Raw genomic sequence first — 72,089 nt, forward strand, 5'->3', positions numbered from 1 at the left:
TAAAATACATGAAGATTAACCATTACTAGATCTTGATTGAAGACAGTGGAGAGGAGAGAGAGAGAGAACATTAACCATTATTAGATCTTGACTCCGACGACGTTCCGAACTCCGGCGCCACCAACCACCCACCCTCCACCACCTTCTACAACCACCCACTGTCGCCGCTATCAACCACCAACACCCCAGAATGAACCAGTCACCACCTTCCACCAACCACCAGATCTGCAACCACCATCGTCTTCTGCAACTGAATCACGCTTCGATCTGCAACCACCATCGTCTTCTGCAACTGAATCTGGAATTAGTATTTCTTGAAATCTTGAAGGTAGATATTTTAATTCTGAAATTAGACCATCTTCTTCTTGTTCTTCTTCTTCTTCACGTTTGTGATAATTGTGAGTAGAGAGTGGGGGAGAGAAAGAGGGGTATGATTTTGAAATCTCTTATTTGATTTGACAGTACAACATGGCAGGTGGGTTTTTGATTTCCAATGCTCAAAAAGTCTTTTTTACTACCCAAAATGCCCTTTATGTATTAATTTAAATCTAATATATACACCAAAAAAGGAGAGCCATTGATCTATTAAAGTGAAACCAAATCAAGGGTGAATCTAGGGTTTACAAGGTTTCTTAAAAAAGACGGGGTTTCTTATAGAGCCCACCCCTATATATATATATATATATATATATATATATATATATATATATATATATATATATATATATATATATATATATATATATATATATATAAAGAGCCAGCAAGAAGCTGAAACAAAACCCACCAAAACAACATCCGGATAAGTGGCTAACTAACAATGTTCTTTGGTCACACAAACTCATAAGAGGCCATAGGTTTTCGCTTTTACCCACATCATTAAAGACGTAGTGTGACAGTAAAATTTGGTCACATATTTTAACTGTGGCTACATTTTTTATTAGAAGTGTGGCCAAAGGTTTCGAAAAGATGTATTTTGGTCACCTAAATAAAAGAAATCAAATAAATATCGTGGCCCTAGGTCACATTTGGCCACTCTTTTCTAGTTATTGCTAATAATGTCACGTATTTTTCTAAAATGTGGCTAAAGGTAATTGACTGTTATACAAAAGTCACATTAATAATAAAATATGTGGTTAAAACTGTTTTAAAATTTTATAAATGACCTTTAAACACACACTTAGTCGAATATAAGGCAGGCCGGTTTGGAGAAATCTGTGGCCGTAGGCATTTTCACGTAGTGTAGTGGATACAGATCGAACAAATTCAAATTATTTAGAAAATCTTAGAATTAGTATTAGTAATTATTGTGGGGTATGAACCTTTACCACCAGTTGAGAGGAGAATTCACTAATACAACTAGGTCAAAGGACTCGTGTCATGTCTTAGAATTATTAATAGGATAATGCCAAATTATTTTTCAATACATGACAACAATAATTGAATTCTATATTCCATATTTTAGACATCCACATGACCATATTTATGGAAAGCAATAGATCGATAAATCTTTTTGTCTTTGAAGGTAGCATGCAAATGCCATAAAATGTAAAGATAAACCTAAATGTCTAAGACAAAGCTAAGTCAACTTTCTACTCTTTAACTTTAATCCAAACCCTTCATGCAGTTGTATCCTCGTTCATATGTCTATAACAAACCAAACGTTCATGAACTGCTCGATAAGAATTCTCTTTATGTTCATATATTTAATACTAGGGTAGAACCTCGTGTATAAAACGGGTTGCATAAATATATGTTATATTTATATACTAACTAGAAAAACTTGTAAAACAAAAGAAATAAAAAAGAAAAAAATAATAAATCCGAACGGAAGTTAAATGTAAAATGTTGAACCACGCGTGCCAAACGTAAAACATATAAAACAATAACTAAGTCGATCTAGGACCTGCGTATTACGACGGCGTCGTTAAATAGAAAAAATAGACCTAAAATGTTGAACCATACACGCACATTGTGACGTGTTAACTCACAAAATTTAGACTGAAACATAAAACTAAAAATTGTAAAAGATAAAAGTATAAGGGACCAATGTTGAAAGTAAAAAAGTGTTAACGGTTAATTGTAAAAGTTGAAAAAGTACTGAGGTTAAAAGTAAAAAATAAAGATAAAAAAACTTTGCATTGCATCATGAGTGCAACCCGTGATGACAAATGTATAACCCTTGATGCATTGCAAAGTTGGTAATTAATATTAATTAGTATTAAGCACCTCCGCGTTGCGGCGGGGCCATCAACACTGAACTTGCAGCATGTTTATGCGAATAACTTAGACCGAAACGTAAAACATAGAAAAGAATAACTAAGTTGACCTAGGACCACGCGCGTTGCAGCGAACCTATCAAACTGGAAAAAATAGACAACGTAAAAATGTTGAACCGCACACACATTGCGCCGTGTTAACTCGCAGAATTTAAAACGGAATGTAAAACGAAAAATTTGCGTAAGATGAAAAGTATAAGGGACTAAAGTTGAAAGTAAAAAAAATTGTGAGGTTAAATTGCGAAAGACGAAAACTTTTGGGTTAAAAGTAAAAAAATCAAAAAGGTTTGGGTTAAAAGTGAAAAATCAAGATTTTTTTTTTTTTTGAAAATCCCCCTAAGCATTGGGTACAACCACTCTTTACATACAAATGTTGAAAATTTATAGTATTGAAATAAGTGTATTTGTGCGGGTTAAATAAATACAATATGATCGGTTAACAAATACAATCGTCAAGATATGTATTTAAAAAATGAACTTTGATATGCTATTTACTTATTATAAAATTTTATTTTGTTTTTATATCATTTATTATTTGGTTAGAAACATATGTGTTACACGGAAGTGAACAAATGAAATATTAGGGGGTTATTAATAACCAAAAAAATGAAAGTAATAGTTGAGAAAATGATATTAAATAAATAAGAGAAATCTAATTTAAATAAGAATATAAATTTATGTAATTTATCCTAATTATGGTTTTACAAAGAAAATTAAAAAAAAAAACATCATCCTTCTTCTGCGGCCAAACTCAAATAATATATCATTACTATTTCAAAGTTGAAAAAAAATATTTATTCTTATGGAAATTATATTTTTTTATTATTATTTAATTGTAGGGAGAAATTAAAAAAATAAATCTAATTGTATATTGTATATTAATAATAGATAAACTTAATGAACAGTAGATTTGTTTTATTGATTTTTTTTATTTTTAGGAGTTATTTAGTTGTTTTTTACATGTGTTATGTGGTTAGGGATGTCAATCAAACCTGAACCTACTGGGTAAACCCGAAACCCGTCATATTTGAGACGGTTTTGGGGTCGGTTAATCGGGTTGGGACGGGTTTTGTAATAGTTTTATTTTTTTCGCGGGTTTGGTATTTAGTGATATACCCGTTTACCCGACCCAATCACCCGATAAAGTGTACCGTTTTGCCCGATTGTATACCCGATATAATTCCTTTTATATTATTAATTTTGCCGGATTGTATACCCGATATAATTCCTTTTATATTATTAAATATGTATATATACGATACATCCATTTTTTACACATATAGGTATTCTATTCCGTATACATTGTAGTTATTTGATATATATTTTTATAATGACAATACAAAATGTAACCGGTTAGTAGTTACCCGATAGATACCCAATGGATTTTGAGATGAGTATACCCAACGAGTAATCTTTTTAAATTAACGGGTTTACCCGAAACCCGTGAGTATACCCGATACCCGATGGGTATTTACCCGCTAGAAACCCGACGAGTTTTGGGATGAGTTTGGGACAAGCTTATCTAACCGGGTTTGGGTTTGTGATTATCTAAACCCGTCCCATTGCCATACCTATATGTGGTTCTTTTATATATCTTATGTAACTTGCGTTTGTTTTTTTATCGATGTAATTCACGTACCAGTATTTTTTGATCATATCAATATTTTTTTCTCTATGGGTTGCTGTAACGTGTGTAGGTGACGTAACAAAACAAACCCATACCGATCAAATTCCCGCCGTGTTGGTATATTTTTGGTCATATCATGATTTTTTTTTCTCTATTGGTTGCTGTAACGAGTGTCAGTACCGTAATTAAACGAACTGATACCCACCCACCGCGCAACGCGCGGATTTAATAACACTAGTTTAAATAAAAATACAAATTTATGTAATTTATCCTAATTATGGTTTTACAAAGAAACTAAAAAAAATAAAAACTTCATCTATCTTGTAGCAAATCTAAATGATTTATTATTATTATTATTATTATTATTATTATTATTATTATTATTATTATTATTATTATTATTATTATTATTATTATTATTATTATTATTTCAAAGTTGAAAACAAATCTTTATTCTTATCGAAATCGTATTGTTTAATATTATTGTTATCAATTAGAGAAAGGATCTTATACAAGACACTTTTTTCATACGAAGCCTACAAGACAAGGATTTGATGACAAGTGGTATTGGCTTGAAGGGTAATTTAGTCCTTTCTAACTTGAAACAACTTCCTCCATTGATTTTCAAACGTCTATAATTTTTTCATAGGTAAATATTTTTTTTTTAAATTACACCGTATTAACTAACATTTTATTCTCTTTAATTCGAGCAGCATATTGTTATAGTTTTCTTAAAAAAATTACAGGATTTTGAATACACATTAGTCCATTACGTGATTATGTAATTTTGAATACCCAGTACATAACTACGTGATTTTGAATACCCATTACGTGATTACACATTCAACGTAAACATTACGCGATTACACTTTGAATATAAAAATCCATTACTTGATTACACATTCAATATGATTTATTATAACTAATGTTATTGCAATTATGCTTATAACGTAATCACTCATTTTGTTTCACATAAAATACTATAATGAAATCACGTAATCACGAAATGAGTTTCAAAATCATGTAGTCTCTTAGTAATACATAATCAACTATTGTTACGTAATTACGTATCACTTAGTGTGGTTTCACATTCTATAATGAAATCACGTAATCACGTAATTGGTATTCAAAATCATGTAATTTTTTTAAAGAAAACTATAGCAATAGACTGCTCGAATTAAGAGAATGAAATGCTCGTTAATACAGTGTATTTTTTTAAAATAATAACGTATTAAAAAGTTATAGCCATTTGAAAGTCAAGGGGGGAAAGCGTTCAAATGAGAAGGACCATAATACCCTTTCTCTATTTGTTTCTTCAATTGTGTTAACCTTATATTTTCGAAAATGCCACCACTGCCTACTTTTAAGCCATTGATCTTAGGAGATCAATGGTTGAGCTTGTCTTCGACACTTTGTACAAAACTTCTCTCTTGTACATGATCTCTTATCTTATTATTAACATGTAAGAAAAAATAAAAATATAACGTGAGAATGCACCAGAAAGTGACACGTGTCCAAAAATGATTTTCATTTATTAGTATAATAATATTAGAAAGTTGAAGACAACTATTAAGCGAACAACTTGTGGTATACATACGATTTCTTTATTGACCTCCACGAACTATGCAAAGCATCATAATAGTAATTTACTTAACTAGGTTTATCACCATCGCCGCATTGCGACGAACTTGTTTTGTTATTCAGTCTGTGTTTACATGTGTTTTGAAATCACTACAAGCGCATTGCGTACGGAACCGCTGACAACAACAAAAAGAAAACGTAGAAAAAACACTAAAAGTTAAACGAAAGAAAATCATCTAAAAAAGTTATATGGTAATGATATTGTTCGTATAAAACCCATAGTCAAAGAAAAACAAATGGTACTGAGTACCAGTACCGAATTTCTCAAACCGAAAGATATTAAGTACCAATTCGGGACCGACTTATAGCGCTCCTTGTTTGGTCCGTCAGTGATCCAAATATTCCATTAAAAACATCAAAATGACACATAAAAAAGGAAAAAAAAAACTTGCCACATGGCTAATTTTGAATGGTGTTGACACTATTCCTAAGGATTGAATTTTAATATATAGGTGATAGGTAACTAGTTTTCAACCACCCCGCGTTGCGGGGTTAAGGATGAGGGCGTAAAAGTGTGCTACTAACATTTAGGGGAGGGGGGACCATGCTAAGTGGCATGGCAACAACAAAAACCGGGAAAAACATAAAAGAAAAACACGAAAGTAAATCACCAATTAACTCACATGATGTAAATGTAAATAAACTCGCCTTTATACCGACACATATTAAATAGTGGATATGTAAAAAAGTGTGTAGAAAATGAGAGGACAAAAATGAGAATTTTGAAACTTAAAAAGAGAAGTAACATAAACTTTAGCTAAAAGAAAAAAAGATCTTGAGGATCATCAAACAAAAGTTGGTCACCAAAATTCCAGTGTTGATAAAGTATCAATGGCAGAATTGCAATAAATATCAAATTATAGTCCATTCTTTAGACTGTAGCAAAGAAGATACATGAATTCTTATATGTAGTAATATTTGAAAGTGTATAATTATGTGTTCTTTCTATATGGTCTCATTCATTTTTTGAAATTTCTAGGGTAAAAGTGATTGGATAACTAGTTTGTAGTTACAACAAAAATGGTAAGATATAATATTTAGACATCTATTTATATTTTGTGAAATCGTAATAAACAATTTATTAAGTGTTTGACAAGTTTAGTTATTAAATAATTTGAAGTTTCTAACATAAAAGACATTGGATAACTAGTTAGATAACTAGATAGTAGTTATAACAAAAAAAAAAAAAAAGGTATGGTAAGCTATGATATTTAGACATCTATTTTATTTTGTGAAATCCTAATAAACAATTTATTGAGTATTTGACAAGTTTAGTTATTACATAAGTATGAAATAATACGGTATTTATGTGAAAATAAATAGTTCACTTTACAGTTTACACATGATCACCATCAGTTTCCTCAGCAGCTTCTTGTAGTTCCAATGCAAACTCTAGTCCCCAAACCACCTCTTCCATTGCAGGTCGCTCGCTCCCTATCTCATGCAAGCAACTACTTGCCACCTCTCCGAACTTCCTCAAACACCGAGGAGCGATCTCACCGCTTAGATTTGGATCAATGATTTCTTCTAAGGTTCCCTTTCGATGGCAACTCTTGCCCCATTCTGCCAAATTCACTTGCTCGTCTCTCACTCGTTGAACGATAGCAGGTCTTGCACATAACACCTCTAAAAGAACCACTCCAAATGAGTACACATCAGACTTCTCTGTCAGTTGTTTGGTCCGGCAATATTCAGGATCGATGTACCCAAAACTTCCCTTCACCAGCGTGCTAACATGTGTTTTTGATGGATCTTTTGAACCTAGCTTTGACAAACCGAACTTAGAAACCCAATTCTCATCCAGTAAGATATTTGTGGACTTGACATCCCGATGAATTATCGCACGCTTTTCCATAGAGTGGAGATAATTCAAGCCTTTGGCTGCGCCAATGCAAATATCAAGACGTCTTTTCCATGACAGTGGAGGTTTGCTCGTGTTGTAGAGATGTTCTCGTAGAGTCCCGTGGGCCATGTAATCATAGACAAGTAACATCTCTCCATCCTCTACACAATATCCAATCATGGACACTAGATGGACATGACCTATTTTATACAATAGCGATATTTCTGTTAAGAATTCATGAGGACCCTGGCTAGATGAAGGGTTGAGGCGTTTGATTGCTACGATTGTTGTAGCGTTGTCCATGTACCCTTTGTACACCTTACCGAAACCTCCACTACCAATGCTACAATTGTCATTGAATTCATCTGTAGCCATTTTGACTTCTTGTAGTGTAAAACGACGGCAGCGAAGTATTGTATCACTAGAAGTTTGACCCCATGATGACTTATTGGTTGTGGTGCTATGGTGTTTTACTCGCCTTTGTCGTCGAAATACTAAAAGAATTAAAATAGACAGTAGCAAGACTAAACATCCTCCAACAACTCCAAAAATTGTGGAAAATGGCGGATTCTTCTTCTCCCCTTTTGTGGCCGACAAAACGCTTGGCTGTAGGTGATCAGGACTAAGTTCCGGGTTTGGGCTTGAAAGACTACCGTTCACACTCAGCTTGAATGCTTCCAAACCGTTTAAATAAGCATCAAGGTATAGTTCAGAGCTGGGGTCAGGATGCATTGCAAGCCACAAATCTTGCTTGCTTTGGTGGCCACCATTACTGTTGACAAATACCATGTAATCCTTGAATACAGGATACCCACTACCTTGAGTCCAGCAGAATACATCAGCATACTGCTCAGCTGTTTGATTGTTGATAAAAATTCTAAAACGCACATCACCTTTCTTTGTGTATTGTGGTATGATGTTGCAAAAATGGAGGCGGAGCATGTAATAAAACCCAGAATCAACAGGAAGTATCCAAGTCAGATTGTACCTGTCAGACTGATTGCCCATACTCCTCTGGCTTTGATAAACTAACTCAGGTGCGGTATAATTGGGCGTCTCCAATGTATACATGATTGGACTATGATAAGTAGGCCTTAACCCAATTGCAGCTCCAAATATGTAGACTTCATCTTGATCCCATGACGTGTACATACCAGTATCATCGTTACCAGGTATTCCTCCTCCACCCATGTTTAGCCTGTAAACATTCTCAAGCGCCGTGTCCATATTAATAAAGGGTCCTGTATACCCATTAACGTATTTCGGCATCTTGGCTTTAAAATACAAATGTTCAGGCATTGAAACAATTTCAATACCATTGATGAAGGCGTATGCGTTGGGTGAGGGTGTAAAAGTAACATTTAAGATTTGTGCATCTTTTACATAGATGAGGAATTCTTTGACAACATGAGACTTTGCCATAAAGGAGGCAGCCAGGAAAGCGCTGAAGTTGGTTAATGTTAGACGATTAATTATAAGATTAGATTATTCTATTATTATTATTATTATTATTAGTCAAGTTAATTTACTATCCTAAGTTTTATTTTTGACAGTTATGGCCATGATTTCTGTATACATATATATACGATTGTAACATGACATTATGTGCTATCAATTCATTTTTATGAACCAGAATATCATCATTCTTCGAAACCCGAAAACCGGAAATCCAACATAGTGGTATGAGAGCCACATCGATCCAAATTCACATCCGCGAAATCACAAGTTACGATCAAAACATGAATCAAGTTCAGGGAATTCAAACTCAAATTCCTAAACTTACTGGACAAAATTATTATCACTGGCATATTCAGATTAAAGTCTTGTTCGAATCACAAGAATTATGGAATATTGTTGATGAAGGAATACAAGAATTGGGAGCGAATCCCACTGAAGAAGCAAAGACGGCACATAAGGATGCAAGCAAGAAGGACAGAAAGGCTCTACATATCATCTTTCAGTCGGTAAATGATACCATATTCGAAAGAATTGCATTAGCGAAATCATCATACGAAGCCTGGAATATTCTACATAAATCTTACCGAGGAGAAAACCGGGTAAAAACTATTAAACTTCAAACTCTTCGTTGTGAATTCGATGCATTAAAAATGAAAGAAGGGGAATCGATTGAAGAATATTTCAATAGAGTAATCCTTATTGTTAATCAATTACGAATGAATGAAGAGAAAATCAGTGAACAACGGATCGTAGAAAAGATATTACGTAGTTTGACTCGAAATTTCGAGTCTGTGGTGATAACAGTGGAGGAAACAAAGGATCTGGAAAATGTTACAACCGAAGAATTGATGGGCATACTTCAATCTCATGAATTGAGATTGAAACGTTATGAAGATAATCCAACAGAACATGCATTTCAAGTACAGAATTCGAGTCAAGATCGATTTAAATCCTCAAGAAACGAAGGAGGAGGAGGGAAGGGCCGTAATAAATACAGGGGCTGGAACATGAACACGATCCGTTGTTATAACTGTCAACGGTTAGGGCACACGGCCAGATTATGTCAACGTAAAGAAGAAAGTGAGAGGACAGACAGCGCGTTGATTCATCAAGACGAAGAGATCAACGAACAAGAAGATACAATGTTTATGATTTTCAATATGGAAGAGTCAGTAAATGAAGACTGTTGGTATCTGGACAGCGGTTGCAGTAATCATATGACGGGAAACAGAAGTTTATTCATCAATCTGGATGAATCCGTGAAGAAAGAAGTACGGACAGGAGACGATAAAAGGCTGGAAGTACATGGCTGCGGTGAAGTATCTATACAAATCAAAGATCAGGTTCGTAAAATACCCAATGTATTTTACGTAGAAGGTTTGAAACACAACCTATTAAGCGTGGGGCAACTTATAAAGAAAGGATATAATGTTTTGTTTCATGACAATAAGTGTATTATCAAAGATACAAGTAAAGAGGTCATCGGAGATATCAAAATGACTAGCAATAAGATGTTTCCCCTTCGTCCGAATAGCGACTTAAATTTTGCAATGACAATGACAGTGAAAGATATGTCATCACTTTGGCATAAAAGGTATGGTCATGTTAACATGGACACGCTAATAAGTATGGGAAATAAGTAATTAGTACTCCGCTTACCTAAGATTATGAAAAATGAGAGAATTTGTGAAGGGTGCATATCAGGAAAACAGGCAAGAAAACCATTTTCAAAGAAGATCACATGGCAAGCTGACAAGCCCTTACAATTAGTACACTCAGACATATGCGGACCCATGAGGACTGAATCGATCGGAGGATGCAGGTATTTTATTACCTTTATAGATGATTTTTCAAGGAAAACGTGGGTGTTCTTTCTTAAGTATAAATCAGAAGCACTACACTATTTCAAAATATTCAGGGCCTTGAATGAAAAGCAATCAGATCACTTAATTAAGACACTGAGAACTGATCGAGGAGGAGAGTATTGTAGCAAGATGTTTCAAGATTATCTGAAGCAAAATGGAATACGTCATCAACTCACAAATAGTTATTCACCACAGCAGAATGGGGTAGCAGAGAGAAAAAATAGGACATTGATGGAGTTAAGTAGGAGCATGATGTATGTCAAGCACTTACCAAATTGTTACTGGGCTGAAGCAGTAGCATGTGCAACCTACATCCTAAATAGAACAATCACGAAGACAAGACCCAACATAACTCCTTATGAAGCATGGAATGGAAACAAACCCAATGTGGAACATTTAAAGGTATTCGGCTGTCTAGCCTATGTACACATACCCAAGCAACATAGAGACAAGTTAAACGAGAAAACTGAAAAGATGGTGTTTGTTGGGTATAGTGAACATAGTAAGGGATACAAACTCTATAATCCACAAACCAATAAGATCATCATCAGTCGTGATGTTACTTTCGATGAGAACAGGAGATGGGATATTAATTCTGAAATGAGTGATGTTCCCTTGGTTGTAACTGACTCCGATGATAGCGAGACACGAGAGGACAGTGAAACAAACAAGATACAAGGAACAACAACAGCCAGCGATCAGCCGGAACATAGTGCTGCAATACCTCAAGAAGAAGAAGAACTGAGTCAAGAAGCACAACAGTATGGTGATGTCTCTGCAGCCGAGCATTTACAACAGCATGAACATGAATTAACTTCTTCAGATTCTGAGAATGAAACCATCCGAACGAGAAGTCTAAATAACATATATCAAAATACACGAGAGCTTACAAATGCTGAAACTTTACAAAAGTATAACGAAAGGCAGGTGGTGAACTTTGTACTTTATACTAGCACCGATCCTACATCATCTGAAGAAGCTGAGAAAGACTCGAGATGGAGGGAAGCAATGGATAAAGAGATGGAATCAATCCATAAAAATCAGACTTGGGAACTCGTAGATCCTCCAAAACATCAAAAACCAATTGGTGTTAAATGGATTTACAAATCTAAGTATGATGAAAAAAGCAATGTTGATAAATACAAAGCCAGACTGGTAGTAAAGGGATACAAACAGAAGTATGGGATTGACTATCAAGAAGTATTTGCCCCTGCGATCAGATTCGAAACAGTCAGACTAGTATTAGCACTCGCGGCTCACTATGAATGGCATCTTCATCAAATGGATGTTAAAACAGCATTTTTAAATGGAAAATTGGAGGAACAAGTGTTTATAGAGCAACCTCAAGGTTACATTAAAAAAGGAGAAGAAAAGAAGGTATGTTTTCTCAAGCGAGCCCTATATGGTTTGAAACAAGCCCCTAGGACATGGTACAGTCGAATAGATACATATCTTGTTCAAAATAGATTTAAGAAGTGCATATATGAACACACACTTTACGTTAAGGACACTAGTGAGGGAAAGATCATAATATGTCTTTATGTAGACGACTTTGATCATAGCAAGTAGCTCGATGGAATTGATCTTAGAATTCAAAATGTCGATGAAAAGGGAATTTGAGATGACAGACATGGGTCGTCCACACTACTTCCTAGGAAAGGAAGTATCATATAACAATGGGAATATCACTCTCACTCAAAAGAAATACATGAGAAATTTATTGGATAAGTACAACATGACACTGTGTAATACAGTGTCTACTCCAATGGAATATGGATTAAAGCTATCCAAGGATGATCCAGAAGATTTTGTAAATGAGGGAGTGTATCGCAGCCTAGTAGGAAGCTTAATGTATCTCACCAATACTATACCAGATATTATGTTTGCAGTAAGCAAAATAAGTAGGTTTATGGAATGCCCAAAGAAAAGTCACTGGGAAGCAGCAAAAAGAATTTTGAAATACATCAAAGGAACTCAAGATCAAGGAGTTACTTATTCTAAAGGAAAAGGAAAACATCTAGTAGGGTTTAGTGATAGTGATTATGCAGGAAATGTTGATGATAGCAAATGTACTTCGGGATATATATATTTCACTTAGGCTCTGGTCCTGTATCTTGGCAATCAAAGAAACAAAAGGTAGTGGCACTGTCCTCAACTGAGGCTGAATACATAGCATTATCTATGACAGGATGTCAGGCTCTTTGGATCAAAGGGATACTAAATGATATACAGGGTAAAGAAGAATACTCGGTTTCAATATTCTGTGATAATAAATCAACTATCTGTCTAGCCAGAGATCCAGTGTATCATGGTAAAAGTAAACATATACGAGTCAAATATCATTTTATCAGGGACTTAATCAAGAAAAGGAAAGTAGAAGTTGTGTATTGCACAACGAAAGATCAGATGGCAGATATTATGACAAAGGCACTTCAACCAAAGGATTTTATACGCTTGAAGCAGCTGCTGCGCATGAACCAAGAATAATCCAATTTACGGGAGGGTGTTAGACGATTAATTATAAGATTAGATTATTCTATTATTATTATTATTATTATTAGTCAAGTTAATTTACTATCCTAAGTTTTATTTTTGACAGTTATGGCCATGATTTCTGTATACATATATATACGATTGTAACATGACTTTTCGACCACTTTGGTTAGTCAAAGTTCCGTTTTGGAACACTCCAAACTTTGGTCAAACATGTGTTTCTATTGTTCATTTTATACGATGTAATCTTTCAACCTCGAGTTTTACCTTCGATTTCTATTTTCACGCGCACAACATATCGAACCTTTTCGATACATTTATATATGCATTATTTTCATATAATTTAAATTCATATTCCTTGTAACAACTAGTGGAGACGTATCATCGAGATTGGAGTGATTTCCTTACCTTGACGATTAACTCCACTCCCTTTAAAAAAAAAAAAAAAAACGACCTCACCAACGAGCTAGGGGTGATTCCTTTACCTAGGTGATCGTTTCCAAAACGCCTCTTCAAAATATCTTATTATGCAAACTTGATCATACTTTATACCCAAATTGCTTAATGTTATTCAAAATACCCACTCATACCGATTTTAAAACACATTGTTTTATCAAACGTACTTCTTATTCTACAATCTATTTTCACTCAACTCTTATACGCGAAATTCATAATCATGTCTTAAAACGTTTTAATTGCTCGAACTTCAAAAACTACCTATCAATTTAATCGGTTCAATGAAACTCTTGCCCATGAACTTCATATTCGACTTAATCACTAAAACATGCTCACCTTCTACTTTTAATCAAAATCCAACCAACCCTTCTCAAATACTTATAAGATCTTATAGAAGTTATATGATTGTTTTACCAAATACCCTTTTCAACATCAACAAATCACTTGTTACTTTTTTTTTATTTACTAAGTCCTTTTTTGCTAAATTTCTCTTCTAAGGATCCTAGTTTTCACAAGAACCTCCTAAATTCATAATTTCTTATTTGATGAAACGAACTTACTTTTTAACGAAAACCTTTTTCCTACACCAATTTACAAAACACGCGGGCAAGAAGTCTTCATGGGAACCGACAATCTTTGACTTACATGAACTTTTTTTTTTAAACAAAAGTAGCATTTCAATCATTACAAAAATACATTATGCTTAACCAATTAGCACTTTATATCCTCTCACATATACAACTATATTCTACCCTTCCAATCAAGGTCAACCTAATTTTGATTCGATAAACTCAATGTTTCATTTAAACAACTATACATGCATATCATCGTACACATTTTGGTCGATACCTCGCGATAACATCATTTATATCATTCGTATTTACATACTCGACCTTTTGAATGTTTTATACACTTAGATCCGTGGTGTCCCAACAAACACTATATACGCAATATTTATTTTTCATACCTACACCTATGTTCATACGTTTTATGCTTGTACTTATACGCATACTACTTATACGTTTTACGCTTCTACTTGTACACATACTACTTACACGTTTTATGTTTATGCTCATACATACATGCGTATTCATACTTAAACTTATGCTCATACTTTTATCCTTACTCATGATTCATACATTCGTACCTATACGCGAGCGTAACCCGAGGGATTCGCTTGCGTGGGTCCCACACATACTTAAACATGGACTTGCTTATATACTATATCCTTGTACGTGCACATTCTAAATTTTTATGTATACCCCGATTCATACGCAACTAGTACAAGCTATGCGGATCATGCGACGATCAAAATAATCACGGGTGCACACGGGATTATAGTGATAGGCGTATGAGAACCATAGAGTGTGCTACTGCGTATGGTAATACACGGAACGTGACATGACACCGAAGACGAAACGGATGTAACATGGTCAAAACATGGTGGATACGCCGCTGGTACTTCCTATATATAAGTGTTTTCACCATGTTACCAAACTTTCGTAAAACGTGCCATGAGAAATTCAGTGTTTTGCAGACCTTTTTGAACCTTTTATATGCTATGTGAAAAAAAAAAACTATATGCTTGCATTCATGAAAACAGCTTTCTTTAAGCAAAACATTATGATCAAGTCTCGTCTTTTCTTAATCTATTCTTTCTTTTGAACCTATAGAAGTCTTTCTCTTAGATTTCGAGGACGAAATCTCCAAAAGTAGGGGAGACTGTAACATCCGTCAAAATCGACCCGTTTAAAAAAAAAATCGAATCCTAACCTTGAACAAACGAAAATTTTCGTGAAATAAACAACCGTTGAACGATTTTTATTCCAAATTCAATTCTTTTATAAATACGATTTCTTATTTAATTATTGGTTTAATTAATTTGTTAATTAGTATTGTTATGATAATAAAACCATTATGATAATAATATTAATTAGCTATTAAACTTAGTTAGGCTCATCAAAGGTTTCAAAGACGCTTGTAAACGAGGTTATTAAAGTTAGTTTATTTGAGGAAATATAACTTAAACAAAATTACTCTACCTAATCTATTAACCTCTCATAGTTAAGTGACAACTTGTGCATTTATAAGAAAATAAAACAAGATTAATTTTTGTTTTGTTTCAATTCCATCCTCTTTTACCGCCAACCCAACTGTAACCTAACCTCTAAGTTTTAAGTTGGCATTAATTTAATTTCCTTTTGAAAACCAACCATGACGCCTAACTACTTTTGACAGCAATGCAGACATAAAGTTTCAATAAAATGCCGTTCCCGATTTCTCGATCACGCGTGCTCTCTATTTTAAAAACAATCATGAACTGGAACCTTATTATAACCTTCATACAGTTCCCATAACCATATATGTATATACCATCGCACACTTTGTGCGTCATCGGCACGTCACTGGAGTTTGGAGCACCCGAAACGACTTGAAAACTTCGTGCGATCACATATAAACAGGCGCGGAGTTTATTCTTCCCGTTACCCCACCCGCGAGGACATCGGAGGGCCGCCGGAACGTGAAGAGGACACCGGAGCCAACCGGGTTTCACGTCGAAGTTGAACTCACCATCGCCCCACTGTTCGGTATACTTTCTTGCTCATTTCGTTTTTCGTTTAACCTTCTATTACTTTCACTCGACATCGTACACGATTTAAACAACAAAATATTTTGAGTTCATAATCAACAGTTTACGTATATTCTTTTCTCCTTTGTATGTATTCCTATCCTCCTTTCATTTTAATGTTCATACTGTTTACATCCAAGTCAATAGAATGAAAACAAAATGTTGTGTTTTTGTTTATGTCGTTGTTCTTGATCTGTTGTATTATGGAAGAGGTGACAATGTAGCAAGTATTCAAGTTCAAAGGAAATAAAAAAAAATCCAATTCCACACTAAATAATATTATAGTTCAGTGGTGGGTTCGAGTCCCGTTTTCGTTTTTTGACGCTGCAACTTAAATCCTTTTTATAAAACCTGATTATGTAACATCGTAGGCGTCTCAAGTTCGATCCCGGTTCGGCCGGTTTTGATCATTTTTTTATGTATTCAGTTTATAATTTCTGTTTTACATATATAGTAAAGCCTTATTCAAAGTGAATAATTATTAATTAATAAGTTCCCTTTCGTTTCCTTTAAAAACTTAATCAACGCAAGTATCATTTTCATTTCATTCTTTTATAATAAAAATCTCTAACCTAAATAAATTGTCAATTTTATTTCCTTTTTATAACAATAAAAGTTGATAGTGACATAAGATATAATATACAAAGTTATTAATCCATAAACGATAAATATTAGAATCATTTACTTTAAACCAATAAATAATGAGTTCGTTATGTGATCTTAAATATCTAGGATAATCGCTCTTGTTCGTTCTCTTGGATTTTTCCCTATCTTTACTCGTGCGATAATTCAAGGAATTCTCTTACGCAACCAATGTGAGTATACTCGTATTCCCCCTTTTTACTTTTACCACTTTTGGGGTGTAACATGTTTATCTATCAACTTACACATGAACATTTTGCTTAAACACATGAACATTCCTATAACATGCTTGTATACGTGATGGCTTGATGCTTTAAACTTGGATTTATCTTATGTGTTGAATTTATCATTAACTTCGTACGAGCCAAACCGTGACATATGTAGCGCTATAGGATTAACGACCCGCCCCTTTATCTCGGTAATGTCATGAGCATATTGCGTTTCCTTGGTTTGATATGTTAGACACATACCATATTTAAATGTTCATCTTGAATCACATGCTTGCTATGAGGAATTGTTTAAAACTTATCTTTTGCTATGTATGTATCAAACTTGTATACTCGCCTTTGCTTTTGCATTGAATTATTTTAAACATATTACAGGTTGATGAGGATGATGCAAAGAAAAGAAGTAGCGTTGATGCCTAGATACACATATAGACATTAGGGTTTAATATGTTGTATCAATTTTGTTATGTTGTTATGTTATTTTTGTTAAACTTGGTTTATTTGAAATGTTGACAATTTATCTTATGAAATGAAATCGGATTATTTAAATACTTGTCACAATTATTATCGTTATGATGTCTGGAGCAATCTTCACACTTCGTCTCATCCCGATGTTTCCGCCATTGGTTGGGGTGTGACAGATTGGTATAAGAGCCATAACTATAGGGAATTAGGAAAAGTAGGAATGCTTTAACCTAGTCTATAGTTTTAGAGCTTTATTCTCATGGTTTGCTTGAAACTACTTGACATGCTATACTTGTTTTATTATGTATTAATACTTGTTTTATGTGCTAATACGTGTTTCATTGTTCGATTATTTATGTGCTACTCTTAACTTGTTTTTCGATGTGTTAATATTTGTTTTATTGTCCCACTCTTTATGTGCTATTCTTGGTATGCTTTCTGATGTGTTATACTTGTTTGTTCATTCCTTTAACATACGCTCTTCCTTATACATTTTACTCGACTATTCTAAATTCACAAACCCTCGTAATACACAAACGAGACGACTTCACCAAAATAGGCGTGAAACCCACAATTTGGTGAACAACTCTCAAACCATCTACTTTTCTTTTTACATGAAATTCACCATTATGTTAGGAGTGAAATCCTCACCTTGATGGAGAAATTCAAATTTCAAATTCTAGTGGACCCTCGTTAAAGTGTCGAAATTAACTTTTGACCGGACGAGTACCAACCACACTTGGGATACTAAATCGCCAAGTTAGGGGTGAAACCCGCACCTTGTCGAGTAGTTCCACTCCTTGATATTTTTTTTTCATAAATCCCGCCAAGTCTCGAAATTTCAATTGATTTGGGACATGTAGTAACCGGAAGGGTAAATACCGTTAACCGACTTGTCGGCGAGAGTATTTTACCTATTAGGCCAAAGCATGCTCCTCAAATTCAAAAGACTTTTCGACCACTTTGGTTGGTCAAAGTTCCGTTTTGGAACACTCCAAACTTTGGTCAAACATGTGTTTCTATTGTTCATTTTATACGATGTAATCTTTCAACCTCGAGTTTTACCTTCGATTTCTCTTTTCACGCGCACAACATATCGAACCTTTTCGATACATTTATATATGCATTATTTTCATATAATTTAAATTCATATTCCTTGTAACAACTAGTGGAGACGTATCATCGAGATTGGAGTGATTTCCTTACCTTGACGATTAACTCCACTCCCTTTTTTTTTTTTTTTTTTAAAAAAATGACCTCACCAACGAGCTAGGGGTGATTCCTTTACCTAGGTGATCGTTTCCAAAACGCCTCTTCAAAATATCTTATTATGCAAACTCGATCATACTTTATACCCAAATTGCTTAATGTTATTCAAAATACCCAATCATACCGATTTTAAAACACATTGTTTTATCAAACGTACTTCTTATTCTACAATCTATTTTCACTCAATTCTTATACGCGGAATTCATAATCATGTCTTAAAACGTTTTAATTGCTCGAACTTCAAAACCTTACGAAGTGCTACCTATCAATTTAATCGGTTCAATGAAACTCTTGCCCATGAACTTCATATTCGACTTAATCACTAAAACATGCTCACCTTCTACTTTTAATCAAAATCCAACCAACCCTTCTCAAATACTTATAAGATCTTATAGAAGTTATATGATTGTTTTACCAAATACCCTTTTCAACATCAACAAATCACTTGTTACTTTTTTTTTATTTACTAAGTCCTTTTTTGCTAAATTTCTCTTCTAAGGATCCTAGTTTTCACAAGAACCTCCTAAATTCATAATTTCTTATTTGATGAAACGAACTTACTTTTTAACGAAAACCTTCTTCCTACACCAATTTACAAAACACGCGGGCAAGAAGTCTTCATGGGAACCGACAATCTTTGACTTACATGAACTTTTTTTTTAAACAAAAGTAGCATTTCAATCATTACAAAAATACATTATGCTTAACCAATTAGCACTTTATATCCTCTCACATATACAACTATATTCTACCCTTCCAATCAAGGTCAACCTAATTTTGATTCGATAAACTCAATGTTTCATTTAAACAACTATACATGCATATCATCGTACACATTTTGGTCGATACCTCGCGATAACATCATTTATATCATTCGTATTTACATACTCGACCTTTTGAATGTTTTATACACTTAGATCCGTGGTGTCCCAACAAACACTATATACGCAATATTTATTTTTCATACCTACACCTATGTTCATACGTTTTATGCTTGTACTTATACGCATACTACTTATACGTTTTACGCTTCTACTTGTACACATACTACTTACACGTTTTATGTTTATGCTCATACATACATGCGTATTCATACTTAAACTTATGCTCATACTTTCATCCTTACTCATAATTCATACATTCGTACCTATACGCGAGCGTAACCCAAGGGATTCGCTTGCGTGGGTCCCACACATACTTAAACATGGACTTGCTTATATACTATATCCTTGTACGTGCACATTCTAAATTTTTTTGTATACCCCGATTCATACGCAACTAGTACAAGCTATGCGGATCATGCGACGATCAAAATAATCACGGGTGCACACGGGATTATAGTGATAGGCGTATGAGAACCATAGAGTGTGCTACTGCGTATGGTAATACACAGAACGTGACATGACACCGAAGACGAAACGGATGTAACATGGTCAAAACATGGTGGATACGCCGCTGGTACTTCCTATATATAAGTGTTTTCACCATGTTACCAAACTTTCGTAAAACGTGCCATGAGAAATTCAGTGTTTTGCAGACCTTTTTGAACCTTTTATATGCTATGTGAAAAAAAAAAACTATATGCTTGCATTCATGAAAACAGCTTTCTTTAAGCAAAACATTATGATCAAGTCTCGTCTATTCTTTATCTATTCTTTCTTTTGAACCTTTAGAAGTCTTTCTCTTAGATTTCGAGGACGAAATCTCCAAAAGTAGGGGAGACTGTAACATCCTTCAAAATCGACCCGTTTAAAAAAAAAAATCGAATCCTAACCTTGAACAAACGAAAATTTTCGTGAAATAAACAACCGTTGAACGATTTTTATTCCAAATTCAATTCTTTTATAAATACGATTTCTTATTTAATTATTGGTTTAATTAATTTGTTAATTAGTATTGTTATGATAATAAAACCATTATTATAATAATATTAATTAGCTATTAAACTTAGTTAGGCTCATCAAAGGTTTCAAAGACGCTTGTAAACGAGGTTATTAAAGTTAGTTTATTTGAGGAAATATAACTTAAACAAAATTACTCTACCTAATCTATTAACCTCTCATAGTTAAGTGACAACTTGTGCATTTATTAGAAAATAAAACAAGATTAATTTTTGTTTTGTTTCAATTCCATCCTCTTTTACCGCCAACCCAGCTGTAACCTAACCTCTAAGTTTTAAGTTGGCATTAATTTAATTTCCTTTTGAAAACCGACCATGCCGCCTAACTACTTTTGACAGCAATGCAGACATAAAGTTTCAATAAAATCTCGTTCCCGATTTCTCGATCACGCGTGCTCTCTATTTTAAAAACAATCATGAACTGGAACCTTATTATAACCTTCATACAGTTCACATAACCATATATGTATATACCATCGCACACTCTGTGCGTCATCGGCACGTCACTGGAGTTTGGAGCACCCGAAACGACTTGAAAACTTCGTGCGATCACATATAAACAGGCGCGGAGTTTATTCTTCCCGTTACCCCACCCGCGAGGACATCAGAGGGCCGCCGGAACGTGAAGACGACACCGGAGCCAACCGGGTTTCACGTCGAAGTTGAACTCACCATCGCCCCGCTGTTCGGTATACTTTCTTGCTCATTTCGTTTTTCGTTTAACCTTCTATTACTTTCACTCGACATCATACACGATTTAAACAACAAAATATTTTGAGTTCATAATCAACAGTTTACGTATATTCTTTTCTCCTTTGTATGTATTCCTATCCTCCTTTCATTTTAATGTTCATATTGTTTACATCCAAGTCAATAGAATGAAAACAAAATGTTGTGTTTTTGTTTATGTCGTTGTTCTTGTTCTGTTGTATTATGGATGAAGGTGACAATGTAGCAAGTATTCAAGTTCAAAGGAAACAAAAAAATCCAATTCCACACTAAATAATATTATAGTTCAGTGGTGGGTTCGAGTCTCGTTTTCGTTTTTGACGCTGCAACTTAAATCCTTTTTATAAAACCTGATTATGTAACATCGTAGGCGTCTCAAGTTCGATCCCGGTTCGGCCGGTTTTGATCATTTTTTTATGTATTTAGTTTATAATTTCCGTTTTACATATATAGTAAAGCCTTACTCAAAGTGAATAATTATTAATTAATAAGTTCCCTTTCGTTTCCTTTAAAAACTTAATCAACGCAAGTATCATTTTCATTTCATTCTTTTATAATAAAAATCTCTAACCTAAATAAATTGTCAATTTTATTTTCTTTTTATAACAATAAAAGTTGATAGTGACATAAGATAAAATATACAAAGTTATTAATCCATAAACGATAAATATTAGAATCATTTACTTTAAACCAATAAATAATGAGTTCGTTATGTGATCTTAAATATCTAGGATAATCGATCTTGTTCGTTCTCTTGGATTTTTCCCTATCTTTACTCGTGCGATAATTCAAGGAATTCTCTTACGCAACCAATGTGAGTATACTCGTATTCCCCCTTTTTACTTTACCACTTTTGGGGTGTAACATGTTTATCTATCGACTTACACATGAACATTTTGCTTAAACACATGAACATTCCTATAACATGCTTGTATACGTGATGGCTTGATGCTTTAAACTTGGATTTATCTTATGTGTTGAATTTATCATTAACTTCGTACGAGCCAAACCGGGACATATGTAGCGCTATAGGATTAACGACCCGCCCCTTTATCTCGGTAATGTCATGAGCATATTGCGTTTCTTTGGTTTGATATGGTAGACACATACCATATTTAAATGTTCATCTTGAATCACATGCTTGCTATGAGGAATTGTTTAAAACTTATCTTTTGCTATGTATGTATCAAACTTGTATACTCGCCTTTGCTTTTGCATTGAATTATTTTAAACATGTTACAGGTTGATGAGGATGATGCAAAGAAAAGAAGTAGCGTTGATGCCTAGATACACATATAGACGTTAGGGTTTAATATGTTGTATCAATTTTGTTATGTTGTTATGTTATTTTTGTTAAACTTGTTGTATTTGAAATGTTGATAATTTATCTTATGAAATGAAATCGGATTATTTAAATACTTGTCACAATTATTAGCGTTATGATGTCTCGAGCAATCTTCACACTTCGTCTCTTCCCGATGTTTCCGCCATTGGTTGGGGTGTGACAGTTACAACCGAAGAATTGATGGGCATACTTCAATCTCATGAATTGAGATTGAAACGTTATGAAGATAATCCAACAGAACATACGTTTCAAGTACAGAATTCGAGTCAAGATCGATTTAAATCCTCAAGAAACGAAGGAGGAGGAGGGAAGGGCCGTAATAAATACAGGGGCTGGAACATGAACACGATTCGTTGTTATAACTGTCAACGGTTAGGGCACACGGCCAGATTCTGTCAACGTAAAGAAGAAAGTGAGAGGACAGACAGCGCGTTGATTCATCAAGACGAAGAGATCAACGAACAAGAAGATACAATGTTTATGATTTTCAATATGGAAGAGTCAGTAAATGAAGACTGTTGGTATCTGGACAGCGGTTGCAGTAATCATATGACGGGAAACAGAAGTTTATTCATCAATCTAGATGAATCCGTGAAGAAAGAAGTACGGACAGGAGACGATAAAAGGCTGGAAGTACATGGCTGCGGTGAAGTATCTATACAAATCAAAGATCAGGTTCGTAAAATACCCAATGTATTTTACGTAGAAGGTTTGAAACACAACCTATTAAGCGTGGGGCAACTTATAAAGAAAGGATATAATGTTCTGTTTCATGACAATAAGTGTATTATCAAAGATACAAGTAAAGAGGTCATCGGAGATATCAAGATGACTAGCAATAAGATGTTTCCCCTTCGTCCGAATAGCGACTTAAATTTTGCAATGACAATGACAGTGAAAGATATGTCATCACTTTGGCATAAAAGGTATGGTCATGTTAACATGGACACGCTAATAAGTATGGGAAACAAGGAATTAGTACTCGGCTTACCTAAGATTATGAAAAATGAGAGAATTTGTGAAGGGTGCATATCAGGAAAACAGGCAAGAAAACCATTTTCAAAGAAGATCACATGGCAAGCTGACAAGCCCTTACAATTAGTACACTCAGACATATGCGGACCCATGAGGACTGAATCGATCGGAGGATGCAGGTATTTTATTACCTTTATAGATGATTTTTCAAGGAAAACGTGGGTGTTCTTTCTTAAGTATAAATCAGAAGCACTACACTATTTCAAAATATTCAAGGCCTTGAATGAAAAGCAATCAGATCACTTAATTAAGACACCGAGAACTGATCGAGGAGGAGAGTATTGTAGCAAGATGTTTCAAGATTATCTGAAGCAAAATGGAATACGTCATCAACTCACAAATAGTTATTCACCACAGCAGAATGGAGTAGCAGAGAGAAAAAATAGGACATTGATGGAGTTAAGTAGGAGCATGATGTATGTCAAGCACTTACCAAATTGTGCAACCTACATCCTAAGTAGGAGCATGATGTATGTCAAGCACTTACCAAAGTAGGAGCAGTAGCATGTGCAACCTACATCCTAAATAGAACAATCACGAAGACAAGACCCAACATAACTCCTTATGAAGCATGGAATGGAAACAAACCCAATGTGGAACATTTAAAGGTATTCGGCTGTCTAGCCTATGTACACATACCCAAGCAACATAGAGACAAGTTAAACGAGAAAACTGAAAAAAATGGTGTTTGTTGGGTATAGTGAACATAGTAAGGGATACAAACTCTATAATCCACAAACCAATAAGATCATCATCAGTCGTGATGTTACTTTCGATGAGAACAGGAGATGGGATATTAATTCTGAAATGAGTGATGTTCCCTTGGTTGTAACTGACTCCGATGATAGCGAGACACGAGAGGACAGTGAAACAAACAAGATACAAGGAACAACAACAGCTAGCGATCAGCCGGAACATAGTGCTGCAATACCTCAAGAATAAGAAGAACTGAGTCAAGAAGCACAACAGTATGGTGATGTCTCTGTAGCCGAGCATTTACAACAGCATGAACATGAATTAACTTCTTCATATTCTCAGAATGAAACTATCCAAACTAGAAGTCTAAATAACATATATCAAAATACACGAGAGCTTACAAATGCTGAAACTTTACAAAAGTATAACGAAAGGCAGGTGGTGAACTTTGTACTTTATACTAGCACCGATCCTACATCATATGAAGAAGCTGAGAAAGACTCGAGATGGAGGGAAGCAACGGATAAAGAGATGGAATCAATCCATAAAAATCAGACTTGGGAACTCGTAGATCCTCCAAAACATCAAAAACCAATTGGTGTTAAAAGGATTTACAAAACTAAGTATGATGAAAAAGGCAATGTTGATAAATACAAAGCCAGGCTGGTGGTAAAGGGATACAAACAGAAGTATGGGATTGACTATCAAGAAGTATTTGCCCCTGCGATCAGATTCGAAACAGTCCGACTAGTATTAGCACTCGCGGCTCACTATGAATGGCATCTTCATCAAATGGATGTTAAAACAGCATTTTTAAATGGAAAATTGGAGGAACAAGTGTTTATAGAGCAACCTCAAGGTTACATTAAAAAAAGAGAAGAAAAGAAGGTATGTTTTCTCAAGCGAGCCCTATATGGTTTGAAACAAGCCCCTAGGGCATGGTACAGTCGAATAGATACATATCTTGTTCAAAATAGATTTAAGAAGTGCATATATGAACACACACTTTACGTTAAGGACACTAGTGAGGGAAAGATCATAATATGTCTTTATGTAGACGACTTTGATCATAGCAAGTAGCTCGATGGAATTGATCTTAGAATTCAAAATGTCGATGAAAAGGGAATTTGAGATGACAGACATGGGTCGTCTACACTACTTCCTAGGAAAGGACGTATCATATAACAATGGGAATATCACTCTCTCTCAAAAGAAATACATGAGAAATTTATTGGATAAGTACAACATGACACTGTGTAATACAGTGTCTACTCCAATGGAATATGGATTAAAGCTATCCAAGGATGATCCAGAAGATTTTGTAAATGAGGGAGTGTATCGCAGCCTAGTAGGAAGCTTAATGTATCTCACCAATACTAGACCAGATATTATGTTTGCAGTAAGCAAAATAAGTAGGTTTATGGAATGCCCAAAGAAAAGTCACTGGGAAGCAGCAAAAAGAATTTTGAAATACATCAAAGGAACTCAAGATCAAGGAGTTACTTATTCTAAAGGAAAAGGAAAACATCTAGTAGGGTTTAGTGATAGTGATTATGCAGGAAATGTTGATGATAGCAAAAGTACTTCGGGATATATATATTTCACTTAGGCTCTGGTCCTGTATCTTGGCAATCAAAGAAACAAAAGGTAGTGGCACTGTCCTCAACTGAGGCTGAATACATAGCATTATCTATGACAGGATGTCAGGCTCTTTGGATCAAAGGGATACTAAATGATATACAGGGTAAAGAAGAATACTCGGTTTCAATATTCTGTGATAATAAATCAACTATCTGTCTAGCCAGAGATCCAGTGTATCATGGTAAAAGTAAACATATACGAGTCAAATATCATTTTATCAGGGACTTAATCAAGAAAAGGGAAGTAGAAGTTGTGTATTGCACAACGAAAGATCAGATGGCAGATATTATGACAAAGGCACTTCAACCAAAGGATTTTATACGCTTGAAGCAGCTGCTGCGCATGAACCAAGAATAATCCAATTTACGGGAGGGTGTTAGACGATTAATTATAAGATTAGATTATTCTATTATTATTATTATTATTAGTCAAGTTAATTTACTATCCTAAGTTTTATTTTTGACAGTTATGGCCATGATTTCTGTATACATATATATACGATTGTAACATGACATTATGTGCTATCAATTCATTTTTATGAACCAGAATATCATCATTCTTCGAAACCCTAAAACCGGAAATCCAACAGTTAAAAGAGAGTATCCGTTGGATGATACGGAGAAGAAAGATTGTTCGGTGTGGAGACCGGAATAAGTGGCAGGATAGAAATGTAAACGGAGATATTTGGGGCCTTAGGAGGAGACAGGAAATGTGTCGGTAAATGAACAAGTGTTAAAAATTCGAGCAGTGGAATAAGGGACTTGGGGGACAGAAGGATCAAGGTTGTCGGGGATGGATGAGAAGGAGGTGGTGGTGATGTTGGAAGGCACAAATTTGGAATGTTCGTCACCGTCCCAGTGTCTGTTCATAATTTGAATATGTAGGTGCGGATGAACCACAGCTGAGGAAGACCTGATCGGTGGGTATGTATGGTTGTGAGGTTGTGGTAGAGAAGAGGAGCACAAAAAAGAATGGTAAATTGAAGGCTAACATGATGGTCGAATAATCTGATTGATTGAATCCTTGTAGAAGCGTATGGACTGTAACAGATTTATAGTATACTAGTAACTCATTGCTTATTTAATACTTAAGAGTAGACTTGGAAAGTTATTCCAGGTCTTCCTCTTTTTGGAAAAAGACGTGTTATTCTACATACGTTGTGCAGTGGAAATGTACCAAAATATGACATGCATCAATTGATGTGCACACGAGAAAAGCCATTTTAATTTGTCAATAATTCATAGAGGATAATCAAATGTATGGCTATAAATTATAGTATAAACATCCAAAACTGAAACATTTGTCAATAATTCATAGAGGATAATCAAATGTATGGCTATAAATTATAATATAAACATCCAAAACTGAAACATACACTTTCATATTCAAGAAATATCATTTTAAGTACCACAATTTTACATCAGTATATTTATAAAGTGGTTTCTAAAGTTTTGACAAGGAAGTAAGAATTTTTTTTTTAAATATTAAAATTAGCTTAGACATCTAATTTTCATGCATAAATCACAAGTTTTACATAGGGTGTATATATTCACACACCTTAATCCCTATTTCCACACTTTTTAAGACGCCTCGTATAGACCTAGATGGGGCGTTTAGGGTCTTTAAGACGCCTCGTCTAGGCCTAGACGAGGAGTCTAGGGTTTTTGTCTGCGACCAGATACTGAACCTCGTAGCAGGTCAAATCAATCACATCAGATGGGGCGTCTAGGTCTAGACGATGGAGCAATACAATAGATGAAGAGGTCTTGAGACTGATTTGACTATCTTTTAGTCATGTGACTTAAAGTAATATGGGGCGTCTAGGGCCATACGAGGCATACATATTGGAAATAAATAGGGATATGCAGAGCATTCTTCAACCATCCATCGTTCTGCTTCTTTACACCGAGCTTCTTCTTTGCCTTCTTCTTTTAATCACTTGTGAGGTGCTGAAATGTCATCATACTGGGATGGCAACTATTTCTTTGGGTAGTATTCTGGCGAGTCATGGGTGCCCGAAACCGTTCCGGTAACAGTTATTAGCTTAAATTACTTATTTTAATTATTTACTAATGATGTACCGTGTTTTTTGGAGGAGACTGGCGTTCCCGATTCTAACGAGCAAGAAGAGGTTGTGTCTAGAGTACAAGGAAAACAAAACAGACTGTTTCTAGATTTGAACACACATCCTTTTATTGATGAAACATCCCCTGTAGATGACTCATACCATGCTGATGAACAATGTTATCCGGCCCAACAAGGGCAGATACGGGTGTGAGTATTCTTACGTGCAACAACACTATCCTAATAGATACGGAGGAGATGGTGGTCATCAGCAATTCATTTCCTGAGCAATCCTTACGTTCAACAAAACTATCCGGACGTTGGAGGATTTGGTGGTGAGGTACCCCCATCCCGGGCAATCCGTACTTCACAAAGCAGGTATCAAATTTATTTAGTTACGTTAGACAGATTAATAAATATAAAAGTTGACCTAACCTTGTCGATATTACAGTTTTTCAACTCTCTAGATGAATTAAAGAAATGGGCACAAGAAATGGCAAACGTGGATGGTTTTGTTATTGTGACTCGTCGATCAAAGAAAATTGGAGGAAGGGCCGTGAGGGTATGGCTTGAATGTGACCATGGTGGTGAGCACCATACAGCAGCAAAGGTTAGAAAAGCCGGAAGCAAAAAAAAAAAAAAAACCGGTTGCCCGTTTTACCTGTTAGTGGTGCGAGACCATCCGTATGAAATCTGGGAGATAAAAGGGGGAAAGACTGAACATAACCACAAACTTTGTGAGGACCTGTCGGCCCACGCGTTTATGCGAAGGTTTACTCCAAACGAATACAGACTAATCGAGCAGCTAACAGCTCAAAACATGGAGTCGTGCAAAATTTTTCAAACGATAAGGAAGCAGGACCCCGAAAGGTTTCATGTTTAGAAAGACGTACAAAACGCAGTATAGAAGATTAGAGCCGAACAAAGAGACGGATCGACTCCCATGCAGTCACTAGAAAATATCCTGTTTAAAAACGAATTTATTTACGAGAAACAAGAGGAACCCGGAACAGAGGTCGTAACAGAGATCTTCTTTGTTCATCCCTACTTGAGTGATATGTGGCGTGCATTCCAGCACGTCTTGCTGATCGATTCGACGTACAAGACAAACGTATAAAACATGCCATTTGTCTAGATTATTGGTATGATGCCTGCCTACCAACCATTCGTTTTGTATCGCGCATGCCATTATCTGTAAAGAATGGAGTGATAACTTTGTATGGGTGCTTGAGAGGATCAAGTCAATGTTGGATGAATGTATGGAGCCACGGGTGATTGTAACGGATAGAGATCTGGCCCTAATGAGCGTGTGTGCTAAAGTATTTCCAAACGCCTCTAGATATCTTTGCAGGTTTCACATGCAACAGAATATTTGTAAGCACTACAAGAATGCCTTCACAGAGGAAGATTCGCAAAAATTTATGTCAAAAAGAGGAGTTTTTGAGAAAGCATCGAAAAAAGAATGAGCCACCACAGAAACCCGTTGTTTGACTACGTGGAAATGTTTCCCATACAGCACTTGACTTAGAGCTACTTAGGAAACTAGACGTCTTGTAGCACTTTCATTCATCATGTGGTTGCCAGATGTGGTACAATTGTGGGTTGTCATGTGCTTGTAGGCTGGAAAAGTACGTACGTCCATGTAATAATTGTTAAACATACAACATTTGTGTGATATATGTCCGTTAATCATGTCGCTTAAATAGTGCATTGTTTTAACCGTGCAGAGCGTCCGATTCAACTCGAATACATAGACGTCTTCTAGTGGAAGCTTAACTTTCAACAAAGTAAATAGATAGATGATGATGTTGACATGGTAGAAGAGCTCAATACTGTTAGACAACAATTAGAGTCACACCCCCCGTGCTCAGAAAAAAAGCTTGGTGTCAAAGTTTAAAGCGGTGTTGACTCCAACCAAATCTACCAAGAAACCACAGGTTGTCCAACAAAATACTCGTGGCCGACCAACAAAAAAACAAGAACAACAAAGGTGGGACGAGGCCGCTCATATAGACAAAGAATCAAGGAGAAGCTCCTTCAGTGATGCAAACACATGCTTTGAAGGTTCCTGTGATATTTGCAATTTTTGAACGTTGTACAATTTTGATCATTTCGTATTCAATAAAATGTTATATTTTATTTACAAAATACTTAATCATATGATCGAGCGAAACGATATTCACGACATATACGGAATAAAATCCGAGTTACATATGCCTTCATACCCTTCATATAACTTAATTTACAAGTTAAAAGGATTAAAAATGGCAAACAAGTGATAATACAAGTCCACGAGCCAAAACTGCCAACAAACAAAACTTTTGTGCTTCAGAGGGTCTTACGGACCGTAAGACCCCATCCTTACGGTCTGTAAGGATGACCCAGCAGAGCAGAATGTTAGCTGTCATTCACAGCTGCATTCCTTGGCCTCCAAGTCGTGATTTTTGCCACTTCTCTTCTCCTTTGGAAACCCGGGGTGACACTAAGCATTACCTTAACACCTGGGTGGGCACTTGTCATGATTTGGTGATCCCTTGATCACTATAAATAGACTTGATCAAGCTCATTTCAAACTTGCACCTTTCAATTTCTTTCTCCATTCTCTTTAGAGCTTGTTTCCAGTGATTGAAAGCCTTCTACTAAAGTTCTAATCATTCCTAGAACACAAGTAAGTGTTCTTCCCTAGTCCATTTCATTATTTTAGCTATTTATGAGCTAAAAGTTAAACAAATTGACTTTTGTTTGGCTTTTGGTATTAACCATTTTGGTCAAGTCAAAGTTCAAATTGAACTTTGTAACGTGATCATAATCACGAAGGTATTAATCCCTTGCGATTGCACCTTCTGATCACCACATTTAGTAGGCGAAATGACGAGTCAAACTTTTACGAAACAAAAAGTCAAAAGTGCATAAAAATGCATTTTACTACGAAAACATTTTCAGGTATTAAAACTAAATGTTTTGACACCAAATCAGTTTTATAACATTATTGGACATGTTCCAACATGTCTAACTTGTCATTTCTAGTTTAGTGCTTATTTCTTAGTCGAAAGTCGAGCGGTTTGACTACCGCTTTGACTTTTGAATCTGACCCGTTTGGTCAACTTTAGGATCCGACCAAGCCCCTCTATATGACCATAGTAATATAGGGAATGACTCTATGAGGTTATACCTTATGGTCATGTCGTTTGGTTAGTCATATGACGAGTCGATTATATGTACTTTTAAAATGCCAAAAGTGCCCTCTTGGCGCATAAAATAGTTTTAAACATATAAAATCATAGTTTTAACATCTAAACTGATCATACAACATAATCAAACTTGTTTTGACATGTTAGACTCGTCATAGGACTTGTTCTACCATCCGAACCCGTAGTTACACATACGACCAGTTAAAGTGGCGTAAACCACTTTAACAAGTCGTAACAAGTCAAAACAGTTTGAAACACTTCCAAATCATAATGTAAGGTATTATGAGATATATTACACGAGATCCTTCACTCGTTTGGTTTATAAACCTCATTCTATCTGATCTTCCGTTTAAAGTCCCGATACACTAACATAGTTATCCGATACATTAGGAAACACTTGAGCTTTGTTTATTCAATTGAACAAGGACATCTACGCAATCCAAGTGAGTACATAGCTCCCCTCTTTTACGTTTTCTAAATGTTTTGGGGTGACTCATATGTGCTAAACTATTTTCAAGTTTTCAAAACAAGTATATGTTTTATATATAACAATATGTTTCAATAATGTGGGAAACTTGTTGGTGCGTTATCCATAAAACGAAAGACATTCATTAACTTTGGCCAAGCCGACCAGTAGTATGTTATGGTTCTATAGGACTGACAATCCCGTTGCAAGATTTCTCGGGGTTTGTGGGGAAGTTCGAGGAACGACAGTGACGTGTGTCCGGGTGTGTATAAATTATAGATATATTTTAAGCACTTTTTACTCACGAATCAAGCTTTAAATTTATAAAACACGGTATAATACTATCACTCTACATACATTAGGGCAAGTGCACCCATTGCGGACGAAGTATTGTGATGTCAATATACTGAGGTCGTCCAAGGACACAAGAGCTTTTAGTACCGGCTTATCGTTAACGCCTAATCTAACCAAATTTTGATAAAAGTTTTGAAAGTTTTAAAAGATAAACTAGAAAATGAAAATAAAAATATAAGGAAAACAGATAGATAAGAAGGAATCACTTGGTTCCCATTCATCTTTTATGTATTCTTTGATGTTTTCCGCACTTTGGGCTTTTTAAGAGATTATCTTTAAGTTATAGTAGTAGGTCCCCTTCCAGGCAGCATTACCCTCAACCTATTGGTCTGAGTCAGCAGGGATGCATTCCCCCAAGGTCAGATTACTGAAAGATAATTAAGTAAGTTATTAATGCGAAAAGTGGTAGGCCCTCTTCCAGGCAGCGTTACCCTCAACCTATTGGTCTGAGTCAGCAAGGATACAGTCCCGAATGGTCGGTTTAATGTTTTAATACTAGTTTATAGATAATGGATTACAAGCAGTTCTTACTTCCCCGAAATTTGATGCTATCTGCCTCAAGGGAAATCCTACTAAGCTTGAATCAAGTCATCGCAGGATCTATACACTGAACGAGGCAAGAACTTTACCCAAACATCCTTCTAACCCCCTTCCAGGCAGTTAACGCGCTTTATATAGACTGTAAAGACACGAATGAGTGAATCAACAAAACATGAAGACATGATTAAGTAAAAATCACCTTCTATATGGAAAACTTGTTATTAAAGTCATTAATACATACGCAAATAAAAAGTAGCCAAAGATTGGAAATCAAAAGTAATACATAAAAGATTTGTCTTCACCGAGTGATGTAAGAGATTTAGCTAAGCATGGCCTTTGTTTGACAAGAACTCTTATGATCGATCTTGGATCCCGAGACTACTACACACTATAAAAGATGAAATATGGATGATGGTCATGGGTGTTGGTTGTTGGATCGTTGTACGACCTATACGAGTCGATCAGAAGAGTTTTAATCCATATCAAAGGCGGAATTCGATGAAACAGACTTGATTCACGCTTAAGTTCACTTGTTTATTGATTTCAAGGCTTTACAGATCAGTTGACAATTTGGCAGCACCTCGGCTCTGAAATCCGGATCGTTACAAATGAGAAACCAGCTTAGGTATTTATAGAGATCCCATTTCGTACGAAATAATTATTGCTCATTTCGTGCGAAATGATCATTCAACATTCAAACCCTAATTTCCCGACATCCGAGCACTGGTTTATCCTATCTAGATACAAGACTCAATAAAAGACAAAGTTAACAGACATAAATGCACCAAGAAACTCCCCCTTGGATGTTGACGAAGTCTTCGGCATCGAGTCTTCGGTTAGTCCTCAATCTTGATCTATCTTCTCGTGCTTTTTCCAAAATATTTGACACTGTAAGCTTTCTCAATCTCTTTTCTTCTAATTCTCTTGATCAGATCTCTTGATTCTTTAAAATTAACAGCATCAGCAGCTAGAACTCAAACCTGGCTTTGACAATCTTCAAACCCCCTTGAATGTTAATCCATAATCAGTATCTAACTCTTACGCTTTTTGACTTCCCCTTTTAACAAGCTGGGATTGCATCTAGAATCGTATTCTGGCTCAAACTTTGATCAAACTTATCCATGGGGATCTTGCTTTGCTGCTTTCAAAGGTTCAAAAATATTTCCTGCTTCTCAGAAATCTGATATTAAATTCTATTTAACCTTTTTTTACTTCTTTTATTATCAGTTTTAATAATCCACTTAAGTATCCAAATCCAAGTTAATGACCATGGGTTCTTAATTTGTCAACCAAGTCCAGCTTAATGACCTTGGTTGACCTGAGACAAAACAAAACTGACTTTTGTTCAATTTTTAAAACATTTTCTAAAAATTACAAGTTTCAAATTAATGAACTTGTGTTGACATTTTATCTTTCAGGTTCTATTATAATAAGCTCACAACCCATCTTCTAACTCAGAAACTTCCTGCATCTTTCTCAAACTGTGAATCTGAAGATCAGCTTTCCACTTTGATTTGTCGGAAAAATAAAGCAGAAATGTAAAATCTTTTTGGATTTTGAATAAAGTTTCTAAACTAGAATGCAATGAAATCTTTTTGGGTTTTGAATGTTAACCAGAAATAAAATACAATAAACGTAAACTATTTACAAACATATTTTTGGTGAGCATGTTAGGGAATCATATCAACCACTGACAAGCTACAAGTACCGTTAAGCTTTGATTTCATATTTAGAATTAAACAATTCGCTTAGATTGCCAATATACTGATCCACTTTAAATTTCCACACAAATTTCAATCTGTTCAGGATACGAATTTAGTGTTTTAAGATCTTAACTTTTATGCGTGTACAACCTCAGAATATACTCCCGTATCCAGACTACTATATTCAGTCTTACAGGTGAGTGCACACTAATGATATCTGTAAAGGGTTAAATGCGAGGCCATGAGAGCTCAGGCTAGAACTTCCGTTCGTACAGAGAGATGATGGATCAACTTTAGGTAGGTTCCCTTTGGGAATCTTTTCTTTCAACAGCACATGATTAGCATTTTGCAATGTTTCATCATTTTTTATGCTGAGGGTAAGCTTTAAAAGTAAAGTAGTGCAGAGCATTTACGAGGACTAGGCTATTGCTTCCGCAAAATCAGAAGTCCAGGTATAATACCCCAGATATCATCACGTACAAAGACCTAGTATGTCAGAAATAGAGCCTTTCAAACAAGATTTCAGGGGTTACCTATATATCCGAGAGATGTTCCCCACGTAAAAACAAGTAATGATTTAAGTTTATATCCCGAATAAACTTACTAAATGTGTAAAAACCTATCAACATATCATCAGCGAGATTGTTAAACACTTTTTAAACTTTGCATTTCTTTAGCATACTGTAACTGTCAAACTGATGTACTATCATTTTCCCTTTTTACACAAGCTCTTTTTCTTCGGTTTTCTAATGTATTTAGATTTTTGAAATATCTCATGTTTTTGGGTTTTTTTTAATTTTTTATTGTTTTTGTATTTTCTGAAAATATAACTAACTCCCCCTAAATACCAAAACAAGTAAAAAATCGACAAACCATTGCAGATTGCTTTTCAACATCATCTACAGTGGTACCTTCATCCCGAAGTTGTTGATTTAGCGTTCACTTTGCAGCACCCGAAGTCGGAATCGGAATACCCTTCGAGCGTAAAATCACCTTCTTTTGGATACCACAACCCCAATGATGGAGTTCCTTTCAGGTAGCACAATATCCGTTTCACAATCACCATATGCGAAGCTCTCGGGTTTGACTGAAACTGTGCTGCGAGTAGTGTTGTAAGCATCGCTAGGCGCTAGTCGGGCGGTGGGGTACTGACTAGCGATTAATCAAGATTAATCGGAATTAGTCGGATTGAGATTTTTATATGTAATTTTTAGTTACATATACACACACACATTTTTATATGTAGTTTTTTAAAGTAGACATGTTTTAACCCCTCATTAACCCATTTTTTTAAGTAATTGGAAGTGATTTATATGGTTTGGTTAAAATTTGGCCCGCATCTAGCCAGAATAGGACCGCCATTGACTGCCTAGCTATTAATCGGTCGATAATCGGTGAACCTCTGATTAGTGATTAATCAGCCACTAATTGGAGACTAGTCGGGATTTTTAAAATCATGGCTGCGAGGCAGGTTGGATACATGATATCGGGTCTTGAAGGTGTCAAATACATCAGCGATCCGATTATGGAACGATACATCGTTTCATCTACCTTATCTCCGATGAGATCAGGGTTTATCCCATGGTTCGTCGCTAACGGGGTGGAAGCTGGAGTAGTCCCGGACATCCTAAATTTCTCTAAGATATCATGAACGTACTTCGTCTGATGTATGAATATTCCCTTGGGCAGTTGATCAACCTGAAGCCCCAAGAAGAACTTCATCTCACCCATTGATGACATTTCAAATTTTTGCTTCATAACTTTTTCAAAATCTTTGCACAGATCTTCATTTGTTGACCCAAATATTATGTCATCCATGTATATCTGAACTATCAAAAGCTGTCCGTCGACTTCTTTGGTGAAGAGAGTGGCATCCACTTTTCCTCGGATGAAGCTGTTGGCAAGCAGATGTTGAGACAATGTCTCGTACCAGGCTCTCGGGGCCTGGTGTAAACCATACAACGCTTTATCCAGTAAATAGACCTTGTCTTTGTGGATTGGGTCGGTGAAGCCCGGTGGCTGTCCGACATATACCTCCCCTTTTACATTCCCATAGAGAAAAGCCGATTTAACATCTAGCTGATAAACTTTAAATCCTTTCCAAGATGCGAATGCTAGGAAGATTCTGATCACTTCAAGTCTAGAAACGGGAGCATATACTTTGGTGAAATCTATACCCTCCTGCTGACTAAAGCCCTGGACTATGAGTCGAGCTTTGTTGCGAATTATAACCCCTCGGTGGTCTTTTTTGCACTTAAACACCCACTTGGTGTTTATCTTCCTGTGACCATCAGGCAAGTCTACCAATTTCCACACACCCAACTTCTCAAACTGACTCAGCTCCTCATGCATTGCGTTGACCCAGGAATCTTCAGTTAGTACTTCCTTGTACGTTCGCGGCTCAATCTGCAAAATGAAACAACTAAGTGAAAACTCTATTTGTAAAGGAGCAACTGTAGAATAAAAACAAGTAAGGCCTTGGTCAATTTGTCATCTTGTGCGGAGGCTTGATTGCAACTCTCCAATAATTAACTCCTCTGGATGGTACGAAAGAGTTCTCGGGATCACCTCGCCTGGAACATCTACCTCGCCTTCCAAATTTGTGACATTCTGATTTGCATCTTGTTCACTGACTGGATTTGTTTGATTTGAAATCTGGACTTGCTCCCCCTCAGAATCTGAATCACCATGATCGAATATTGGCCTATCATCAGATTCTAGATTATCATTGACCGCCGTCTGATTGTCAGGAGCATGATCACGTTCTGAAGATGATGTAAATTACTGAATATCATCATGTTCTCCAGCATTACTTGGACCGGCTTCATCATCATTTGAAGTTTTCCATTGACGCCTAGAAGACTCAGCTGGAAACCTTTCTTGAGATGATTCATATTCTCTAAGTATATCCAACTCATCAAAGAACTCGGGTTCTTCTTCCATATCAAACGAATCCCACAGAGTATCATAATTGAAACGCCATGAGTCACTGGGTTTCTGAGGTGGCATTGTATAACCTTGACATTCAACATTATATGCTTCAATGATCCGTTTTAAGCTTGGAACAAAGACTCGTTTCAGTGGACTTGAGTAAGCCATGAATATTCCTTTGATGTTCTTTGGACCAAATTTTCCAAAAGGTTCTAGAACTATGCAGGGAGACCAGAACGGTTCCAAATACTTCAGGTTAGGTTTGCGGTTGTTGGTTAGCTCGAAACATGTCTTGTTGAATTTCTTCACTGTAAGAACCCGGTTGAGTGTATAGCAAGCGGCTGGCACTGCTTCTGCCCAAAATTTGACAGGTAATTTCGAATCAGCAAGCATCATCCTAGCCGTTTCGATCAGCCTCCTATTCTTTTTTTCTGCTACTCCATTTTGCTGCGGAGTGTAAGGTGCACTGAATTCTTGCAGTATACCTCTTTCATCACAATACTCTTGCATCTTGTTATTCTTAAAATCTGTACCGTTGTCACTTCTTAATCTTCTGATGCGGGTACGGGACAAATTTTCAATCTTTCTGAAAAGTGTCATCAAACTTTCAAATGTCTCATCTTTTGTCTTTAGAAACGTTACCCACGAAAATCTCGAAAAGTCATATGTGACTACTAAAAAGAAGAAATCACCAGTTATACTTTTGACATTCACGGGACCAAAAAGATCCATGTGAAGTCTCTCCAACAGCCTCGAAATTGAGTTTTCCTTCTTCCCAGGGTGAGATTTCTTTTGATGTTTACCTTTGACACAACTAAAACACTCCCCCTCAAGATGGAATCCCTTCAGATGAACACCAATTACTAAGTCATTGTGCACCAGGTGATTCATTTTTCGCAGGTGAATGTGGCCCATCTTTCGATGCCACAATTGCGATTCTTTTTCTGTTTCTTTTGACATAAAACAATGAGCCTGACCCGTGGTAGTAGTTGCTACACTCATGTCCAACACGTACAGATCATCGACTCTTGGTGCTCTAATGATAATCCACTCTTCGGGAACAACAAATCCTGGTTTCAAAATCAAACATTCCTTATCCATGAAATGCGTTGTATACATGTGATCACAAATTTGAGAGATACTCAGAAGATTGTTTTCAAGCTCGGCGATCTAGTTTAATCTTTCAAACGTGACAATACCATAAGATAGAGTTCCTTCACCAACTATTCGACCACCTTGATTGCCTGCAAATCCCACATATCCTCCATTAAACCCTCTAACATCGTACACTAGGGTTTTCTTCCCCGTCATGTGTCTAGAAGCTCCACTATCCATAATCAAACGTGAAACAAATTTTGGAAGCTCCTGCACATTTCAAAAACATTTTAGTGAGATTTTGAAGCAACCTAAGCCTATTTCGACTCAAGTAGCTTGATGTGTGTGATATTTGTGTACAACAGTGGAAAATTCTTGTCATTCATCTTTAAGCTCTCTTCAAACTCAATCTCAACCTCTTTGTATAAAAAAAGCATTCTTAGGAGGTTGACCAGATGATTGATCTTTCTTTGATACATCCTTCTTCTCAGAAGCAGTAGGCTTTTTTTTTTCAAGTTTCTCATAGTAATCCAAAGGTACATACATCTTCTTAGTTGAAGATGATGATTTTGCAGTCTCAGACACCTTTGGTTTTGGAGAACTTGCTTTCTCTACTTCAGATTCTGGCTTCCATGCTTGTTGAGATGATGCAACCCGTTTGTAAAATTTGTCATTTTTAGTTACCACATTCTTTACAGTTTCAGTTTTGAATTTGGTGTTTTCATTTTTCAAAACTTTCTTCTCAACAACCATTGGAGCTTTTCCTTTTGCATCAACTTTATTTTTCTGGTTCTCGACAATCAAAGACTTAGGCTTCGAGTTGGTGCACTTTCGTGCAATGTGTCCAACTTGATTGCATTTGAAGCACGATTGAGTATCAACTACCCGACTTGTGCCTTCGGTCTGAGACTATGAGGCTTTCTTCTCACAGAATTCTTCATTTGATTTTGAAAAAAAATTCAGATTCTTGCTCGGAATGAGAACTCGAGCTTTTTACAAACATCTTTTTCTCAACAAACTTCTTGTTTTGAAAGTTTCTTCTTTCATTGTTCTTACCACCCTGATAACTACCCGACCATCTGTTTTGGTTGTTGTTAGAATAACGCGGTGGTACAAAAGGTTTTTTGTAGTAATCTTTATCTTTTTCAAAGTTTAATTGCCGTTTGGAACGTTCAAACCTTTGATCTCAGACACGTAGATCTCAACCAACTTGAACACACTTTTCAATTTGTCAACATTCATATTTTCCAAAGGAAATTCAAGATCCGAATACAACTTATCCGATCCCGACATCTTGTACATCACAAGATTAGGTTCTTCACTTAAGTTGTTTTTGGATTTTGATTTTGGAATGTATTTATCCAAAAAAACATTCTTCATCCTCAGTTAAGTCACTTTCAGATTTCAAAACATTTTCAACCATACTTTTAACAACTTCGTACAGAACACTGTCTTCATCGGATGATGAAGTGAATGTGACATCAATTGTTTCTGGAAGTTTTACTTCAAGTGTTTCATCATCATTAACCAACCCGGACTTTTTCTTTGAAAAATTATTCAATACTGGCGGTGGAACCTGATGATACCCAACCCCAGTTCCATCCGAGTATACATCTTCGCCAGCTTTGTTCTTCCCGATGGGTTTTGGAACAATGTGTTGGAGAACAAAACTTGCGGAGTTGTAGCTGTTGAGTTTCAGATTGATACGTTCATTTTCAATCTTAGCTTCCTGAAACTGAAGCTTCAGATTAGCAATCTCATCCAACTGTTAATTGATTTGCTTTTCTTTTGACTGAAGTACTCCTGACAGTTGAGAATTTTCTTTGCTTGTTTTACTGTTTCTCTCATCAGAATCTTTTATCGTTCTCTTTAGCTTCTCATGATTTTAAAAAAGTTGACGGTTTTCATGAATTAACTTTTCATTCTCTTTCCTAAGTTTTTCTACTTCAGTTTTATCTTTTTCAAGTTTATCAGTTAATTCTTTGATTCTCCCATTTGAAGCTTTTATCAATTTTTCACGACTCAAGATTTGATTTTCAACTTGTCTAACTCTTTCTGTCAGTTCTTCAGTCTTTTTACCACTGAGGTAAGCATGTGTAATACAAACCTTGTAGTTTTTCATGCAATTTTTGCAGTCACTTTCAATTTTGGCTCTATCAGTTTTACCTGACTCATTTATTGAATCATTAGAACTGACCTTGCTCTTTGACTTAGTTCCAGACTTAGGATCTACCTCTAACTCTTTCGTTGCGAGCACTTTATCAGCCATTTTCTTCAAATTTTCTACTGTAAATTCTTTCGTCGTGTCGATTATCCCACATCGACCTTCTTTAACTGCAACTCCTTCTCCTTTTCTTTTTCTTCACTTCCCCACCACAGTCTCTGTCTTTCTTCTTCCTCTTCTGCTAGTTGATCAATAAGAGTTTCAACAGTGACTAATGAAGGTTCAACAACTATGTTTCCTTTAGGATCCAAATAACATTCCCGATCAGCATCCCATCTTTTTGCGCTTTTTGCCTCTTTCCATGTTTGATAAATTTTATTTTTCATGTTTTAGGCTATCATCTTCCTGTAGGAATATTTTTCTTCTTCTATTCGAGTATCTCTGAAAGGAACAATTTTTGCCATGAAGGCATAACCCACTGCATCTTCTTCTGGTAACAAATCACTCCAATCAAATCCCTCATCATCATGGATAACGGCTAATGCTCTCGACTTTTCTTTGGGAGCATCTTCTATCTACTTCATTCTGGGGGATTCTGCTTTGTTTTGATGACAGATGGCCCTTTTATAATAATCTTCACGAAAAGGATTGGCCGTCTCATCAGCAGCTGCATTTCGACATTCTCGTTTAAAGTGCCCTTTTTGCTTGCACTTGAAACATGTAACCTTCGATTTATCAAAACCAAGCTTTGTTGAAGGTCCACCAATATAATGCCTGCCTATTATCTCCATGAACCTTTGAGCCCTTCTGACTGCACTTGCCATACACCACCTGATGTCCATCAACTCCATCTCTTCAGAGTCGATTTGATCATAGTCTTCCTTGGTGAGGTTAGTGTTTCTGATCTTTCCAGCAACAAGGCTCTCATATGATTCCAAGACGGATGCCAAAAACACCATTTGCTGCTTGGCTGCTTCTTCACCGAAGTTTTGTGCATTTTTGAGATCTATAGCAATATTGCATTGGAACAGGTTTTTCGGAACTGATTGTTGTTATTGTTTTGGAGCTGTTGAAGATGATCCTCCATAATAACCACTTTTTGGACTTTCTTGATTTGGCATGTTTAAGTTTTCTGCTGAGAATGCAGTCTTTGGTGACACAGTTTTCGGAATCATACTTCCTCGATAATATAAGTCAACATTTTGTTGATACGCGGAATTATTGAATTTGTTCGTTTTCCTGGTCTCCAATTCATGACTTTCCAATCTTTCGATTAGCAAATCAACCGTCAAATCAGTCAAACTCACTGTCTTCTTCAACATTAACGCAAAATACTGCCAGTCTTTCTCATCAAGCAGTGAGTCGAACAGCTTATCAACCAACTCTTCCTGTGTAAATACAATTCCATATCGTCCAAGTTCCATCTTCAAGTGACCAAATCTTTCTATCATCTTTGACACAGATTCATTTTTCATACAGCCGAACAGATCAAATTCTTTCTTTAACAATTTTTTTTTGTTCTTAACAATTTGTGCTCCACCCACGCACTTTTTTTTCTAATTTTGCCCATAAATCTTTAGCATCTTTGTAATCAATTAGAGATATGATATCATCCCTTACTGATTGGTGAAGTAATGCGATACATTTTTGTTCAGCGATGAAACTTTCTTGTTTATTTTCGACTAAGTTCTCATAATCACTTCTTCCAACGTTAAACCCGCTCTTCAAGCATTTCCAACTTCGGTAGGCAAATGCCTTTAGCCAATCCTCAAACCTCGGTGCCCACATATTATACTCCTCGATAGCCATAAGCATGGGCGGTTTGTTGTAGGTGCCATAGGCGTTGTCAACACTCAAGGAATCAGCAATGGTTTTCCTATGGTTTGGATTTGGTGTTAAAGTGTTCGTGTTATCTAATGTGTTCTCTCCTGTACTGCTAGTGTAAGCAAAAACATCACTAAACGGATTCAGAAAATCATCACCCATCTTTTAGTCCCTAAAACAATTAACAAACACTTAGACAAATTTTTGAGATTAACACTAAAAATGACTTTTCAAGCGGAATGGTGAAGTTTCAAGCGAAATGGACAACTCCAAGCGAATTAGAAGACATATTCACACGAGATGGCAGGTTTTAAGTGAAATGATCCAATAACGTCCAATTCGTGCGAATTGGATAAACTTCTCACGCGAAATGGCAACTTTTAAGCGAAATGAGTCTATTTGGTGCGAAATGGACAGATTTGGTACGAAATGGGTCCAATCCAATCAATCCGTACGAAATGAGCAGTGTTTCTCAAACGAAATGGAGATCTATTTCACTCGAGGTCGTGGCCATTTCGTACAAAATGATGATGACGTCACTCAAACGGCCATGTTTTTGTCAAATTTGATCAGTTTTTAGTCCGATTTTAGGTCTGATTCTTTCAAGGGTTTGTTAAAACTATATTTCGCATGTAATATGTGAAATTCAAGCCATTTTAACCGTGAAATCTAGTTAATTTTGAAAAAGAATGAGTAGAAGTCAGAAATTTCGATGAAAACAAGCTGAATCGGTATGAACTCTTCCTCCTGAGCTCTTATACCACTTGTTGGATCGTTGTACGACCTATACGAGTCGATCAGAAGAGTTTTAATCCATATCAAAGGAGGAATTTGATGATACAGACTTGATTCACCCTTAAGTTCACTTGTTTATTGATTTCAAGGGTTTACAGATCAGTTGACAATTTGGCAGCACCTCGGCTCTGAAATCCGGATCGTTACAAATGAGAAACCATCTCAGGTATTTATAGAGATCCGATTTCGTACGAAATGGTTATTGCTTATTTCGTGCGAAATGGACACTTTTCCATTTCGTACAAAATGACTTTTTCATTTCGTGCGAAATGATCATTCAAATTCAAACCCTAATTTCCCGACATCTGAGCACTCGTTTATCCTATCTAGATACAAGACTCGTTAAAAGACAAAGTTAACAGACATAAATGCACCAACATTGGTGTTGTAGTGGTGGTGGACTGGTGCAAGTGTGAGAGAAGTGGACTGGTGCAAGTGTGAGACAAGTACCCCTATTTATAGCTGGAAACAGAGCATCAACATGTGTCACACCCCGATTTCCACAAGTTTCACCGGTGGGCCCGGTGGGGGATTACCGTGACGTAGTTGGGAACAATATAGTCAAACCACACAATATTTAAATGCACAGCGGAAGCATAAAGATAGATATATTTCAACCATCAAATGTAATATCTAAGTATCACAAGTAGTCGAAATAATCCACAGGGGATCAAAAATACAATAGGAACTAATGTTCAACAGATAGTGGCATCCAAGCTTGCGAGACTCTAACGATGCTAACGAGTGGCCACCTATTTCGTGTAGAACCTGCATTTAATCTTTTTGAGGAAAATACGTCAGTTTACACTGGTAAATACATTCAACCGACACTTTTAAAAGGTTTAATAAAATTGATTTGAATGCATGAGGTACAAACTTTTATAACTTGGTGTAATTAATCAAATTTAATATTGTAAAAGAATTACATGTTCATCATGCGTCCAGTCGCCCGGTTCGTGCCGGGTTTAAGGTCAATTGACACACCACATAGTATAAAACCGCGGCGGAAAACCAACGGTTATACCTTTATAAGTATGGACACATTGTCGGGTGTACACCTACACCCGCGTGTCGAGGTCGTGGCCATTTCGTAAAATGATGCCAAGGATATCCGGGACATGGTCATTAAACTCCCAAAGGCGTAAAACAAATAAGACAAGTTTTCAAGCGGGTCACATTGATAATACCCAACTACTAATGAGTTAGGGTCAATTGCCCGGCCAAGCGGTATTTTATATACCGTACCCCAAGCCCGTATAAGGGAAATAAGTTAAAAGTATTTACCTGAGCAAGTAATAACCACAACAAGCAAATGCAAGTATCATTTACTGGTCTCCTATTCTGGAACGAAGGTTTATAACAACCTATTAGAATCCTAACGGGTCTTTAATTTAGCCTAAGCTTAGACCGGTTAGTTTCAAAGGATAATTACGGTTTAATCGGATGAAAGGCGAAAATCGGGAATGGAATGCGGTTTGGACCCAACAAGTTCGGAGACTTGTATATTATGGGTAACCTAAACACATTCTGGATTTTGAGGTAAAAACGACAAGGTTTGACCCGTTTCGGCTAATTTATGTAAACTAGTTACATAAACCGGACCGAACGCGTAAATGGCGTAACGGGTAACCGTATGAGTCTTTCACAGGTTTCCTAAGTCAATATGCTCAAAAGAGGTTGTGATATCAGTAGGATACCTTCCATTACGCCCATAACGAGTTTAATCCCAATATACGCCCCGTAGGGGTAATTTGGACATTTTAAAGATTATAAAAGAGATTTCCGGGTTCTACAGGAAGTCTGAGTTTTCTGAATAGGTTATAAAGTTCAAAATACTTTATTTATTATTTAAAATCAGTAGAAACTGGATTCGGGTCAAAATACCTTGTAGAACTCATTTTATGTTCGAAAAGGGTATATTCGGTATTTACCGAATAAATGCCATAACCGCAGGTTATGCGAAAGATAAAAATAATTAAAAATCTTTGAAAATTCCAATATATTATTTTACATCAGGGTGTAAAAAGTTTGGTGTCGAAATTTGGGTTTAGATAGGCTTTATGCTAATTGCGCCGTTTAATTACTAAAGTTTTCTTAATTGCGCCATTTAGCATAACTCCTATTCTAGACCTCGGATTGACATGAAATTTTAGGGACATGTTTAGAAATCAGCAACTAAGGTTATTGTTCTTTCACATATCCAAAATTCTCGTTTTAAGGTCAAAAGGGCATTATGGTTAACATTTAAGCATATAACGGAAATGTGCAAATGACTCGGATAAACAACGGACCAGCCACAGAGGTTATACCCTCATGTAACCTGATCCTAGGAGAGTCCTAAGGCATAGCTAAAATATACCAAATCGGGTCAGAACTAAAGTCAAAGCAAAAGTCAAAGTTTTGCGACTTTCGGTTCCGAACCGGGTCAAAACAGTAAATGGTCGGATCAAACAAGCTTAGACTAGTTATAATACTTATTATCAAGTTATATGAGTTATAATACTTATTATCTGGTGACTTTTTCTAAACAACTTTGACCCGTCATTTGGACTAGTTAGAGTGGGAATCAGAGGGTGCCCTTTTAGGGGTTTAATGCCCACATAATTACCAACATATAACTACCTTTGATTCGACTAATCACTGGACCATTTGTGATTTATCGTTAAGTCAATCGTTAATTATGATGGATTGACTTTTAAGCAATAACTAAGCAAAAACTTAACTAAGAAGGATGGAGCACACTTACTGAAGTCCTATGCACGACCAAAGATGATTAGAGAGAACACTTGAGCTCCAGAAATGATCAGAAGTGTTGAAATGAGGTGTGAAGAACTTGTTACAACATGAATGGCCTTTTATAGCCATCTTGGATGAATTAGATCATGGCAACATGGTCTACAAGAGTTCCTAGATCACCAACAAGTGTCCCTGAGTGCTAGGGGTCGTTTAGGGGGCGCCCATGCTGCTCATAATGGCTCCTAAGTCGGTTAAAACAGCAAACAGTGCTTCTGTCCGCATTTTCTGTATCTGGGAGGCTGACGCGGCCCGCGTCAATGATCCTTCAGCTCTTACGCGGCCCGCTTGAATCTTCCTGTCAGAGCCCATATCTTCTACTGTCAGCGCGGCCCACGTAAAGCCCTTTACAACCTTTACGTAGCCCGCCTGAGACCTTCTGTAAGATTTTCAAATCTTTTTCACTATTGCAGTTGGCCTTAGGCGATTCGAAGGGGTAACTTTGCACTTTGGGCCTCTTTTATTTACGTATAAGGGCCCCGAGACTTTTACCCGCATCGTTAAGTCCTCGGTTAGTTTACAACTACCCGAAAAGTCCTAACTTTCAATGTTTGACGCTTTTAACCCTTCTTAAACGAATTTGGCCATAACCTTCTCATATTGTAACCTAACGTGATGAAATTTATATTGCGTATTCTAGTGAGTATAATTTACCATTACAAAGCCTCGGGTATGCCAAAGGGTCACTCAGAGGTATAACTTAAACATGTTGACACATTTGGCCCCTGTAGTTTGTAATTCCTCACTTTCTTCCACATTTCGTTCCGTATGATCCATGATTCATTCGTTTGAAGGTACAAGCATCATTTTGGGTTACTGTAAAGTATATTTATCCCTTGTTGACATTCTGAACCCTTAAATTCACATACTTTCTATGTTTGTCAACTTTAGTCCTTCTTTAGTATTCTTTAACACGTTCAAGCTTATGACACGTGTCAATACATTATAGGATGCAAATTTTTGACGTGTTACATTCTCATCCCCTTAAAAGAAATCTCGACCTCGAGATTTATTGAAACAAATGAGGGTACTTTTCTTTCATCGTGGACTCTACCTCCCACGTGTACTCGGGACCTCTACGGGCATCCCATTTTACCTTTACAATCGGTATATACTTCCTTGGAAGCTTTTTGACCTGTCGATCCTCGATCGACATCGGTTTTTCAACGAACTTTTAGCTCTCATTGATGTGTACGTCTGTATGCGGTATAACTAGTGATTCATCAGCGAAACACTTCTTTAGATTGCAGATATGGAACACATTGTGGATACCACTGAGCTCTTCCGGTAAGTTTAACTTATAGGCAACCGATCCGACACGTTCGATTATCTCGAATGGTCCAATGTATCTCGGGCTCAACTTGCCTTTCTTACCGAATCGCATCACTCCTTTCCAGGGCGATACTTTGAGCAATACCTTGTCACCTACCTCGAAGTTTAAAGGTTTATGCTTCAAATCTGCGTAGCTCTTCTGCCTATCTCGGGCAGCTTTCAAACGGTCACAAATCTGGACTATCTTGTCCGTCGTTTAAAAAATTATATCAGGTCCTGTCATCTGGACATCTCCAACTTCTGCCCAACAAACGGGCGTTCTACACTTTCTTCCATACAAGGCTTCGAAAGGGGCAACCTTAATGCTCGTATGGTAGCTATTGTTATATGAGAACTCGACTAATGGTAGGTGGTTATCCCAGCTACCACCTAAATCGATCACACATGCACGAAGCATGTCTTCCAACGTTTGGATTGTACGCTCACTCTGTCCGTCTGTCTGAGGGTGGTAAGTCGTACTGAAGTTTAACTGCGTGCCCAAAGATTGTTGGAAACTTTTCCAAAAATGTGACGTGTATCTGGTATCTCTGTCAGAGATAATAGACACAGGCACGCCATGAAGAGATACAATCTTATCTACGAACAACTGGGCTAACATATCGGAGCTATGAGTCTCCTTAATGGGTAGGAAATGTGCTGACTTAGTCAGTCTATCAACTATTACCCATATCGTATCGTTTCCCTTCTTTGTCTTTGGCAACTTGGTGATGAAATCCATCGTCACCATTTCCCACTTCCACTCGGGAAGTTCAGGCTATTGTAGCAAGCCTGACGGCTTTTGATGTTCAGCTTTTACTTGCGCACAAGTCAAACACTTTGCTACATAGGTGGTTATAGACTTCTTCAAGCCTATCCACCAGAAGTTTGCCTTTAAATCCTGGTACATCTTGTCCGCTCCAGGGTGAACGGAATATCTGGAACTGTGGGCTTCCTGAAGGATAGCGTCCCGAAGAACTCCATAAACAGGAACCCATATCCTTCCATTTAATCTCAGGATTCCGTCTTTGCCATAGGATATCTGTTCTTCAGTTACTCCTAGCATTTCGTTAGGATAGTTAGCTTCTGACACAGCTTCCCTCTGTGCAGCTAACAATCGTTCATTCAGACTGTTCTTGATTTCAATGCTCTTATTGATCCTTATCGGTTTCACTCTTTCTTTTCTGCTCAATGCATCTGCGACTACGTTGGCCTTGCCTGGATGGTATCTTATTTCACAGTCATAATCGTTCATAGTTTCCATCCAACGTCGCTGCCTCATATTCAAATCTTTCTGATTGAACAGATGCTGATGGCTTTTGTGATCAGAATAGATCACAAATTTAATGCCATACAAATAATGCCTCCATAGCTTTAGTGCAAATACAACGGCACCCAACTCCATGTCATGGGTGGTGTAGTTCTTTTCATGCACTTTTAACTGGCGTGAAGCATAGGCAATGACCTTGCCCTTCTACATAAGCACACATCCCATCCCGGAGTGTGATGCATCACAGTACACTACAAATTCTTCCATTCCGTCCGGCAATGTCAACACAGGAGCATTGCTTAGCTTCTGCTTAAGGATATCAAAAGCTTCTTGCTGTTTAGGGCCCCAATTAAACTTTATATTCTTTCTAGTTAAAGAAGTTAGGGGTGCAGCAATCCTTGAGAAATTTTCGATGAAGCGCCTGTAGTATCCCGCTAGCCCTAAGAAACTGCGAATCTCCGTAGGTGTCTTCGGCTCCTGCCAATCCATGATGGCTTCAACCTTGGCGGGATCCACTTGGATACCACGCTCACTTACTACATGTCCAAGGAATTGGACTTCTCGTAGCCAAAATTCACATTTAGAGAATTTGGCATAAAGCTTTTCTTGATGAAGCAGTTTAAGAATGCATCGAAGATGCTTCTCGTGTTCAGCTTGACTTTTTGAGTATATGAGGATGTCATCGATGAAGACAATGACAAATTTATCCAAATAAGGCTTACAAACGCGATTCATGAGATCCATGAATGCAGCAGGTGCATTAGTGAGCCCAAAAGGCATCACTAGGAATTCGAAATGACCATAACGAGTCCTAAATGCAGTCTTGTGCACATCTTCTTCCTTGACCTTCAACTGATGGTAGCCTGACCTTAGATCAATCTTGGAAAAGTAGCTTGCTCTTTGCAACTGATCGAACAGATCGTCGATCCTGGGCAAAGGATACCTATTCTTGATAGTAACCTTATTAAGCTCACGGTAATCGATGCATAGACGCATCGAACCATCTTTCTTTTTAACGAATAAGATTGGTGCTCCCCATGGAGACGAACTAGGTCTAACAAAACCTTTGGCTAGCAGATCATCTAGTGTGCGTTCTCAATTCTTTCATTTCTGTTGGCGCCAATCTATACGGTGCTCTTGCAATAGGCGCTGCTCCTGGAATGATGTCGATACTGAATTCCACTTGCCTATCTGGTGGCAAACCAGGCAGTTCTTCCGGGAAAACTTCAGGGTAGTCAGAGATGACTGGGATGTCTTCAATCTTGGGTTTCTCCTCACCAATGGTCACCTGTGCCATATAAATGACACATCCCTTCTTCAAGCATCTGGATGCCTTTAGCATATACACTTGCGCAGGCAATCCATGCCGAGTATCTCCCTGAATGGTAAGTGGTTCTCCAGACGGGGTCTTGATCACCACTTGTTTCTTGTTGCACACAATCTGAGCTTGGTTATGCGATAACCAATCCATACCCAACACTACGTCGAAACCAGCTAGCTTAAAGGGTAACAGGGATAAAGGAAATGAGTGGTTCCTAATGGATATGACACATCCATCTAACACAGTCGAGACTGTTTCCATAGTCCCATCAGCTAACTCTACCTCATAATTCACACTCAAGGCTTTAACAGGCAATTTTAACAACTCACAAAACTTACTATCCACAAAGGATTTATCTGCTCCAGAATCAAATAATACTCTTGCGAATACATCATTAATGAGAAACGTACCGGTTATAACGTTGTCGTTCTGGATAGCCTCGTGAACATTCATTTGAAAGACCCTGGCATTGGTCTTTTTCCCTTCTTCAGCCTTCTTCACTATCTTTGGGCAGTTAGTCTTGATGTGCCCTTTTTCATTGCAACTATAACAAGTTGCATCCTTCAGTTTCTTACATTCAACGGTCCGATGCTTAGAGGACTTGCAAATCCCACATGCTTTCGGCTGGGATTTCTGTTCATACCTGCACCTCCCGAAGGGGTGCTTCTTGCAAACATTGCACTTGGGCTTATCGCCCGACTGTTGGTCATTCTTCTTGGTCTCAGATCCCTTTTTGTGGTCACGGTTCCCCCGATGCTTTTTGCTTGACCTATGTGAATTATCATCTTCACGTTTCCTCTTCTCAGTGTCAGCATTTCTCAATGATCTCTGCCTCACTGCATCCAGTGTGAGAGACAGAGATATATCTGCTACGGATCTAAATGTAGCGGGCCGAGAGGCCTTCACGCTAGCTTTGATTTCTGGGGCCAGATCCCCAATGAAACGCGCGATCTGTTTGGGTTCCGGGGTCACAAGGTACGAAACCAATCTGGATAGGGTGTTGAAACTTGTAAGATATGCCTGGCAATCCAAGTTCTTCATGACCAGAGATAGGAAATCAGATTCTATCTTCTCGACCTTGTGTTGAGGGCAGTAGTTTTCTTTGATGAGAGCAACAAATTGCTCCCATGACATGCTGTACAAAACAGCCTTTCCTGAGGCTTGTACCAATGACCTCCACCATGCTAGGGATTCACCCTTAAATGACTGGGATACAAACTTCACCACATCCCTCTCAGCACAACCACTAATGTCCACCACAGTGTCCATTTTGTCCAGCCAGGTCATGCAATCCACAGCGCCTTTTTCCCGAGTAAAATCTCAGGGCTTGCAGGAAACAAAATACTTATATGTGCAACCCTTGGCGTGAGGTGCATTATTGAACACTATCTTCTTAGGACGGGCACTATTATCATTTGATGAATGCCGGTCATCATCCTTCTTAGGTTTAGACTGGGTAGAGGGTGGTTTGCTGTGAGATTCAGAATGGGTTCTTGCTTTAGAGTGTGGTGCAGATCGGGTCCTACTTCGAAACTAGCTATACTCTTCATACTGCCGCTCTAAGGCTTCTTTAACAGCGTTGTCTACTAACGCTTTTAATTCAGCAGTCGTTATATTAACTTGGGCGTTATCATTCTCATTCTCGTTTGGATGGCTGTTATTTTCGTCCGAATCAGCCATTTGAAATCTTGATCTGCTACAAAAGATAATAACAGAAGTCTTATTTGGGAGTTTATTATGTCATTCATCAACCATGGTAAACATAGACCATATCTGGTTAATTTGTTACTCACATTTAGGATTTTAGTATAACTTATCCTAATTACAAATAATATTGTTAGTGGCATAGAAGCCTAGTCACAGGGACATTTTATATTATAAGCCAGGATTTCAGAGAATCAAGGCATGCAGGTTCGAACATAGTTCCATACCTTTCTGACAGGGAGTCATAGACTATAGTTGTCTTTTGTCTTATATGACAATGAGTATAGCCCGTAGGCACTACATCACTAATGGATGTCGGATAAGTGATCATCTACATGATGATGTAAACCCATGATTTATAGATCATTAATTTAGGTTTTGGAATCCTTAGAAGGATCCTTGTGTAAGACGACACGTGTCATTTTAACGAATCACATCTGCTAGGAGGGTTAACATGTTTACAGAGGTTAACCAGAATCTGAATCTTTTAATCAGGTCTTACCATCTTGGCTGGGTCTTATAATGACACCAGGCTAGGTTTCACCATTAAGATTCTTTATTTAACAACTAATAGGCAGATTAATTTAAAAGGAATGATTTTTGATTTATTTATTTCATATAATTATGCATATAACGACAGAGATGAAATTTATGAACTTAACATTCCAATACATATAAAAAGGTTACACACTGCCCTAAACGGGACTTTTTAAAAGACGAAATACCTACGCATAGGTTATACCGAAAACAAGTCCTCGCAGGGACCAAATACTAGGATAGATGTCCACGCAGGGACTGAAAGACAAGTCCACGCAGGGACTAAATACACAATAAATGTCCACACAGGGACTTGATTACAATAGGAAATACAATAGTACATATAGAGACTAATGATCTCGCTTCTTCTTCCCTTTTAACAGGTTTGCTAGGCCTTTGAGGAATCCTCGATTGTTCTTACGTTCTTGCTCAAAGTCTCGTTCCACTTGGTTCAAACGGTGGAGGATTTCTTCCTGTTTTGGTGGGGAAAAACGCGGATGTTGCGATAAGTGCTGAGCCGGAGTTCTAGCGGGTATTGGATACCCATGAGTTGAGTATCCCATTCGCCAAGGTGTTTCATAAGGTACTTCTGGGTGAAAGGCGTGATAGTTAGCCGCCGCTTCTATGTATGGGTCACCACCCATATAGTTGTAGTGAGTGTGAGCTGGCTGCTCAAACGGGTTGTACGCGGTGGAACCGGCGTACGTAGGTATCGGGTTATCATACCCAAATGGTGGCGGAGGTGGTGCAACTGGTGCAGAATTCACCTCTGCAGGGTGACTCGAAGGTCCACCCATTTGTGGGTCTTCTGGCAGTGGCGGAAAATGACTGCCACTAGAGTGTCGAGGGGTGCTGAAAAGAAAATCCCCTCTTCGTGCGGATATCCGCGCGCCTGATCTCCTACACCTTGGCGGATCCGGAGGTGCTTGTTGAACTGGTGGCGGCGAAGGCGGTGGCGTAACTGCCACAAAACGCGAATCCTCTGAGGGATCCTGTTGCTGCTGCTGCTGCTGGTGAGGCAATGAGTGGTGAGAGGGTGTAAAGTACCACTCGCACTGGTTGAACCTCGCCTGATAACTATCTGGACCCTGATAGGGTGTTCCATGGAAGGATGACCCATCAGAGATCTCGATAGGATGGTTGGGGGTACCTCTTGCAGGTTCGATGGGATCTGTGTCCTCGTCCATGTCTACCGCATTGTCTTCGGAGAAATGGTCCTCTGGTCCTAGAGGGTTAAAACCTACTGGTTCTTGGACATAGTCTGCCGGGTTGAACTGGCCTTGGAAGAAAGGAGTGGGATCGCCATAAGAACGGTGCGAAACAGAACGCTGGAGAGGTATGAACGAAAGTTGAGGGTTACTGGGCTCGTTTTCTGAGTTCGGCCCGAAAGAGTGACGGTATGAAGGCGTCGAACTGTGTAAGGTAGACCGTCTAGCGGGCTCAAAGAGGTTCCTTCTACGCCTCTGAGGTTCTTCACTTCTTGTGCTGGAAGGAGCTCGCATGTGTGAAGGTCCGGCCTCATGATCATTGTGGGTAGTGATCGGCCCTTTGCCTCTTCCTCCTCTTCTGATTGTTGGCGGCATATTTCCTGCTTAAGCAAATTTTAAATCAACAATAAACAATAAAAGACAAACTAGAACCACAATTCGAATTTGTCCTATGTTCTTGTTTAGACTCGAGTATGTGCAATTGTGTCATTGAAATTAAACATATAAGGATAGTGTTTAATTCACTCAACGTTGGCTCTTATACCAACCTGTCACACCCCATTTCCACACGTTTCACCGGTGGGCATGGTGGGGGATTACCGTGACGTAGTTGGCAACAATATAGTCAAACCACACAATATTTAAATGCACAGCGGAAGCATAAAGATAGATATATTTCAACCATCAAATGTACTATCCAAGTATCACAAGTAGTCGAAATAATCCACAGGGGATCAAAAATACAATAGGAACTAATGTTCAACAGATAGTGGCATCCAGGCTTGCGAGACTCTAACGATGCTAAGGAGTGGCCAGCCTATTTCGTGTAGAAACTGCATTTAATCTTTTTGAGGAAAATACGTCAGTTTACACTGGTAAATACATTCAACCGACACTTTTAAAAGTTGTAATAAAATTGATTTGAATGCACGAGGCACAAACTTTTAAAACTTGGGATAATTAATCAAATTTAATCTTGTAAAAGAATTACATGTTCATTATGCGTTCAGTCGCCCGGTTCGTGCCGGGTTTAAGGTCAATTGACACACCACATAGTATAAAACCGCGGTGGGAAAACCAACGGTTATACCATTATAAGTATGGACACATTGTCGGGTGTACGCCTACACCCGAGTGTCGAGGTCGTGGCCATTTCGGAAAATGATGCCAAGGATATCCGGGACATGGTCATTAAACTCCCAAAGGCGTAAAACAAACAAGACAAGTTTTCAAGCGGGTCACATTGATAATACCCAACTACTAATGAGTTAGGGTCAATTGCCCAGCCAAGCGGTATTTTATATACCGTACCCCAAGCCCGTATAAGGGAAATAAGTTAAAAGTATTTACCTGAGCAAATAATAACCACAACAAGCAAATGCAAGTATCTTTTACTGGTCTCCTATTCTGGAACGAAGGTTTATAACAACCTATTAGAATCCTAACGGGTCTTTAATTTAGCCTAAGCTTAGACCGGTTAGTTTCAAAGGATAATTACGGTTTAATCGCATGAAAGGCGAAAACCGGGAATGGAATGTGGTTTGGACCCAACAAGTTTAGAGACTTGTATATTATGGGTAACCTAAACACATTCTGGATTTTGAGGTAAAAACGACAAGGTTTGACCCGTTTCGGCTAATTTATGTAAACTAGTTACATAAACCGGACCGAACGCGTAAATGGCGTAACGGGTAACCGTATGAGTCTTTCACAGGTTTCCTAAGTCAATATGCTCAAAAGAGGTTGTGATATCAGTAGGATACCTTTCATTACACCCATAACGAGTTTAATCCCAATATACGCCCCGTAGGGGTAATTTGGACATTTTAAAGATTATAAAAGAGATTTCCGGGTTCTACAGGAAGTCTGAGTTTTCTGAACAGGTTATAAAGTTCAAAATACTTTATTTATTATTTAAAATCAGTAGAAACTGGATTCGGGTCAAAATACCTTGTAGAACTCATTTTATGTTCGAAAAGGGTATCTTCGGTATTTACCGAATAAATGCCATAACCGCAGGTTATGCGCAAGTTAAAAATAATTAAAAATCTTTGAAAATTCCAAAATATTATTTTACATCAGAGTGTAAAAGGTTTGGTGTCGAAATTTGGGTCTAGATAGGCTTATGTTGACTTTTTCTAAACAACTTTGACCCGTCATTTGGACTAGTTAGAGTGGGAATCAGAGGGTGCCCTTTTAGGGGTTTAATGCCCACATAATTACCAACATATAACTACCTTTGATTCGACTAATCACTGGACCATTTGTGATTTATCGTTAAGTCAATCGTTAATTACGATGGATTGACTTTTAAGCAATAACTATGCAAAAACTTAACTAAGAAGGATGGAGCACACTTAATGAAGTCCTATGCACGACCAGAGATGATTAGAGAGAACACTTGAGCTCCAGAAATGATCAGAAGTGTTGAAATGAGGTGTGAAGAACTTGTTACAACATGAGTGGCCTTTTATAGCCATCTTGGATGAATTAGATCATGGCAACAAGGTCTACAAGAGTTCCTAGATCACCAACAAGTGTCCCTGAGTGCTAGGGGTCATTTAGGGGGCGCCCATGCTGCTCATAATGGCTCCTAAGTCGGTTAAAACAGCAAACAGTGCTTCTGTCCGCATTTTCTGTATCTGGGAGGCTGACGCGGCCCGCGTCAATGATCCTTCAGCTCTTACGTGGCCCGCTTGAATCTTCCTGTCAGAGCCCATATCTTCTACTGTCAGCGCAACCCGCGTAAAGCCCTTTACAACCTTTACGCGGCCCGCCTGAGACCTGCTGTAAGATTTTCAAATCTTTTTCATTATTGCAGTTGGCCTTAGGCGATTCGAAGGGGTAACTTTGAAGTTTGGGCCTATTTTATTTACGTATAAGGGCCCCATGACTTTTACCCGCGTCGTTAAGTCCTCGGTTAGTTTACAACTACCCGAAAAGTCCTAACTTTCAATGTTTGACGCCTTTAACCCTTCTTAAACGAATTTGGCCATAACCTTCTCATATTGTAATGGAACGTGATGAAATTTATATCGCGTATTCTAGTGAGTATAATTTACCATTACAAAGCCTCGGGTATGCCAAAGGGTCACTCAGAGGTATAAATTAAACATGTTGACACATTTGGCCCCTGTAGTTTGTAATTCCTCACTTTCTTCCACATTTCGTTCCGTATGATCCATGATTCATTCGTTTGAAGGTACAAGCATCATTTTGGGTTACTGTAAAGTATATTTATCCCTTGTTGACATTCTGAACCGTTAAATTCACATACTTTCTATGTTTGTCAAGTCCTTCTTTAGTATTCATTAACACGTCCAAGCTTATGACACGTGTCAATACATTATAGGACGCGAATTTTTGAGGTGTTACAACATGGCCCCGTGCCCACCTAGCACGGCCCCATGGCCTTCATTCTCTCTCCTCTTCATTAACTGCAGTGTCAGGTCTTATATTAACATGGCCCCGTGTGTCAACGGCACGACCCGTGGTGAATGTACTTGCTGTATTATCTCAGATTCTGCGAATCTTGGAGTTGACCACGGCCCATGTTGAGTTGGCATGGCTCCGTGTTGGTTTGTCTTTTGCTGTTGTCTTTTTCTGCAGAGAATCTTAACTGGGCACGACCCCATGCCTGGTGGGCACAGCCCCGTACCTAAGCTTCTGTTTTTTGTTATTTTTGTTGGATTGGATGTGGATAGGGGTGCGGTGAGTCATGTCAATCCTTCTTCTTTGTATTTATGTTGGTTTTTGCTGTTAATTTGTTCCTTTTGTTCGTTTAAACTCCTTTGATCCTGTAAATTAAAAGTAAACAAAGAAACATGCTTTTTCCAACATTAGTACCGAAAAAGGGTTGATTTTATGCCATGTTTGATGTAATTTATATGTTGTGTTGAATGCACATCAAATACCCCCACACTTGAATCTTTACTTGTCCTCAAACAAAACTCTAAAATGTGGCTTACACACCCAAACGGAATTGGTAGAAGAGAAGTTTTGGGCTTATCTTTAGAGTGTCGAGAATCCAAGTTCTAAATTTATTTTTTTAAATTTTATTATAATCTTAGTCTTCATGATTTATTTAAAACACGTATTAAGAAAAATTATTTGTTTTGGGCATAACATCATCATCATCATCATACTTAGTAAATCCCACCAATAGCGAAGCTAAGGTAGGGTCCGAGGAGGGTAAGATGTAGATAGCCTTACCTCTACCCCGTAGGAATAGAGATGCTGCTTCTAGTGAGACCCCCGGCTTGATTGTAGTTTTGCATCAAGCCTTAGACATAAGGCACATAACACTCACCAATTGAGACAGATGCCGATTAGTGCATGTACCCCCTTGTCTTTCGGCTATCAACGCAACCACATGATGCATGATTAACCACCCGCCTCTTTTAACGTTATTTTCACAAAATTAGTAAAACAACGTTAGAATTAGTGCACTTTCACTTTTTCCACCCAAGCGCCCACACATATATACATTATATGCGCATACCGTAAGCAGGGCTGAGTTTTGGGCATAACATGCCTTTATAAAATTCTATTTAGTTATATACAAATGTACACACCTCATTTGTAGTCACTCAACATTCGACCGAAGTTGTTAAAGTGAAAACGCTCGGACCTGGTTCGGAACTAACTACTACTATAGGCTTGAAAAATAATCAAACCTCCTCCTTTTTGACGTTTAATCCTTGTAAATATCAAGAGGGCTTTTAAAAGGGTAGGTTGTGGCTCAGGTAGGTGTGTTTTTTTAAAAGTGGCCAAAATGTAAAATGTCGGTTTTCTTTTGAAAATTTATTTGTTAGTGACTTAGTTATGAACTACACATTTATAAGCAGTAATTTCAGCTTATTTATTTCAAGTAGCTGAAGATTTTTTTAGTCACCTCTTTTTACATGATTTTCAAAAGAACCACATTTACTAAAACAAGTGGTGTGAAATTAAAAAATGGTTTCGGGGTGATGGGTGGTTGTTTTTGCAAAAATATATGTTTTTGCGGGTTTAGAAATGAAAAGGTTAAGGCTCAAAGAGTTTTATCTAAGGGGATGTTTTTGGTAAGGGATGAAAAAAAAATAAAGGTTTAAAAAAAGATGGGTTTAGTCCTAATGCCTCTATCATTTACTACTTGGATTTGTGTCGGTAAGGATTTGGAACGTATTGCTTTGGCAAGTTCTAGATTTGTAAGAGGCAAACGGGTTATTCACATAAGAAACAAAAAATTGAGTAATTAGTATAGATGTGTATTTGTATGCTCGGTAACGGCTCAAAAATCACTTTTGTGGGAAAAGAGTTATAGTGTAAAAATGTATATATAATTAAATTTTACAAAGAGTTGTTATGCCCGTTTTTTATAATTTTCTTAACACGGACGATTGGTTTATAACACGGATGATTGATTTATGACACGGGTGATTTGTTTATACATGGTAAGTGATTTAGATAACGAGACGGGTTTAATACGATAAAAGCATATGGTGGATACGCTGCTGGTACTTCCAATATATAAATGCTCTTATCGTATTACTCATCGTAGCGTTATTGTAGAATCGCGTGCTGACCCAAACGAGTCAATCTGATGAGCTCTTATCCGTTTCAGATGCGGAAAATAAGAAAGAGACTAGAAAAACAGCTTGATATACTTAAATTTGCCTTGTATTAATGATTTCACAACTTTACAGTCAAGCGGCACTTCGGCAGCAGTTCGGTACCGGAAACAAGGACGCCTACAACTGATTTCGCTCAGAGGGGTATATATAGGGGAAGGGGTTCCGCTTCTAATGACATTGTGTCATTTCGGGCGAAATCACTAACTTGTGATTTCGCTCCAAATGACATAATGTCATTTCGAGCAGAATCAGCCTCTTGAGCGGAATCAGATCATTTACACATTAACTCGACCCATTTTCTCGTACAACGTGCCCTGATCTAACATTCTAAGACTAAGACTCGATACAAGACGAAGTCGACAGATGTATGCACCAACAGACTCCCCCTCAGATGTTGACGAGTCTTAAGTGTTGAGTCTTCACATCTTCAGTCTTGATAGTCTTCGGGCTTCCAGAATCTCTATCCATCTCTTGCATCTTCAAACTCTTTCTCTAACAGACTCCCCTTCAAAACATGCTGGGATCGTAGTCTGACTTTTTGTTGATGCATGGGATGTCTGTTGACTACGTCTACGTAAAGTCTTAGGTCAAAATAGGTCAACAGGGGGTCTAGATTGTCAAATATGTACAAAATAGAAGTAGGTTCGCTTTTATGTCAGTTTTGTTATAGGTCCGCTCATAGGTACGTAAAGTGGTTCGCTTATGTGTCATTGATACAGGTCTGCTCATATGAACTGTCATATGAGCGAACCACCATAGGCTATATATAGGGGATCAGTTTGAGTGGATCTAGTGGTGGTGTGTGTGCTCTGGAGCGAAACTCTGTCAAAATTTACTTAGAAAGCTATAAAAGCAGTGGAATTGAAAGAACAAGCTGTTGTAACGTCATATATACTGATTCCGCCTTTATATGTGATGATGAACTGTCTCGGCTGACTTTTCGGGTCAAAACAACGGTCCAACAAGTGGTATCAGAGCTCAGGACGAGGAGTTCATACTACTACAGCTTCTATCTGCAGAAATCTCTCTTTTCTACCAACTTTCTCTCATACTTTTTCGATTTACAGTGGTTGCTACGGTTGAAATTGTCTGAAAATTGAGTATAACGTGTAAAACATACTAATAACAAACCCTAGAAAGTTTCAGGTTAAAACTCGGATTAAAAATGGTTAAAATTGGGTAAAAACCTAGGTTCGCTTTTTCGAACATCGAAAGGTTCGCTTTTCGGACAAGAATTTGAATTAGATTCGCTCGTAATTCACAAGAGGTTCGCTCGAAATAACCTAAGTGGTTCGCGCATTCAGACAGTTTTACTGTTAGATTCGCTCGAACGGACACATACAGGTCCGCTCGAACGTACTTGTCTGGTCCGCTTATTTGTCCAAGTGATTGATTCGCTCATACGGTCCGCTCGAACGAACATTTTCTGGTTCGCTCGAACACACTTTACCTGGTTCGCTCGAACATATATTACTTGGTCCGCTTATAGGACAATTTCTGGTTCGCTCAAACTGTTATTGTCTGGTTCGCTTATCTGGTTCGCTTATCTGAACCACATAGATCCGCTTATCTGTCATTCACAGATAGATCCGCTTTTGTGTCCGGTTGTTCAAAAATTTCGAAAAATTTTTCTAAGTGTCGGTTGATTTTGCAGGTACAGTTAAAATGGATGATATTTTCATGAATCCGTTCAGCGACATGTACGCATTCACGGGAAGTTCAGGAAATAATGATACGTCGTCGAGCAATACGAACGAGAATCAACCGAAAGAGAAGAAGAAAGAAGCTTGGGAGTCCGAGAGTGCATTCGGAACATTCAACAAACCTCCGAAGCTTATGGCAATCGAGGAGTACAGCCGTTGGTCAAGAAAATTTGAGGATTGGTTGATGGCATTTGCGTATGCAAGTTGGAAAAGCCTGAAAAATGGGTATATACTTGGAGACAAAAGTGGAGAAACTTTATCATCAGCTGAAGAAATTGAATTTTTTGTAGCCGAACAGAAGTGTGTAGCCTTGTTGTTCCAATCAGTTCGGGAGGATATTATTTCTTTAATAGACTATTCAAATGCGAAAGATTTGTGGAATAAGCTTGAAAAGAAATGTCTAGGAAGTTCGGAAATAGTGAAAAACAAACGAAAGCTTCTTAGAAAAGAATTTGATCTTTTTGGATGTCTAAAGAATGAATCGGTTTGTAAAATGATAGAAAGGTTCGATCATCTGAAGCTGGAATTAGCAAGACATGAAATCAAGTTTTCTGATGAAGAACTAGTTGACAAACTGTTCGATTCATTACCAGATGAGGTTGATTGGAGATATTATGCGCTTATGTTGAAGAACACTATTGCTCCTAAAGATTTTACTCCAAATTTGGTGATTGAGAGACTTGAAAGTCACGAGCTGGAACTGAAGAAAACGTACAAAGTTAATCACTCTTCTTATCAGCAGAATTTGGATCTCTATTATCCAAAAAGCATGATGCCAAAAGCAACTTCTCCAAAGACTGCATTTTCAGCTGAGAATGTATCTCCAGCAAGCAAAGAAAGTCAAAGCAGTCCAAGCAGCGGAAGTCACAGTGGTTATCACAGTGGATCTTCGTCTTCTGCAAATCGTTCTGATGCGAAGTTTTCTTGCAACATCGCGATAGATCTGAAGAACGCACAGAATTTTGGTGAGGAGTCGGCTAAGCAGCAGATGGTCTTTTTGGCATCTGTGTTAGAATCTTATGAAGGGTTGGTGGCTGGTAAGATCGGGAACACAAATTTGACGAAAGAAGATTACGATCAGATAGACCCCGAAGAAATGGAGCTGATCGACATTCGTTGGGCGATGGCGAGTGCTGTTCGACGTGCTCAGCGTTTCATGGAAATTACCGGGAGAAAGACGATCGGTGGTCCGTCTACAAAGTTAGGGTTCGACAAATCCAAGGTGACGTGCTTTAAGTGTAAGCAGAAGGGTCACTTGAAGCGTGAATGCAGAAGCGCGTACGCTGATGAGTCAGTGAATCCGTTTAGAGACGATTACTACAAGAAGGCAATATATCATCAGAATAAATCTGAGCCGCCTAGATTGAAGCAGTCTGAAGATAACAGAGACAAATCAAGGGCTCTGGCTGTGATTTACGATGATGAGGGGTACGATTGGAGTAAGGAAGTTTTACCGGAAGAAGACGCTGTCGGTTATGCTTTCATGGCAAAGAATGAGCCCATTCCGTGGAAAGATAATCGAACAGAAGAGCAGAAGTATAACTATAGGAAAATGATTGCCCAAAACAAAATAATTAGAATTTCTGGTATATTTCTGGAAGCAAGAAGAGCGAAAAGATGGGATCCGGACAGAGAATGCTACCTTGATCCGTATGGCAACATTGCAATTGATGACAAGACACTTGATATAGAAGCCATCATCAAGGAGTACGAAGAAGAGGATGAGTATTGGCAACACAAATGGTGGGGAACGCCAACCAAGAAAATGATTGAAGAAGAGAAAGAGAAAGAGAGAAAGGAAAAAGAGGAGAAAGAGAAGATAGAAAAAGAAGGAATCGAAAAATCAAAGAAGGTTGATACGGGCATCATCGATACTACGCAGGAGTTGATAGCAGAGAACCTGGGAAAAATGGCTGACAAAGTGCTAGCTGCGAAAGCACTTGAGGTAGACTCTAACTCTGTGACAGAGTCTAAGGGCCAAGTCAGTCCAAGTGCGTCAACAAATGTGTCAGGTAAAAAGATCGATGGAAATGCTGACTGCAAAAATTGCACCAAAGAATGCAATTTTTGTAGCACTGTCACGTACCTCAACAGTGAGAAAATAAAACTCTGACAGCGAAGGTTAGAAGTGTTGAGGATCAAATACTTGGTCGTGACAAAACTGTATAAGCTTCAACTGAACGGATTAGAGAATTAACTAGTCAAATTGAAAAAGATAAAATTGATCATGAAAAGGTTAAAAATGAAAATGAAAAGTTAATTCTTGAAAACCGTCAGATTTCTGAAAATTTTGAAAAACTAAAAAGCACTGTTAAAGAAAGTGATGATCGAAATGGTAAAACGTTTAAAGAAAACGAACATCTGAGAGCTGTGGTAAGAATAAAAGAAGAATCAATTAATAAACAACTGGATGAAATCGCTAAATTGAAACTTAAAGTTCAAGAAGCTGAAATAGAGAACGAGCGAATTCAGTTGAAACTTAACAGTTATAGCTCCGCAAGCTTTGTGTTGCAGCACATTGTTACTAAACCTATAGGGAAAAACAAAGCTGGCGAAGATGTGTTTTCTGACGGTACCGGTGTAGGGTTTCACAAAGTTCCACTGCCAATTTTGCATAATTACACTAAAAAGGAATCTGGGTTGGTTGAACTTGAGGAGGGAAGTGAAGTGCAACTTCCTGAGAACATTGATGTCATGTTCACGTCTTCCAATGACGAGAGTGTCCAGAATGATGTGGTAAAAAGTGTGGTTGACAAAGTGCTAAAACCGGATTGTGACACTTCTGAGGAGGATGGGTGTTTTCTGGACAAATACATTCCAAAAAAACAGTCCAAAAATAACTTAAATGAAGAATCATACCTTGTCATGTACAAGATGATGGGTTCGGATAAGTTGTTTTCGGATTCAGAGTTTCCGATCGAGAATATTAACATGAACAAATTGACAAATGTTTTCAAACTTGTTGAAGTTGAGTTGTCAACAGTGAATAATCTGTGTCAAAAGAAAGATAAAATGAAATTTGTGAAAGAAAAGATTTACAACAAGAAATCTGTTTATCCACCACGCTTTTACAATAACAACAGAAACAACTGGTCGGGTGGTTATCAGGGGGTAAATCGTATCAGAAAAGAAATGTTCCAAACAAGAGGTTTATCGAGAAGAAAACATTTGTGAATAGTTCGAGTTCACTAGCTGATGAAGAGAAAAAAATTTTTTCGAAATCTAATAAAGAGTTCTTTGAGATGAGAGCTTCACAGGCTCAGTCTGAAGGCACGAGTCGGGTAGCTGATACTCGTACTTGTTTTAGGTGTGATCAGGTTGGTCACATTGCACGAAAGTGTACTTATGTGAAGCCTAGACTGAAGCTGTGAAAGTTCAACAGAAGAAGGTTGATGTGAAGGGTAAAGCACCGATGATTGTTGAGAAAAGGGGTGTTGAAAAGAAGAATGTTAAAATTGATAACATCAAAGTGAAAAATGAACCCGTAAAGAAGTTGGTAACTCAAAATGATAAATTTTACAAAAGGGTTGTGTGACAACTAGAATTTCCAAGATTTCTATTTCGCATTTATTGCACGTTCATGTATTGTTTAGTTGGTTATTTGCACAATTGATTGCTATGGAATTGTATACGTTTTGATTCAATGAAGTGTATTGTGTGTTTGTGCATGGTTATGTGTTAATTGTGATAGACTTGTCAAATATGTGAACTTGGTGGTGAAACTGTGAAATTGATGTGAGATGGTGTACTTGTGTAAGATATAGTAATTCAGGGTGTGTAGAGTAATTAGTGAAAATTAAACTATACTTAACCCTAATCCTTCACTAAACCTCACACGAGAAATCAAAGCACGTACTTTCATTCTTTGGTTTTCTCTGGCAATCATCACATCATCATTGGCAAGCTATTCATCACTTTCGATTTCCACATTTTCTTTAGAATCAACACAAGGTAAATGATTAATGTTTATTGATTGTTTAATTGTATCAATTCTTGATTCTTGATTATGTATTCATGAAACCCCAAGCTTTCATATGATACTTCTGTGGTTTTTGATTGAGTTCTGATGATTTAGAAATGTTGTTGATTAGTGTATGACCAATTGTCTGATGTTAAGACACAAGACATGTTAGGATGATTGAATTGGTAATTGAATTGCTGCTAGACAGAATGCAAAAATATGTAAATAGGGTTCTTGATCGTATGAAAAACTAAAAATGTAACTGATACAATCTCGATGAACAGGAACATTCGTATGTTTGTTTAGTTGTCCGAGTTTTATATGTTACTATAGTCCGATGTTTTTTTAATAAGTGGTGTTGTCCGAATTTTGTAACCTTTATTGTTGTCCGAGTTTATATGCTTGATATATATCCGAGCTTCAATAAGGTCCGAATTATAATAATGAAGCCTTTGTCCGAATGTTTTAATATGTAAACATATGATCCGAGGTTTAATTAGGACATGAAGTCCGACTTTTATCAGAAGTATAATTTTCCGACTTTTAATAGTAATAGAGGTCCGAGCTTTATGTCCGAGTTTTAAGTGTTAACATGTATCCGACTTTTAAATGAAAAGGGTATGCCTAGTCCGACGATTTAATGTGTATATGCTTAACCCTGTTCGTTCAGCAAACACAGTTAGATATCAATTCTGATATATGTTAACTCTGTGAATTATTTATGCAACCCTGTTAAGTTGTAACTCTGTTTAGTATGATGGTTCAGTTAAGTATGTTGACTGTGACAATTATATTGATATCCAGGTTAGACTAAACTGTGAAATCAAAGACGTGACGCACGAATAATATGATTACGATGAACTGATTACGTGATGTGTGATTCTATATATATATATATAATCGTATGATACTGAATGCAACTGTATGATCCTACATGTATGAACAGTCTATGTGATATCATCCTGCATACAATAAGCATACAAAACACAGTTGCTTGAATGTCAATGATTTGCAAACCCTAATTTGATGCAAACACTTACGTCGTATCATGTGCAATGAATCCTAGGTCGTGTGTAACGGACTTAGACATTTAATAAATCCTAGAAGCAATAACATACCGAGCAAACCAAGGTGAGTTCACACAGCCAAGGCATGGGGTTCCCAGGGTGGGAATGGGATTGATTTATTTAGTTGTACTTCTCTAGATAATGGAACGTAGTGATATGATCCTCGGGTGAGGAAGGTGATTGGTTAAGATACTGCTAGACTAGTGATGCTTATAGAACTGATCTTCGCACACACGCCAGGGTTGGCTGCGATAATATGACTGATCTTCGCACACATGCCAGGGTTGGCTGCGATAATATGACTAATATTCGCACACATGCCTAGGAAGGCTGCGAACTATGCGCTAAAATCTTCGCACAGGTGCCGGGTGGCCGCGATACGAACATACCTAGTCTAGAATACTTGAGAACTTTCCTTAATCTTCGCATACATGCCTAGAGGGCCGCAATACGAACTATTACGATACATGACTTAATGAACGAATACAAGGCTTACTATACTATTACAAATACCGAACTATAAACTGTGAACTCGCTCAACTAGTTGTTGATCCTCTGTTACATGCCTTGCAGGTCGTTAGATACATGGAGCTTGCACAGGGAGGAGCAGGTCGTTGTGGAGCATGGGTCGTGGATGCCATGTCAAAACATTTAAACATTTGAACTTATGTTACACAATTGGGTTTTCATACTTATGCTTCCGCTACACTTTGAAACTATGATTATGTTTTGAACACCTATCGTATTGAATGATTGGTTTACATTTATTTTACTTGATATTAATTACATGTTCGATATGATTGGTGGCTTGATCCTGGTCAGTCACGCTCCCAAGCGGTGGTACTCCGCAGGTGGATTTTGGGGGTGTGACAGATTGGTATCAGAGCCATTGGTTATAGAGAACTTGGTTTTAATATGGGAAAACGTTTTTATTAAAACCAGACTATCACCAGAACAGTGCTCTCAACGATCCACAACGACGCTTCGCTCCACGTGCAAGACTCAACATCCTAGGTAATAAGGTTTATGTTTATTACCTACTTGCTAGATTTACATAGAACTTTGCTCGTGGTATGCTTAAATTACTTTGCTCACTACTTGTTATTGCTTGAGAACGCCTATGTGCTTACACTCTTCTGTCATCGCACTATTCGCGAACCTCTCTAACTTATGCTACATTTGCTATGAAGATCATGGCCAGACGTATTAACATGACACAAGCCCAGTTGACGGCTTTCGTTAACGAACAAGTTGCTGCGGCACTTGCAGCTGCTCAAGCAGGTAGTATACCCTGCGGATTAAACTTACACTAGGATCTTTAGATCCTACATTAACTCTTGTGTTTAACCTTGTCCTATTCGTACACAATAGGTCAACACGCTCAGCCGCCCGTCTGCACTTTCAAGAACTTCATGGACTGTCGTCCAGGCACATTCAGTGGCACCGAGGGGGCAGTGGGACTCCTCCATTGGTTTGAGAAGCTCGAGTCTGTGTTAGAGATGTGTGAATGCCCTGAGGCTCGCAGGGTCAAGTACGCCACTGGTACTTTGGAGGGAATTGCGTTAACTTGGTGGAACACGCAAGTACAGATCTTAGGGTTAGCAGCTGCTAACGCCACCCCTTGGAACGATTTCAAGGAACTGATCAAAAGAGAATACTGCACACGGGAAGATATTCACAAGTTGGAAGATGAGTTCTACCATCTGAAAATGACTGGGTCAGAAATCGAAGCTTATACTAAACGGTCGAACGAGCTGGCCGTGTTGTGTCCAACTATGGTGGACCCTCCAATCAAGCGCATTGAGTTGTATCTCAAGGGGTTAGCGCCAGGAATCCAGAGCCATGTGACATCGGCTAATCTTGATAATATCCAGGCTATTCAGCGCCTTGCTCATCGTATTACGGATCTGGCAGTGGAACAGAACAAGCTGCCAAAACGCATCAGGGCTACCACTACTGCTGTTACTACTTATGCTACTCCCAGTGACAACAAGAGAAAATGGGAGGGGGATTCCAGCAGAGGATCAGTTTCTGTTCAGTCTCAAGCACAGCAACGTAAGACAAACGACTACCAGAATCCGAGTCAGCAGACATCAGGCAGTCAGGGGCAGGGTGGATATCGGGGAATTCACCCACTGTGTAATAAGTGCAACAGACACCACAGCGGGCGGTGTCGTAAAGAACGATGTCAGAGATGTCTCAAGTTAGGGCATGAAGCTAAAGACTGCAGGAGTTCGCGACCTGCAAATCAGAATCAGCAACACCCACCACCAGCTCCACAGAACCAGCATCAGCAGCAGCATCAGCGGGGTAACAGGGGATGTTTTCAGTGTGGGGCTGAAGGTCATTTCAAGCGTGATTGTCCCCAGTTGAACCAGAATCGCAATAACAATAACAACAACAACCAGGGCAATGGGAACAACAACAACGGTGGGAACAACAACGGCAATGAAGCAAGGGGTCGTGCATTTGTGTTGGGGCAGGGTGATGCCAGAAATGATCCCTACGTCGTTATGGGTAAGTTTCTTCTCGACGATATTTATGTTACTGTTTTGTTTGATTCGGGTGCGGATACGAGTTATATGTCTTTGAAAATGAGTAAATTGTTAAAACATACACCAACACCCCTAAACACCAAACATGTCGTAGAACTAGCAAATGGTAAGAGTGTAGAAGCCACGCATGTAGTCAAGGGTTGTAACATCGTTCTAGCGGGTCAGATCTTCTCGATTGACCTTATTCCTATAGTTCTGGGTAGTTTTGATATCGTCACCGGCATGGATTGGTTGTCCAAGCAGCAAGCAGAGATTCTATGTCAGGAAAAGATCATTCGTATTCCACGCACTGGTAAAGAACCTCTCGAAGTTCAAGGCGACAAGAGTGGTGCAGTGGTTGGCATCATCTCTTTCTTGAAGGCTCAGAAATGCTTACGAAAAGGTCACACTGCCATTTTGGCACTGGTTACTGATGCATCAACGAAAGAGAAAAGAATAGAGGATATTCCAGTTGTACGCGAATTTCCTCAAGTTTTTCCTGAAGATTTACCTGGTTTAATTAGGACATGAAGTCCGACTTTTATCAGAAGTATAATTTTCCGACTTTTAATAGTAATAGAGGTCCGAGCTTTATGTCCGAGTTTTAAGTGTTAACATGTATCCGACTTTTAAATGAAAAGGGTATGCCTAGTCCGACGATTTAATGTGTATATGCTTAACCCTGTTCGTTCAGCAAACACAGTTAGATATCAATTCTGATAGATGTTAACTCTGTGAATTATTTATGCAACCCTGTTAAGTTGTAACTCTGTTTAGTATGATGGTTCAGTTAAGTATGTTGACTGTGACAATTATATTGATATCCACATTAGACTAAACTGTGAAATCAAAGACGTGACGCACGAATAATATGATTACGATGAACTGATTACGTGATGTGTGATTCTATATATATATAATCGTATGATACTGAATGCAGCTGTATGATCCTGCATGTATGAACAGTCTATGTGATATTATCCTGCATACAATAAGCACACAAAACACAGTTGCTTGAATGTCAATGATTTGCAAACCCTAATTTGATGCAAACACTTACGTCGTATCATGTGCAATGAATCCTAGGTCGTGTGTAACGGACTTAGACATTTAATAAATCCTAGAAGCAATAACATACCGAGCAAACCAAGGTGAGTTCACACAGCCAAGGCATGGTGTTCCCAGGGTGGGAATGGGATTGATTTATTTAGTTGTACTTCTCTAGATAATGGAACGTAGTGATATGATCCTCGGGTGAGGAAGGTGATTGGTTAAGATACTGCTAGACTAGTGACGCTTATAGAACTGATCTTCGCACACACGCTAGGGTTGGCTGCGATAATATGACTGATCTTCGCACACATGCCAGGGTTGGCTGCGATAATATGACTAATCTTCGCACACATGCCTAGGAAGGCTGCGAACTATGCGCTAAAATCTTCGCACAGGTGCCGGGTGGCCGCGATACGAACATACCTAGTCTAGAATACTTGAGAACTTTCCTTAATCTTCGCATACATGCCTTGAGGGCCGCGATACGAACTATTACGATACATGACTTAATGAACGAATACAAGGCTTACTATACTATTACAAATACCGAACTATAAATTGTGAACTCGCTCAACTAGTTGTTGATCCTCTGTTACATGCCTTGCAGGTCGTTAGATACATGGAGATTGCACAGGGAGGAGCAGGTCGTTGTGGAGCATGGGTCGTGGATGCCATGTCAAAACATTTAAACATTTGAACTTATGTTACACAATTGGGTTTTCATACTTATGCTTCCGCTACACTTTGAAACTATGATTATGTTTTGAACACCTATCGTATTGAATGATTGGTTTACATTTATTTTACTTGATATTAATTACATGTTCGATATGATTGGTGGCTTGATCCTGGTCAGTCACGCTTCCAAGCGGTGGTACTCCGCAGGTGGATTTTGGGGGTGTGACAGGTTGCAGTAACTCAACAGGTGTGGAAACCTAAAATTGAATCAAAAGTTGAGAAGAAAGTTTCAACTTCTGAGGTGAAAAAGGCTGAAGAATCAATTACGGTTGATTATGATGCAAATTTTCCACCTCTCAAGGCTGAAAGTTTCAAAATTCAAATTGCGAGAGTCAAGGTTACACCTAAGGCTGATGAGGCCTGGGTGGACACCATGTTTGACTAAACAGTTTGAATTGCCGGAGCTTCCTGTTTTGCGAAGCATGAATCGGCATCTTTCTTGAAGTTGTTTAAGTGATGATTTGCTATGTGCAGGATCTTCCAAAACTTGTATCTAGGTGGATCATGGATAGTGGAGCATCGAGATATATGACAGGGAAGACCGCATTATTGTAAATGATGTGAGAAACATTAACGGTGGTTATGTAGGTTTTGTGGGTAATCAAGGAGGAAAGATCATAGGTGAAGGAACGTTATCGAACGGCATCGTAACGTTTGAAAGGGTTAACTACATCGCTGAGCTGGAGAACAACCTCCTGAGTATCTCCCAGATCTGTGACAAGATGTATACTACTCATTTCACCGACAAAGAATGTTTGATCTTGAAACCGGGATTTGTGATACCTGAGGAATGGATCATCATGAGGGCATCAAGGGTCAATGATCTGTACGTGTTGGACATGAGCGTCGCTACTACAACCACGGGTCAGGCTCATTGTTTTGTGTCACGAGCAATGGAAAAAGAATCAAGATTATGGCACCGAAAGATGGGGCATATTCACCTAAGGAAGATGAATCACTTGGTGCATAACGATTTGGTTACAGGAGTGCATGTCAAAGGTTTTCATCTGGAAGGGGAGTGCATAAGTTGTGTCAAAGGCAAACAGAAGAAAAAGTCACACCCTACAAAGCAAGTCAATTCAGTTTCAAGACCTTTGGAAAGACTTCACATGGATTTGTTTGGTCCGGTGAATGTCAAGAGTATAACAGGAGATTACTACTGTTTAGTCGTGACTGATGATTATTCTAGATTTTCTTGGGTTATGTTTTTGAAATCAAAAGACGAAACATTTGACAGCCTGATGGCGTTGTTTAAGAGAATTGAGAATTTGTACCAGAGGCCGATTTGTAGAATTCGAAGTGATAATGGTACTGAATTCAAAAATAGTAAGATGGAAGAATTTTGTGACGAAAGAGGTATACTGCATGAGTTTAGTGCTCCGTACACTCCGCAGCAGAATGGAGTTGCAGAACGCAAAAACCGGACGCTAATCGAGACAGCCAGAACGATGCTTGCACACTCTAAGTTACCAATTAATTTCTGGGCTGAAGTTGTTTCTGCTGCATGTTATACTCTCAACAGAGTTCTTACTGTAAAGAAGTTCAACAAGACGTGTTTTGAGCTAATCAATAAATGCAAGCCGAATTTGAAGTATCTAGAACCGTTTGTGTCTCCCTGTACGGTGATAGAGCCTAATGGAAAGTTTGGTCCGAAGAGCATTGAGGGTATCTTTGTTGGCTATTCAAGTCCTACACGACGTGTCTTCGTTCCAAGTGAAAAGCGGATTATTGAAGCAGCGAATGTTGAATGTCAAGGTTACACTATGCCGCCACAGAATCCTGGTGATTCATGGAGATATAATTATGACAAACTTTGGGATTCGTTTGACATGAGAGAAGAATTAGAGGAAGATGAAGATTTCTTTGATGAGCTGGATATTTTGCGAGAGTATGAGTCGTAGCTCAGGTTC

The 72,089-nt window shown here is 37.8% G+C and overlaps 1 protein-coding gene across 1 annotated transcript; it reads right to left on the minus strand.

The window, feature by feature from the left end:
• Positions 1-6,784: 6,784 nt before the first annotated feature.
• Positions 6,785-37,999, minus strand: LOC110912400 (receptor-like protein kinase FERONIA). Its single transcript, XM_022157094.2, has 5 exons — positions 37,975-37,999; positions 37,127-37,323; positions 36,877-36,964; positions 26,835-26,931; positions 6,785-8,849 (listed from the first exon to the last, which is right to left on the minus strand). Exons 1-5 carry the CDS (start codon positions 37,997-37,999, stop codon positions 6,884-6,886), a joined length of 2,373 nt encoding a protein of 790 aa, XP_022012786.2. The 3' UTR covers positions 6,785-6,883.
• Positions 38,000-72,089: the final 34,090 nt, after the last annotated feature.

This window comes from Helianthus annuus, chromosome 15 (genome assembly GCF_002127325.2).
Source record: "Helianthus annuus cultivar XRQ/B chromosome 15, HanXRQr2.0-SUNRISE, whole genome shotgun sequence".
Classification (NCBI taxonomy): Eukaryota; Viridiplantae; Streptophyta; class Magnoliopsida; order Asterales; family Asteraceae; genus Helianthus; species Helianthus annuus.

Bases quoted from the DNA above. Each gene is read 5' to 3' on its own strand.
- LOC110912400 (XM_022157094.2), bottom strand. From the start codon at position 37,999: ATGCAAGAGTATTGTGATGAAAGAG. The intron at 36,965-37,126 runs GTGATCCCGAGA...TTCATTTTGCAG, and splicing joins AGGTAGATGTTCCAGGCGAG to ATTGAGCCGCGAACGTACAA. The intron at 8,850-26,834 runs TTTAACTGTTGG...TAATCGTCTAAC, and splicing joins TCATCCAACGGATACTCTCT to ATTAACCAACTTCAGCGCTT.